At 41.2% G+C, this 72,089-nt stretch overlaps 1 protein-coding gene and 1 pseudogene across 9 annotated transcripts; one reads left to right on the plus strand and one right to left on the minus strand.

Moving 5' to 3' along the window:
- Positions 1–12,957: 12,957 nt before the first annotated feature.
- Positions 12,958–30,149, minus strand: LOC127674554 (leukocyte-associated immunoglobulin-like receptor 1). Of its 9 annotated transcripts, none has more exons than XM_052170300.1 (9): positions 29,976–30,147; positions 28,248–28,283; positions 20,017–20,357; positions 19,896–19,926; positions 14,595–14,702; positions 14,458–14,500; positions 14,333–14,370; positions 14,125–14,164; positions 12,958–13,145 (listed from the first exon to the last, which is right to left on the minus strand). In XM_052170300.1, exons 1-9 carry the CDS (start codon positions 30,007–30,009, stop codon positions 13,115–13,117), a joined length of 702 nt encoding a protein of 233 aa, XP_052026260.1. In that variant the 5' UTR covers positions 30,010–30,147; the 3' UTR covers positions 12,958–13,114. The 9 variants fall into 9 exon arrangements, with proteins under 9 accessions (XP_052026260.1, XP_052026249.1, XP_052026257.1 ...); XM_052170289.1 differs by having other exon boundaries at positions 19,896–19,986; XM_052170297.1 differs by having other exon boundaries at positions 19,896–19,941; positions 20,002–20,357.
- Positions 30,150–33,294: 3,145 nt separating this feature from the next.
- On the plus strand, positions 33,295–34,911 carry LOC127666710 (zinc finger protein with KRAB and SCAN domains 1-like; annotated as a pseudogene).
- Positions 34,912–72,089: the final 37,178 nt, after the last annotated feature.

The raw sequence follows: 72,089 nt of genomic DNA on the forward strand, positions 1-72,089 counted from the left end.
TCCTAGGTTTTCTATCTCCAGAGCTGTTTCCCTTTGTGATTTCTTTATTGTTGCTACATCTTCTTTTAGATCCTGGATGGTATTGTTCAATTCCTTCCCTGTTTGGTTGTACTTTCTTGTAATTCTTTAAGGTCCTTTATCTGTTTACCTGTGTTCTCCTGTGTTTCTTTAAGAGAGTTATTTATGTCCTTCTTGAATCCCTCTATCAGCATCATAAGCTATGATTTTAGATTTACATCTTGCTTTTCTGGTGTGTTGGGGTGTCCAGGCCTTGCTGTTGTGGGAGAATTGTGTTCAGATGGTGCCATGTTGGTAACGTTCCTATGTTTGCCTTTCACCATCTGGTTATCTCTGGTGTTAGTTGGTCCTGCAGTCTCTGGCTGGTGCTTGTCCCTCTTGTAGGACTGCAAGCCTGTCTCAGCACCCCTGTGTGACTGGCTCTCACCTGACACAGAGTGCTGTGGCACTGTTCAGCTCCTGGGTGCAGGTGGAGCTCACACTGACCCTGTCTCAGCTGCTCTGCCACTCCTGTGTTCCCTGCACTCCTGGCTGTACCAGCCTGCTCAGTAGCCAGAGAGAAGATGGCAGCCTCATCTCTAAATCCGGGAGTCAAATCACTCCAAACAGAGCAGTTCTCCCCTGGTAGGATGGCTCAGCATTTTAATTTTTAACATCATTGTGTTTGTGCTGAAAACAAGGGCACTCAAGTGTGTGAAAAGAAACAATGCACACCTCTGCCTGAAATCTTGGATCTGTATTTCACTTCTTAGGCCACAAGTCAGCCTTCCTCCCTGGAAGCGTGCTATCACTTAGGATAAGCAGGTGAAATACCTATACTCTAAGCCCCCAACCCAGCAAGCCTAGTAGCTGGGAGATTGCTATCATTCCCTCTGAGCTCTAACTTCTGATCCACATCTCTGATCCTGCAATCCTGGATCTGTATTCCACTCCCTGGGCTCCAGTTCAGCCTGCTTCATTGGAGGCTAATTGCCATCTAGAAAAACCAGGACATCCAGGTCTGCCTGTTTCCCTGATGGCCTACTGCCACCCAAGGCAACTAGAGTCATGCTGTCAATAGGAACTACCAGCTCCACTAGCAGTCCCAAAGACCTGCTACGTCTAGGGCCTACTACTCTAGCCAACACCAGAGACAAAAATGGCTAAAGGCCAGTGTAAAACAATCACCAAAAGCCAGGGCAATATGGCATCATTGGAGCCCAGTCCTCCTACTACATAAGGCCTAGATATCCTCACACATTGAAAGAGGAAGACAATGCCCTTCAATTTCATAAAGATTTTAGAGGCCTTTAAGGAAGAAACAAATTTCATAAGAAATACAGGAAAATACAATCATACAAAACTGTTCAAGACCTGAAAATGTAAATGGAAGCAACAAAGAAAACAACCAGAGGCAACCCTGGAGATGGAAAACCTAGGAAAGAGAATGGGAACTAGAGACACAAGCATTGCCAACAGAATACAAGAGATAGAAGAGAAAATCTCAGCCATAGAAGAAATTGATTCCCCATAGAACATTCCAAATCTAAAATGTTTCTAACACAAAACATCCAAGAAACTTGGGACATTAAGGAAAGATCAAACCCAAGCATAATAGGAATAGATGAAGAAGAAGATTCACATTTCAAGGCCCAGAAAATACTTTCAACAAAATTAGAGAAGAAATTTTCCCTAACCTAAAGAAAGAGATGCCTATAAATGAACAAGAATCACACAGAACACCAAATAGAGTGGATTAGAAAAGAAAATCCTCCCATTACATAATAATCAAAATGCTAAATATACAGAACAAAGAAAATACTTAAGGCTGCAAGGGAAGAAGGCCAAGTAACATATAAAGGCAGACCTATCAGAATACTACCTGACTTCTCACCAGAGACTCTAAAAGCCAGAAAAGCCTTCACAGACATCTTGCAGACCCCAAGAGACCACAGATGTCAGCACAGATTACTATACTGAGCAAAACTTCCAATCATCATAGATGGAGAAACCAAGATATTCCATGACCAAATAAAATTTAAACAATGTCTTTCCACTAATCCAGCCCTATGGAGGATACTTGAGGGAAAATTCCAACACAAGAAAGGTAACTATACCCAAGAAGACATAAGAAATTAATAATTTCGCATAAAAAAATAAAAACACACACTAACATCACTACCATAAAAGTAATTGTAAAAATCATTGTTCATTATTATCTCTCAGTATCAGTGAATTCAATTCACAATAAAATGATACAGAGTAGCAGGGTGGATGTGTAAGCAGGATCCATCATTCTGCTGTGTACAAGAAACACACCTCAGAAAGAAAGACACACTACCTAAAGTGTAAAGTGCTGGGAGAAGATTTTTTGAAGCAAATGGACCAAGAAACAAGCTGGAGTAGCCATTCTAATATCTAAAAAGTAGACTTTCAACCAAAAGCAATAAAAAGTTCAAAGTTACAAAAAGAAAAATACACTAAGATGATGTCTCAATTCTGAACATCTATTCCCCAAATGCAAGGACACACTCCTTAATAAAAGAAACAAGACTAAAGCTTAAATAACACATCATGTCCCACATGTTATTAATGGGAGATGTCAATATCCCACTCTCACCAATAGACATGCCATCAAAGGGGAAAGTAAGCAGATAAATAATGAAACCAACAGAGGTTATAAATCAAATGAACCTAACAAATATCTACATAATATTTCACCAAAACACAAAAGAATATACTTTCTTCTCAGTACCTCAAAGAACCTTCTATAAAACTGACCATGTACTCTGTCACAAAGCAAGCCTCAACAGATACAAGGTTGAAATAATGTGCAGCATCTTATCAGATAACCATGGGTTAAAACTGGACCTCAACAACAAAAGAACCAACAGCCCACAAATTCATAAAAACTATAAAAATTCTCTACTCTTTGGTCATTGGGACAAAGAAAAAATAAAAATCGAAATCAAAGGTTTCCTGGAATTCAAAGAAAATGAAGGCACAAGATATCAAAACTCATGGGACATATTGAAAACAGTGCCATCCTGACACCTAAACTACATAAATACTTTAAAAAGAAAGAGAATTTCAGACCAATCTCCCTAACATCAGTGATGCAAAAATATGCAACAAAATACTTGAAAACCAAATACAAGAATGATTAAAAGACATTAACCACTATGATCAAGTAGGTTTCATTTCAGGGGTGCAGGGATAGTTCAGTGTTCACAATACATCCATGTAATCCATCATAGAAAAAAAATTTAAACACCCACATGAACAAGTCTTTGACAAAATTTAACACCCCTTCATGTTAAAACTCTGGAGAGATCCTCTGACACAGTGTTCTATACCCAAGGGGCGCGGGGAGGTAGCTAACCACCCAGGAGTGTGGAGAGGCCAGTCAGCACAGGTAGGACCTCCCCTACTGCTCAGAGGAAATAGCTGGAAACCCTGAGGACACACGAGCCTAGGAGCAGCCAGAGTCTTCTGATTTCTGCCCATACCCAGAGCTGATCAGGGACACAGAGCTACATACCCAAATACAACCACAAGAGAGTGGGTCTCACAGAAGAAACTACTTAACTGTGTACACAGAGAGAACGGGTCTCCCAGGAGCACATATACAGAGGCTAGCATGACAGATAAGCCACAGTCAGAGACAGCAACACCAGCTAACACCAGAGATAACCAGATGGCAAAAGGTAAACTCAAGACCATTACCAACAGAAACCAAGGCAACATGGCACCATCTGAGCCAAGTTCTCCCACAACAGCAAGTCCTGGATACCCCAACACACCAGAAAAACAAGATCTGGATTTATAATCACATCTTATGAAGCTGACAGAGGATTTCAAGAAGAACCTAATTAACTACCTTAAAGAAGTATAGGAGAACATGGGTCAACGGGTAGAAGATCTTAAAGAGGAAACCCAAAAATTCCTTAAAGAATTACAGGAAAACACAAACAAGTGAAGGAACTGAGCAAAACCATCCAGGATCTAAAAATGAAAATAGAAACAACAAAGAAATTTCAAAGGGAGACAACTCTGGAGATAGAAAACCTTGGAAAGAAATTAGGAGACTTAGATGCACACATCAGCAACAGAATACAAGAGATAAAAGAAAGAATCTCAGGTGCTGAAGATACCATAGAAAACATTGACTCAGCAGTCAAATAAAATGCAAAATGCAAAAAGCTGTAACCCAAAACATCCAGGAAATCCAGGACACAATGAGAAGACCAAACCTAAGGATTATAGGTATAGAAGAATGTAGTGGCTATTCCTGGTTGTCAACTTGACTATATCTGGAATGAACTATAATCTAGAATTGGAAGGCTCACTTATGATCCTAATCTGGAGGCTCAGAGATATAAGTTTCTGACCTGGATCTTAGCATGGAGATCTTGAAGCATAGTGGCTATGAATTCCAGAAGATTAAGACAAGGAGATCTCCGAGTTCAAGATCATTTGGGATTAAAGGCATGGGTGGCACACACCTTTAATCTGGGCCACACCCTCTGCTGGAGACTTACAGCCTTTAATCTGGGCTACACCCTCTGCTGGAGATCTATATAAGGACATTGGAAGAAGGAAGACTTACTCACTCTTCCTTGCCTGCTTGCCTCGGGGGACTGAGCAACTGCTAGATCCTTGGAGTTCCATCCACAGCTGCTGCTGACCATTGTTGGGGAGTTGGACTATAGACTGTAATCATCGACAAATTCCCTAACGATATAGAGACTGCCCATACATTCTGTGACTCTAGAGAACTCAAACTAATACAGGGGGTGTGTTCTAGCCTGAGCAAGCAGCAGAACTCAGCAGTTTGAGTAATGTAACTCTGACTTTAGAATCAAGAATAGAATGGGTTACTGAGCTGGTTAGCTGGAGCTAAGATATTAGCAGAAGAAGAGACCAGCATCACTGAGATGAAATCTTCTGGGAAGTATTTTTCTGAGAGCACAAAGAAGCTGTGTTCCAGAGATAGATATTGTGCTGACAGTCATACTTAGTATTATGTAAAAATTGCCCAGGTGGTGCTGGTTTTAAAGGCATAGAGGGGTCATAGAGAGCTGCTGAGTCTTGGTACCAGGAGTGGGGTATTCCTGTGACACCCTGACCATGTTTTGGGGAGGACTGTGGAAGGACATTGGAACTTTGAACTAGAAGAGCCATTAGGATGTTAGGAGCTCTGTGGAAAGTTCTGTAGGAGCTTGAAAGATAATGTTAAGAACAGTGCAGAAAATGGAAGTCTGGCTTGTGAAATTTTAGAGGGAAAATTTAAGACTCTTATCAGGGCTGCTGTTGTTTTGATTGTGAAGATTCTGTGGTTTTGGTTAGCTGGGGCTGAAGAATCAGCTGTGATTAACAAGATACCAGAACTACTAAAGCAAAAACCTTTTTCATTACTGGAACTATTGATGCTGGTTATCTGGAGCTAAGAAATTGGCAGTGATTAAGAAGAGACCAGCATCACTGAGGTGAAATCTTCTGGGAAGTGTTTTCTGAGAGCACAGAGGCTGTGTTCCAGAGATAGCCACAGTTGTACTTTGTGCTGTGGCTGGACTTGGTACTGTATAAGTGTCACCCAGATGGTACTGGTTTTGAAGGCATGAAGATGTCATGAAGAGCAGCTGAGGCTCGGCACTGTGAGAGCCCGGGGAAGGCCATTGGTGAAGGTGCAACCTCAGTTGCAATTGATGGCCCAGAATTGAAGGGGTCATGCATAGGAGTTGAGGCTTGGCACCATGAAAAGAGCCTATGATAGGCTATTGGTGAAGCCTAGTTACAGCGGAAGACAGCAGTGTTTTGGAGATGCCAGTGCCATGAGATGACCACCAAGAACAGCAGCAGCAGTGGAGTACAGGCAGCTGGAGCCAAGAAGACAATCTGTGTGCTACAAAGGGCAGAGTGGGAGAAGTGACCCCACCCCTTGGAGGAGCCCAGAAGATCATGAGTTGGATCCCAGACATCAAACCATTGGAGATTGAGTTTTGCTTTTAATTGTGACTGTGCACTGATATTTTTCCCTCTTGAAGGAAGAAAGTATTTGAGTGGAGTCCACAGTTAAGAAACTTTGAATTTTAAAAGATATTGGACCTTTTAAAGGGATTGAACTTTTGATATGTAAAGACTGTGGGACTTTTAAAGTTATTTAGATCTTGGGGATAAATAAGAAAGTAAGGGCTGAGGCTTAATAGTGATGTGTTTTTGTGTCGAGTTGACAAGGGATCAATTGTACTGGTTGGTTTTGTGTGTCAACTTGACACAGGCTGGAGTTATCACAGAGAAAGGAGTTTCAGTTGGGGAAGTGCCTCCATGAGATCAAGCTGTGGGGCCTTTTCTCAATTAGTTATCAAGGGGAGAGGGCTCCTTATGGGTTGTACCATCCCTGGGCTGGTGCTCTCGGGTTCTATAAGAAAGCAGGATGAGCAAGCCAGTAAGAAACATCCCTCATGGCCTCTGCATCAGCTCCTGCTTCCTGACCTGCTTGAGTTCCAGTCCTGACTTCCTTTAGTGATTAACAGCAGCATGAAAGTGTAAGCTCAATAAACCCTTTCCTTCCCAACTTGCTTCTTGGTCATGATGTTTGTGCAGGAATAGAAACCCTGACTAAGATAGAAGAGAGTGAAAATTTACAACGTAAAGGGCCAGTAAATATATTCAACAAAATCATAGAAGAAAACTTCCTTAACCTAAAGAGAGAGATGCCCATGAACATACAAGAAGCCTTCAGAACTCCAAACAGACTGGACCAGAACAGAAAGTCCTCCTGTCAAATAATAATCAAAACACCAAATGCACTAAACAAAGAAAGAATTTTAAAAGCAGTAAAGGAAGAAGGGCAAGTAACATATAAAGGCAGACCTATCAGAATTACACCAGATTTCTCACCAGAAACCATGAAAGCTAGAAGATCCTGGACAGATCTCATACAGACCCTAAGCGAACACAAATGCCAGCCCAGACTACTATACCCAGCAAAACCCTCAATTAGCATAGAGATGGAGAAACAAAAATATTCCATGACAAAACAAAATTTAAACACTATGTTTCCACTAATGTAGCACTACAGAGGATAATAGATGGAAAATGCCAATATAAGAGGGAAACTACATCCTAAAAAAGTAAGATAGTAATCTTCTTTCAGCAAATCCAAAAGAAGATAACTACACAAACATAAAAATAACATAAAAAAACTGGAAGCAGCAATCACTATCCTTATTATCTCTTAACATCAATGGATTCAATCCCCCAATAAAAAAAACATAGACTAACAGAATGGATACTTAAACAGAACCCAGCATTTTGCTGCATACAGGAAATGCACCTCAGTGTCAAAGACACTTAGAGTAAAAGGCTGGAAAATAATTTTCCAAGCAAATGGTTCCTGGAAACAAACTGGAGTAGCCATTCTAAAATCAGATAAAATTGACTTTCAACCAAAAGTCATCAAAAAAGACATGGAAGGACACTTCCTACTCATCAAAGGAAGAATCTACCAAGATGATCTCTCAGTTCTGAACATCTATACTCCAAATGCAAGGACACACATACTCATAAAAGAAACTTTACTAAAGCTCAAAGCACACATTGCACCTCAACTAATAATTGTGGGTGACTTCAACACCCCACTCTCCTCACTGGGCAGATCCAGGAAACACAAACTAAACTGAGACACAGTGTAACTAACAGAAGTTATGGACCAAATGGATTTAACAGATGTCTGTAGAACATTTCATCCTAAATCAAAAGAATATGACTTCTCCTTAACACCTCATGGTATCTTCTCAAATACTGACCATATAATTGGTCACAAAACAGACCTCAACAGATATAAGAAGATTTAAATAATCCCATACCTCCTATCAGATCACTATGGAATAAGGGTAGTCTTCAATAGTAACAAAAAATACAGAAAGCACACATACACATGGAAGCTGAACAATGCTCTATTCAGTTGATACCTTGGTCAAGGAAGAAATAAGGAGAGAAATCAAAGACTTTTTAGAATTTAATGAAAATGAAGGCACAACATACCCAAATTTATGGGACACAAGCTAAGAGGAAAACTCATAACTCTGAGTGCCTCCAAAAAGAAGCTAAAGGGAGCATATACTAGTAGCTTAACAGCACACCTGAAAGCTCTTGAACAGAAACAAGCTTATGTACCCAAGAGGAGTAAAAGGCAGGAAATCATCAAACTCAAGGCTGAAATCAACCAAGTAGAAACAAAAAGAACTATATAAAGAATCAAGAAAACCAGGAGCTGGTTCTTTGAGAAAATTAACAAGATATATAAATCCTTAGACAGACTAAGCAGAGGACACAGAGACAGTGTCCAAATTAACAAAATCAGAAATAAAAAGGGAGATATAACAACAGAAACTGAAGAAATTCAAAATATCAGATCCTACTACAAAAGCCTATACTCAACACAACTGGAAAATCTGGATGAAATGAACAATTTCTTAGACAGATACCAAATACCAAAGTTAAATCAGGATCAGATAGACCATCTAGACTGTCCCGCAAACCTTGAAGAAATAGACACAGTCACTGAAAGTCTCCCAACCAAAAAAAAGCCCAGCACTGTACTGTAGAATTCCATCAGACCTTCAAAGAAGACCTAACACCAATAGTCTTCAAACTATTACACAAAATAGAAACAGAAGGAACACTACCCAGCTTGTTCTATGAAGTCACAATTATGCTGATACCAAAACCACACAAAGATCCAACAAAGAAAGAGAACTTCGGACCAGTTTCCCTTATGAATATTGATGCAAAAATGCTCAATAAAATTCTTGCCAACTGAGTCCAAGAACAAAAATATCATTCACCAAGATCAAGTAGGCTTCATCCCAGGGATGCAGGGATGGTTCATTATACAGAAATCTGTCAATGTAATACACTACAAAAACAAACTCAAAGAAAAAAACCATATGGTCATTTCATTAGATGCTGAAAAAGCATTTGACAAAATTCAGCATCCTTTCATGTTTAAAGTCTTGGAAAGATCACGAATTCAAGGCCCATACCTAAACATAGTAAAAGCAATATACAGCAAACCAGTCCATCAAACTAAATGGAGAGAAACTTGAAGTAATCCTACTAAAATCAAGGACTAGATAAGGCTGCCCTCTCTCTACATATCTTTTCAATATAGTACTTGAAGTTCTAGCTAGAGCAATTAGACAACAAAAGGAGGTCAAAGGGATACAAATTGAAAAGGAAGAAGTCAAATTATCACTATTTGCAGATGATATAATAGTATACTTAAGCGACCCAAAAACTCCACGAGAGAACTCCTACAGCTGATAAACAACTTCAGCAAAGTGGCCAGATATAAAATTAACTCAAACAAATCAGTACCCTTCCTATACTCAAAGGATGAACAGGCTGAGAAAGAAATGAGGGACATGACACCCTTCACAAAAGTCACAAACAGTATAAAGTACCTTAGTGTGACTCTAACCAAACAAGTGAAAGATATGTATGGCAAATTCAAGTCTTTGAAGAAAGAAATCAAAGAAGACCTCAGAAGATGGAAAGATCTCCTATGCTCATGGACTTGCAGGTTAAATATAGTCAAAATTTCCATCTTACCAAAAGTAATTTACAGATTCAGTGCCATCCCCATCAAAATTCCACCTCAATTCTTCATAGACTTAGAAAGAGCAATTCTCAAATCATCTTGAGTAACAAAAAAACCCAGGATAGTGAAAACTATTCTCAACAGTAAAAGAACTTCTGGGGGAGTCAACATCCCAGTACTCAAGCAGTCTACAGAGAAATAGTGTTAAAAACTGCATGGAATTGGTACAGTGACAGGCAGGTAGATCAGTGGAATAGAATTGAAGACCCAGAAATGAACCCAGACACCTATGGTCACTTGATCTTTGACAAAAGAGCTAAAATTATCCAGTGGAAAAAAGATAGCCTTTTCAACAACTTGTGCTGGTTCAACTGGCGATTAGGACTCAGAAGAATGCAAATCTATCCATTCTTATCTCCTTGTACAAACTCAAGTCTAAGTGGATCAAAGACCTCCACATAAAATCAGACACACTGAAAGTAATAAAAAGAAACGGTGAAGAGCCTTGAGCACATGGGTGGGAGGGGAGGATTTCTAGAACAGAACGCCAATAGCTTATGCTCTAAGATCAAGCATTGATAAATGGGACCTCATAAAATTACAAAGTTTCTACAAGGCAAAGGACATTGTCAATAGGACAAAATGGCAACCAACAAATTTGGGAAATATCTTTACCCACCCTATATCCAGCAGAGGGCTAACATACAATATACACAAAGAATTCAAGAAGTTAGACTCCAGAGAACCAAATAACCCTATTAAAAATGGGGTACAGTCCAGGAAACCAAAAAACCCTATTAAAAATGGGGTATAGACCTAAACAAAGAATTTTCACCTGAAGAAACTTGGATGGCCGAGAAGCACCTTAAGAAATGCTCAACATCATTAGCCATTAGGGAAATGCAAGTCAAAACAACTCTGACTGAGATTTCACCTCACACCAGTCAAAATGGCTAAGGTTAAAAACTCAGGAGACAGCAGTTGTTGGCGAGGATGTGGAGAAAGAGGAACACTCCTTCACTGCTGGTGGGATTGTAAGATGGTACAACCACTTTGGAAATCAGTCTGGTGTGTTTTGCCAGCATGTATATCTGTGCGTTGTGCTCATGCTTCAGAAATTAAAAACAAATAAACAAACAAAAACAAAAAACAAAAAAAAAAACCGTGTCATATTCTATTGGTGATGCTTGCATCTGTAGCTCCTGGTTTCTTTCCTAGGTTTTTTTAGCACCAAGGTTGTCTTCATTTGTGATTTAGTTATTGTTCCTATTTCCATATTTTTGTCTTGAACTATCTTGTTCAATTTCTTCACCTGTTTGAGTTTTCCTGTATTTCTTTAAGGGATTTATTTGTTTCCTCTTTAAGGGCTTCTACTTATTTGCCTGTGTTTTCCTGTATTGCTTTAAGTCATGTATATATATATATGTGTGTGTGTATGTATGTATATATACATACATATTTTCCTTCTATCATCTTCATGAGATGGGATTTCATGTCAGAATCTTGCTCTTTGGCTATGCTAGGGTGATACTGTACTTGCTGTGGTAGGAGCAATGGATTCCGATGGTGTCAAATAACATTGGTTTCTGTTGCTTATGTTCTTGTGCTGGGTGAGAAAAGGGGACAAGATCATGTATGGGGGTCAGAAGAGAAGCCAGAGGGCCAGAAGAATGAATGGAAATATGCAGCTACAGGGGGTGGAGTACGGAGGAAACCTCTAGAAAGTCTCAGAGACCTGGGATGACCTTAGCCAAAATGCACAACTGTAGCACAATAGAACCTGAAGAAACCACCTCCAGTAGATATACAGGGCCCCAGTGGAAGGATGGGGCCACCCATCCATCTCAAAATATTTGACCCAGAATTGTTCCTGGCTAAAAGAAATGCAGAGACAAAAATGGAACAGTATCTGAAGGAAAGACCATTCAGTGACCAGTCCTACTTGGGATCCATCCCATGGGCAGGCACCAAACCCTGACACGATTACTGATTTTATGTTGTGCTTGGCAGCAGCCTAGCATGAATTTCCTCTGAGAGGCTCTACCAGCAGCTGACTGAAACATGCAGATACCACTGGACTGAGGACAGGGACTCCTATGGAAGAGTTAGGGGAAGGACTGAAGGAGCTAAAGGGGATGGCAACCCCATAGAAAGGCCAAAAGTATCAACTAACCCAGACCCCTGGGAGCTCCCAGATATGAAACCACCAAGCAAAGAGCATACATGGCAGATCTGTGACCCCTGGCACATAAGTAGCAGAGGACTGCCCTGTCTGGTAACAGTAGGGGAGGGTACACTTAATCCTATAGAGCTTGATGCCTCAGGGAAGAGGGATGCTGGGGGATGAGAGGGGGTGGTGGGTGACTTATGGAGTGGGGGGAGCAACCTCTCAGAGGCAAACAGATGGGGGATGGTGTGAAGAACTCTGGGAAGGGGAACCAGCAAGGGAGGCAACATTTGGAATGTAAATAAATAAAATAATTTAATAAAAGACCCATAAAGCTAGAAGCTATATATATACTCTAAGACCCGAAGCTGGAGAGAGAGGGGGGGAGAGGGAAAGGGAGAGGGAGAGGGAGAGAGGGAGAGAGGGAGAGAGAGAGAGAGAGAGAGAGAGAGAGAGAGAGAGAGAGAGAGAGAGAGAGAGAGAGAGAGAGAGAGAAAGAGAGAGAGAGAGAGGTTTTGACAAAGCATTATGAGACAAAAAAACATCCAGAAACGTAGCCTCCCATTCTGGAAATGGGTTACATCTATTTGGTATATCAGTCAAAAGAGTCCCATAAAAACCCCCAAACAACCAAGTCTATTTCCAAAGCTATGGGTTACTCTCTACAAATTGCCTACAGTGTATTAGTTCAGAACACCACACCTTCAAAATTCATTGAACACGGAAAAGTTGAGCTAGTGGTGACCTATAGCTTCACCCATACTGTTAAATGTTCAAAGTACTATAAATTACAGTGCACACTACAAAAGAAGAAAGGTCACTGAATCTGACCCTTGGTAAGAGGTGTGGAGCATAGATACTGACAAGTGTAATTGCACAGTGATTCAGTGTTCTCCTGCTCAGTGTGCACGAATATACTTGTGTACGCATGTGCTTGTGCATATTTGTATCTGTGAATCTCCCAATGTATCCTTGTGTAGAACACCTCCCTCTACCCACCCTCAGCCTACCTTTCCCTTTCACTGATCCTTTTTCTTCCATTCCTGGTCAACACCTACCATCAAGAAACACTGACCCAAAGTTCAATCACCAGTGAGTATGTTCAGGTCATGGCAGTTGTGTTGAGTGTTTGTGGTGATAGCTATACACACAATGTCACACGGAGTCCTGATAGTTCACACTTGAGTATGCACAGTAATGGTCAATTAAACATGCATTTAATAGAAAATAGACCCTTTTGTAGGCCTCATTTATACACTCATCTCTGAACAGCAAAGAAAACAGAGTTTGAGTCCTTATTGTCTGTATGTCCAAGACCCATATGGGCTGTAGATGCTCCATCTTCAAACGTACCCATGATGCACTCCATAAGACCTGTCACAGGGAAGGGATTCAGCTTTCAGCTGCGTCCATACATCCCAGTCAGAGTCAGCAGGGAGAGCCAAGGAAGCCTTTAGGATTCACTGGGCTCATTGCACAACTAGGGATGTAAAGGCAGCTGGACGATTACAGTGCTGCTCATTAAATAATATGGGATGTGGATGGGTCTGAAGAAACAGATAAAAGAGGTATAACTGTCTCTGGAAACATTCAGGGCAGTGAAACTAGGGCTCTGGAAGTTACTGCAGCATAGTCTTTCCAAGTGCTCACACTACCGAATATACATTTCAACTCCTGGATGGGGAACACGGACCTAGCTTTCCACACCAGGCTGATCCTAAGAGAAGGCCTTAGTGGTTCCTTCAGGCTTTTCCAATAGTGACCCTGTGTGTCTCCACGTGTGCCAGGCTCAGCATCTGGCAATGTCTGCATATGTGATGGACTCAGCTATGATATCTGTGCTCTGCGTGGTCCCAGCTCCAACTGCCCTCTGTGTGAGGGAGTGATGGTCCAGCTGGGCATATGTCACTACCTGAAGGTCTCTTGCAACTAGCATCTGGAAAAGAGGGGCCCAGGCAATTTAGGGTAGCTGAGGAAAAGGGAGGAGCTATAGAGTGAGGTGCTAACCCACTCTATGAGTCACAACAAGATTATGCTCTGGTGTCTCTCCCAGTGGTGTTGGGATTGGATTACATGGGCTGGAGCATTCTGTCCTCTCTTGTTTTGAATGCTCTCTTTGGGAAAGTCAGATGCTATGGCAAGCCCTGCTGCCTGCAGCCATTAGAATGTGCCACTCAGGACAAGGATCCTCTATCCACTAGGCCTGAGGTGATAACACCTCCATTCAACAGTTGTTTTTTAAATTCTTCTGCCCCTAGATTCCTTACCCAAGACACTGAAGACATGTTACTAAGCTCCTAAATTTGGGAACAGCTTTGTTAGTTAGCAGTAGATGCTGAATGCAAATACCTACCCAGGTTTCTGTCTGTCCTCAGGAAGCCTGTTATCTGCAACTATGTTTATAGAAAAGACACAACAGGTTAAATGTTCTTTGGCAGACACTAGAAGACAATTATCACTTTATATCACATCATCACCCTCTAGAATGTTTCTAGATGGTTTTCATCCAAATTGGTTCCCAATATACTTGGTAACTGCTTCATTGCTCTCAGATCCCTTACCTGGAGTCATCTCCAGGCCAGTAGTAGCTAGCTTGAGCCTGAGCAGAAAGAATAGATGATTAGAGACTGGTTGGAGGCAAAGGACTGGGCAGTGCTATGGGAGTCATTCCAGGGATGGGTCTCACCTCTCCTTTGGCCTCTGCTGCTGTCTTTTGTTGTCTGGGAGTCCTGAGAATAGTCAATAGTCCACATTTAGGAGGGATTTCTTGTTCCCAGGATGCCCAACAGCCCCTGAAAGCCAGCTCTCACCACAGATACCTACCCTGCTTTTTTTGACAGTAGCTAAAGAAGCAGAGGGAAAGACAAAGGAGGAACATCACAGAGACCATAGTAAAAAAGTAAATGCTGTACGTCTTCATCCCAGATGTATCTAGGAAAGATGGGAACCAGGTTATCATCAGCAAACATTTGTCAAGTACCTACTGAATAGCACACATATTCTGGGTGGGATTCATGAGCATGTGACTGTGTAAAATTGTATGTGCAGAGTGTAATCAGTAACATGTAATCAGTATCCCCATGCTACCTGTCATATGTGTTGACCTGCTTTGTGTTTGGGGGCCCATGAGCCACTGTCAGGAACCTTTTAAGGACTGAAAAGTCAGATTGCTAATGACATTCATTCGGGGTCCCACAGCTAAGAGCACTAACTTTATGATTGACATCAAGTAGAACAGCGCTGCCCACTACACTCTGTAGGGCTTTGTGGGGACTGACAACCAATAAGAGAAGAAGCAGGACTCCCTCAGCAAAACCACCTTGGGCTTCCTCCCACTGACGTCAACATCTTGTGTGTTCCTCAGGGCAGCCCCTGACAGAAACAAACTCAGTCCCAATGTTGTCCTGTTGCCTGATGCCCTGAAGACAGCATCTAGTGCCCATCTCATCCTCTTCCTTAAATACACCCTTCTGCACTCACTGTTACACTATAGAGGTGACCACACAAGATGGAGTCCACCTGCTCCTTCTTCATGGGTGGTGCCCACTGCCCTCCCTTGTTCTCGAGGCAGAACCTTCAATGTCATTTAATGAAAGTCAGACAATGTCTGTGTGGAGGCTGTTCCCTTGACTCATTACCCATGTCCAACTCAAGAACGTGCATGCTATTCTGTCCTTTCCCCATACCATATCACAACTTAAATTAGACAAGTCATAGGCATGCACATGATATATTTATAATTATACATTATATATGCAAATGGAGTCACCTTTGAAGTGCAATGATATTACAATTAACTGTGGACCTGTGGTAAGATTATAACTGATGTAAAATCTTTTATGCCCTACTGGCATTGTACCTGCCATGGAGTCTTGGTTGCCTGCAGCTTTTGGTGTAACATTTCTGCAGGACTACAGTCTAAAAGTCGCTCTCTCTATATACCATATGCCAGGCGTGCAAGACTGTGCACATAAATTCCTTAAAGAAATACAGGAAAACATAACAATGATGAAAGAATTGAACAAAACTATCCAGGATCTAAAAATGGAAATAGAAATTAAAAAACACAAACAGAGACAACTCTGGAGATGGAAAACCTATGAAAGTGATCAGGAGTCACAGATACAAGCATCACCAAGAGCATACAAGAGGTAGAAGAGAGAATCTCAGTTGTAAAAGATGCTATAAAAAATGAAAAAGCAGTCAAAGAAAATAGAAAGTGCAAAAAGCTCAAAAACCCACAACACCCTATATACACAAAGAAATCAAGAAGTTAGACTCCAGAGAACCAAATAACCCTATTAAAATGGGGAAAAGAGTTAAACAGAGAATTCTCAAGTGTAGAAACTAGAATGGCCAAGAAGCACCTAAAGAAATGTTCACCATCCTTACTCATCAAGGGAATGCAAATATAAACAACCCTGAAATTCCACCTCAGTCCAGTCAGATGGCCAAGATAAAAAATTCAGATGAAAGCAGATGCTGTTTAAGATGTGGACAGAGATGCTGGGATTGCTGGTGGAATTGCAGACTGGTACAAGCACTTTGGAAATCAATCTGTCAGATCCTCAGAAAATTGGAAATAGTTTTATCTGAAGACATAGATATACCACTACTAGGCATATACCCAAAAGATGCTCCAACATATAACAAGAACACATGCTCTACTATGTTAACAACAGCCTTTTTTATAATAGCCAGAAGCTGGAAACAATTCAGATATCCCTCAATGGAAGAATGGATACAGAAAATGTCATATATTTACAGAATGGAGTACTACTTAGCTATTAAAAAACGATGAGTTCATGAATTTTGCAGGCAAATGGATGGAACTATATCATCCTGAGTGAGGTAACCCGGACTTAAAAGGATGCACATGGTGTGTACTCACTGCTAAGTGGATATTATTCCAAAATCTCAGAATACCCACAATACAACTTGTAGGTCATATCAACCCTACAAGAAGGAAGACTAAAGTGTGGATGCTTCAATCCTACTTAGAAGGGGGAACAAAATAATCATGTGAAGTAGAGGGAGGGAGGGGGACCTGAGAGGGAGAGAAGAGGGGGAGGGAAATGGTGGCAGGATCAGGTATAGGAAGAGACAGGAGAGGAGTCCAGAGGGTCAGGGGAATGAAGAGAAATATGCAGCAGTGCAGAGCAGGGAAGCTGGAGGGTGGACCATGAAAAATGCCAGGGGAGCGAAAGGAGCCAACAGGAAGACATTAGCCGAAACACCCAACAGGAAGACATTAGCCGAAACACCCAACAGGAAGACATTAGCCGAAACACCCAACAGTAGGAGATAGCATCTGAAGAGACTACCCCAGTAGATAGGCATAGCCCCCAGGTGAGGAATAGGGCCACCTACCCAGTTCAACATTTTTAACCCAGAATTGTTTCTGTGTAAAGGAAATGCAGAGACAAAGTAAGGAGTAGAGACTGAAGGAAAGGCCATTCAGAGGCTGCTCCACCTTTGAATCCATCCCACCTGCAGACACCAAGCCCAGAAACTACTGCTGATGCCAAGAAGAGCTCCCCAGACAGGAGGCTTACTATGGCTGTCCTCTGAGAGGCTTTGCCAGCAGCTGACTAAGACACATGCAGATACTCAGAGCAATCATCAGACTGAGGCCGGGGAAAACTATGGAAGAGTTAGGAGAAGGAATAAAGGAGATGAAGGGGATTGTAACCCCATAGGAAGAACAACAATATCAACGAATCAGAGACCCAGCGATACCAGGGACTAAACCACCAACCAGAGAGCACACATAGATCGGTCCATGACTCCAGCTACATATGTAGCAGAGGATTGCCTTATCTGGCATCAGTGAGAGGTGGCCCTTAGCCCTGTGGAGGCTTGATGCCCCAGTGTAGGGGAATTATAGAGGGGGGAGGCAAGAGTGTGTGGGTGGGTAGGTGAGCATCCTCTTAGAGGCAAAGGGGAGAGGGAGTGTGATGGCGGTTTGCGGAGGGGAGACTGGGAAGGGGGACAACATTTGAAATGTAAATAAAATAACCAATTAAAAAAGTAAAGTACAACATGTAATTTAAAAAAATACATTATACTGTTACACCAATAATACTACTTATATGCTTATATAATTCATATACATTCATATAATTCAATATAGATTTCATTTTAGATCTGAATTTTTAATGTGTTTCTTTGATTTGCTCAGAAGGGCAGGAGCATTTCTCTTCCCTCTCCAAAAGTTTCTACTTTAACTCACTTTCAGACCAATCCATTTCAAACGAGAGGATATTTATCAATAAATTCAAAGGATGGTGACCCAGGTCTGTTCCGCTGGGAAACACATCATGGCATGTCCCACCACAATGGCACATGATAGGTTCTTTATCTTCCCCCTCTATCTTCCCACACCCTGTGTTTCTGCCCACCATCGACCTGCCTGAGCTAGGAGCTTAGCTTTACACTAACACAGCCTAGAACAGAATGAGCACAGAAGACTCAGGACTACATCTCCTCCTTAGAGGGCTGTGGCCAAAGTGCAGCAGCACCATGGAGTGGTGTAGCCCAACCACCTGAGACAGGAGACATAAGAAAAGCTTGTTCAACATCACACGGCATCCCAGATTGACTGTCAATCACAGGTCACACCCTTCCTGTGACACTTTCCTCTCAGGGACTCTTCCCATTTTGTCTGGTATGGACACTGAGAAAGGTCCATTATTTGTCATAAAGACAGAACTGGCTCAAGTTGGGTCCTAATGATCTTGCTCACACAATGTGTACAGTGAGACACGTACCACAAGGGGGTAGCATAGAGCTGTGCATGTGGTCTGGCTTGTCCCTGTGGAGACTGCTGCTTCTTCCCAGAGTCTTCAGAATTTGGTGTCTTTGACCAAAAGTTAACTTTCTTCATATTTAAAATAGTAGGCGGCTGGAGAGCTGGCTCAGAGGTTGAGAGCACTGATTGCTTTTCCAGAAGCCCTGAGTTCAATTCCCAGCAACCACATGGTGGCTCATAACCATGTATAATTAGATCTGGTGCCCTCTTCTGGCATGCAGGCAGGCATACATGCAGACAGAACAGTATGAACATAATAAATCTTTTTTAAAAAAGGCTCCATGGGCATGGGCATGCTGGCATACTCCTTTAATCCCAGAACTCAGGAGGTATGGGCAGAAGCATCTCTGTGAGGTCAAGGTTAGCCTGGTCTATGTAGTAAGTTACAGGTCAGCCAGGATTACATAGAGAGATCCAGTCTCAAAAACAAAATAACAGAGCACAATAACAACAAAAAATGGTATCATTGACATCCTGATGCCTGGTTCCAAAGCTAAACAAAAGGCTGGTTGTGACATCAACCCAACATATAAGCTCTAATAAAGTACTACACAGGCAATGAGGCAGGTGACGGATTGAGAGCTCATGAGAGCGGTGATGTAGACCTCTTCTCCATCCTAAGAATTGATTCAAAGTGAGTGAATTGCCAGTCACTCAGTCACAGACGATGAGAAGCACCTGGTAGGACAGGGCATGGAAAATAGGAAACCTGACAGAGTTCCTCCTTAATCCCTCCTGCTGGGAGAGTGGGGGTGGGGTGACCCTTTCCTTCTGTTCTTTCCTCATTTGCTCTGCTTGGCCTCATAGAATCAGTACTAAGCAACTCCCGAGAAGACCTGGAAGAACGTGCGAAGTAGACTTTTAAAACTTCTTCCTGGACCTGACTCGAGGACATTCTGGAGCCTGACCACAGAGAAATCATTTCATATGAAAGCACCCCAGAACCATAGTCCAAGTCTGCCCACCAGCCATCTTTGAACCACATCACCTGTCTAGTAAGATGGTAGCTCACTAGAGGAGATTACTTCCTGGAGCCATGACAGGCTCTGACTTGGTAGAAGGACAGGATAATTTACTGTGCCCACTGAAAAGACATAAGTCACCTTGAGAGCGCACTGCCCCCTAACACTGCTGAGGCTCAGTCACTATCCAGTAAGAAGTGACAGCTCTGTGCTCTGCCTCAGGCTGTATCTGTATCCAAGTATCTATGTGATGAGGGGGTTGGGGGAAAGGAGCTTTGGGGTTAAGATAAAACAGGAGATGGAGGCAGGGAGTAACAGCTACGGCTAGAATCCAGGGTTCTAAGAACAAACCTGAGGTCACTGTTGGGCCTGGGGCAGGAACCTGGGTGACAGGAACCTGGGTGACAGGAACCTGGGTGGCAGGAAATTGGGCGACAGGAGCCTGGGTGACAGGAACCTGGGTGGCAGGAACCTGGGTGACAGGAGCCTGGGTGACAGTAAACTGGGTGACAGGAGCCTGGGTGACAGGTTCCTTGATCACCTTCAGCTCCAGCTTCTCACTGCGATTGGACCAGCTGTCCCCCTTTGCATAGATACAGGAATAATGTCCAGTAATGGTTTCATCCACTGGCCCAATGCGGAATCTATCCTCTCTCACATTAGGACTAGTCTTCTTTTTCATAAAGGTGTTGCGGTCCTTCTCCAAGCGGACTCTGTTATAGTCACCAGACTTTGAGCACACAACAGTTACAAAACTCCCTTGGGCAATCACAGGACCTGGCACAGCGTAGATGGTGGGATCAGACCGAGAACCTGGAAAAGAGCAGAGCAGGAGTCTCAGTATACACCATGGGAACAGTGCCAGACAGAAAGCCAATTTAGGGGCACTGCTCCATTTTCTTAGAAAATTTAGAGTTTAGACATGAGCCAACTCCAGCAATGTAACATCTCTACTTTCCGTGTGCATTAATACCCATCACATGGCAATAAGGGCCTTATAGACCACATGTTGGGTCTGGTAAAAGTTGAGCCAAGGCCATCTCAGAACAAGTCTAGACATGTCTGCTGCAAAGCCCACTGCCCCCTGCTTACTCCAGGGACCCCTGAATTCTCTACCTTTATCTCCACCTTCTTTCCACTCTGTTATTGGAGCTTTAAAAGCCTACCTGCTTCAAACTATCTAGATATAGGAGCGACCCCATTAACACATACAGATATATAATTACATCAAGAGACAAAATTATTATCAGAAATGTTTTCAATGTAAATCTTTTTATCACAGATGTTTCTAATTCCACTTCAATTAATTTAGAAAGTTTTTATATCTACCTTTTACATGTAAAATTTTCCATGAAATAGTCAATTTTAATGTTTTCTATATATTTCTTGAATTTTACCAGAAATACCTTCCATGTAAATCTTCAATTCTATCATAAATGTTTCTATTTCATATTTAATTTAGCAATGTTTTACATGTCCACCACTTTACTCTTTAATTTTCCATGAAAATTGTCAATTTTAATGTGTTTTTCTATGTATCTCTTCTATTTTACATGAAATATTTTCCATGTAAACCTTCAATTTTATAAGGTGTTTTTCAACCTTCCAATAAGCCTTCCCCTTTCAATGAAAAGAGACAAATTTAAAGCATATTAATTTACCTTTTTGTGAAGATCGCATGGATCACTGACCACCCCTGCCTTTATCGCTTTCCAAGCTTACAAATGTATAGTTGCTACTTGTAATGCACAACAAGCCTCCCGTCCTTATTTATGAGTAAATGAGATGATCCGCCCTGAGACCAACATTCTCTAGTCTCCTCTTCTCCCTTGAATCATTCTTTTACCATTTTTAACATCTACTAGAGAGTAGTTACGAGCACTGACTGATTTTCCAAAGGTCCTGAGTTCAACTCCCAGCAACCACATGGTGGCTCACAACCATCTGTAATGAGATCTGATGCCCTCTTCTGGGGAGTCTGAAGACAGCTACAGTGTACTTATATATAATAAATAAATCTTTGAAAAAAAGAATATGAAATGTTTAAAAAAAGGGGGGGGGGACACCCTTAAACATAATGAAGGCAATTTGCCACAAGCCTATATACAGCCAACATCAAATTAAGTGGAGAGAAACCCAAAGCAATTTCACTAAAGTCAGAGACAAGACAAGGCTGTCCTCTCCATATCTACACAAAATGGGATGTGAAGCTTTAGCTAGAGCAATAAGACAGCTAAAGGAGATAAAAGGGATAGAACTTTAAAAAAAAAAAAAAGAAGCTAAAGTGTCTCTATTTCCAGATGAAATGATGGTATACATAAGCAATCCCCAAAACTCTACCAGAGAACTCCTACAGCTGATAAACACCTTCAGCAAAGTGGCTAGATACAAGACTCACTCAAAAGAAAAAAAATAGTAACACTTCTATATACGAATAGCAAATGGGCTGAGAAAGAAACCATGGAAACGATAAGTTTCAAAACAGCCACGAATAATATATCTTGCACTATCTCTAGCCAGGCAAGTGGCAGATTTGTATAACAAGAATGTCAAGGCTTTGAAGAAAGAAATTAAAGAAGATATCAGAAGATGGAAAGATCTCCCATGCTCAGGGATCGGTAGGATTAACATAATAAAAATAGCTTTCTTACCAAAAGCATTCTACAAATTAAATCCCATCAAAATTCCAAAACAATTCTTTACAGACTTTAAAAGAACAATACTGAACCCTTTATTGGAGAAAGAAAAAAGCAAAAATAACCAAAGTACTTTTGTGCAAGAAAAAACTTCTAGAGGTATCATTATCTTTGATCTCAAGCTGAACTATAGAGCTGTAGTAATAAAAACTGCACGGTATTGGCATAAAAACAGACATGTTATTTTTATCAGTGGAATCAAATCAAAGAAACAGAAGAAAGTCCATTCACCTATGCACATCTGATTTTTTTTTTTTTATAAAAGAGCCAGAAATATACAATGGGAAAAAAAGAAAGCATCTTTAACAATTGGTGCTGATCTAACTGGATACTGGCATGTAGAAGAAGGCAGATAGATCCAGATCTATCACCCTACACAAAAACAAAGTCCAAATGAATCAAATACCTAAACATAAAACCAGATTCATTAAACCCCATAGAACAGAAAATGGGGAATAGCCTTGAAGGCACTGGCACAGGAAACAAATCCCTGAACAGAACACCAATAGCACGGGCACTGAGACAACAATAAATGGGACCTCAGGAAACTGAAAGCTTCTGTAAGGCCAACGGCACCATCAATGGGACAAAAAGTGCATGGCTCCCTCATTTTAAAAGTAAAACTAAACACTGTTTTTGGACCTTGTAAGTTACTTATTGTTGATAGATACAGCCTGTGTTCAGTGAAATAGTTTTGTGGGTATGGGTTCTATCTTTCCTTGAACAAGGTAGGCAGAGTAAGTTAGTTAATGCCTAATAGTTAAACTTGTATAAAATAAAAGGCTAGCCATTTGGTATTTGTGTATGAAAGTCCCCAAAATCAAAATGTTTATCCATAATCAACAATCTTTATTTGGTGTTATAGAAACGAAAGATAAGTGTGCTGAGATGGAAAATTATCCTATCTTTATTTCAAGTCAAGCTTTAATTTGGAACAGCAACACCATCTATAAAGTTCAAAACAAGTTATCTTGTTTATGAACTTCCTATATGTTATGATATGGTCTTGAGTTGATAGTGTTATATCAGTTTTCATTTCCTCTATTAGAAAATTAGGTAATTGATAGATTCTTTGAACAGAAGCATCACTGCTTATTAAAAAGTTAGATGTACAGAATGATTTAAAAATCCAGATTTTCTAGGGTACTTTTATTTACATTTATTGATTAAATAGGGAAGAAATTTTATTCAAAATTTTAAAGACTAGTCAGTTGTCAGTTTTTTTTAAAACCTCTGTTGTAATTATAAAAATATTGGAGATCTTTTTTGCTAGTTAGATGATTGGTTTCATATACTCATCTAAAAGCTACTATATAGTACATTTATTCAGTGCATTTATTCATCTTGTTGTCAGCAAATCTGAAAGCTTTGGAAACAAGGGGTGTGTGTTTGTTTTTAATAGACTTGAGCTGGTGATGTACGTGTTCTGCACTAGTGCTGCTTGAAGCTTCACATGTTCAGACCCCTGATTTTCAGAGGCAAGGATTAGTCCATGTAGACTTTGGCCCCTTTGAGATGCTGTATATGCCCCCTTCAGTCAGCCTGCTCAAACTTTAAAGTATCTTAATTCTTGTTTTAATAGTAAAATCTTGACAGATTTTCAGCAACATGTTGTAGAAAACACCTGCTCTTAGAAGCACAAGTTTTACTCATTGAGTCACCGTAACCAGACAACACAGCAGCATTTATTTAATGGCAGACTTTCAGAAGAGGCTGAATATGCAGAAGTTGGTTAATTCTGTCAGGTACCTGTGAATTTCCTTTCAGTATCACTTTATGTCAAGAGCTAAACATAAACATTCTGTTTGTTGAAAATAACAATTTATTTTCATGCTCATTTCCTAAAAGATAAAAGCAATCAAGGGGGAACCCCATTATATGTTTTTGGTTTCCCTTTTTCATTATCCTAAGATAATGCCACTGTAAGATTTTTGAATGTTTAGATATCATGTGAGGATTTTATTTGATAAATCTGGTAAGTCCTATATCTGCTAGGGATACCTATCTTAGTGACGAAGCTGGGGAAGTTAGTACAGTGATTTCAAGAGTGGATAGATAATGGCTTGAATGCTATTAAAGGTAAATGGTATCAGTTGAGGTTTTGGGGGACATTTCCAGCTGTATTAAAGGGAGGGTATACTCATTAGTTGAATACTATTTGGAGTTGCTGAGAGATCTCAAATGTAACAGCAAGTTCTAAAGTTCATTTTATTCACTTCAAGATATGTCATTTGCAGAGTTGTCAATGTATTTTGGTTTATTTTGGTATGGGTTTGCAGAGAGATGATCGCACATTCTTTTTATTGTTATTTTTATAATTACTAGAGAGGACTGAAATAGAAAAAAAATGTTATATTGGATTTGCAAGTGAAGTGTAAGTATTTTGTACTGAAATTTAAAAAAAATATCTTAAGAGCATTTGCAGGTGTAAGAATCCAGATATTAAAATTAAAAATGTGAAGCTGCAAAAAAAGTGGATATTGCCCCCCCCAAAAAGTACAGAATACCCAGGGTACAGTCCAAAGAACTCAAAAAAGGTTAACAAGCCATAGAGTCCAAGTGAGGATGCCTTAATCCCACTTGGAGGGAGAAGAAAGCAATCACAGGAGGGAGGGACCTGGGTGGAAAGTGGGCAGGAAGGGGAAGAGGGGAACATGATCAAGCACTGGGTGGGGAGAAGAGGACTGAAGCCCTGAGGGCCAGCAGAAAGAATGGACACAGGCAACCTCAGAAGGTAGGAGGGAGGGGAACCTTCCAGAATGTTCCAGAGACCTGGGAGGTGGGAGAATCTCAGGACTCAAAGAGAGGGACCTTAGGTGAAATGCCCTGCAGTGGGGAGAGGGAACTTTTAGAGCCCACCTCCAGCAGAAAGACGGGGCATCAAGTGAGGGGTGGGGTTCTACCCCACAAACACTCATGAACCCACACACCTTTAGTCACTTGATCTTTGACAAAGTAGCCAAAACCATGCAGTGGAAAAAAGACAGCATTTTCAACAAATGATGCTGGTTCAACTGGAGGTCAGCATGTAGAAGAATGCAAATTGACCCATTCTTATCTCCTTGTGCAAAGCTCAAGTCCAAGTGGATCAAGGATCTCCACATAAAAACAGATACGATGACTCTAAAAAAAGAAAAAGAAGAAAAGAGAAAGTGGGGAAGAATCTCAAACATATTGGCAAAGGAGCAAATTTCCTGAACAGAACACCAATGGCTTATGCTCTAAGATCAACAATTGACAAATAAAAATGCAAAGTTTTTGTAAGGCAAAGGATACTGTCAACAGGACCAAATGGCAACCTACAGATTGGAAAAAGATCTTTACCAACTCTACATCCAATAGAGGGCTAATATTCAATATGTACAAAGAACCCAAGAAGTTAGACTCTAGAGAACCAAATAATCCAATTTAAAATGGGCTACAGAGCAAAACAGAAAATTCTCAACTAAGGAATCTCAAATGGCTAAGAAGCACTTAAAGAAATGTTTAACATCCTTAGTCATCAGGAAAAATGTAAATCAAAACGACCCTGAGATTCCACTTTACATCAGTCAGAATGGCTAAGATCAAAAGCTTGGTGACAACAGATGGAGGTAAGGATGTGGGAGAAGGAATAATCCTCCATGGCTGGTGGCATTGCAAACTGGTACAACCACTCTGAAAATCAGTGTGGTGGTTCATCAGAAAATTAGAAATAGTTCTATCTGAGGACTCAGCTATATCACTCCTGAATGTATACCCAAAGAATACTCCAACATAAAATAAAGACACAAGCTCTGCTATGTTTAAAGCAGGCTTAGTTATAATAGCCAGAAGCTGGAAACAACCCAGATTCCCTCAACAGAGGAAAGGATACAGAAAATGTGGTACATTTACACAATGGAGTACTACTCAGCTGTTAAAAACAATGACTTCATGAAATTTGCAGGCAAATGGATGGAACTTGAAAATATCATCCTGAGTGAAGTAACCTAGTCACAAAAGAACATACATGATATATATTCACTGATAACTGGATATTAGCCAAAAAAAGCTCAAAATACCCATGATACAACTCACAGATCATATGAAACCCATAAGAAAGAAGACCACACCAAAGTGTGGAGTCCTACTCAGAAGGGGGAAGAAAATAATCTCAGGAGGTAGAGGGAGAGAGGGATCTGGGAGAGAGACAGGAAGGGGAGGGGATGGGGTCCAATTCAGATACAGAAGGGGATGGGGGAGAAGTACAAATGGTCAGGAATGTGAAAGGAGGTGTGTAGCAGTGGGGGGGGAACTGGGGTAGCCCCTGGAAAGTCCCAGATTCCAGGGACCCAAGAGGTTCCCAGGACTCAACAGGGAGGACATTAGCCAAAATGTCCAACAAAGGGGAGATAGAACCTGTAGAGACCATATCCAGTGTATAGGCATGGCCCCCAGTTGAGGGATGGGGTCACCCACCCACCTCAAAAATATTAATCCCGAATTCTTTCTATCAAAAAGAAATGCAAGGACAAAATATGGAGCAGAGACTGAAGGAAAGGCCATCCAGACACGGCCCCACCTAGAGAACCATCCCAATCTGCAGTCACCAAACCCAGACACTATTACTGATGCCAAAAAGCATTTGCTGACAGCAACCTGGTAAAGCTGTCCCCTGAGAGGCTCTGCCAGAGCCTGACCAAAACAGATGCGGATACATGCAGCTAGTCATCAGACTGAGGATAGGGATCCCAATGGAGAGGTTAGGGGAAGGACTGAAGGAGCTGAAGGAGTTTTCAACCCCATAGGATGAACAACAATATGAAACAACCAGACCCCCCAAAGCTCACAGGGACTAAACCACCAACCAGAGTACACATAGGGGACACATGGCTCCATCTGGATATGTAGCAGAGGACTGCCTTGTTGGGCATCACTAGGAGGGGAGTCCTTTGGTCCTGGAGAAGCTCCCATCACAGGGGAATGCTGGGGCACTGAGGCAGGAGTGGATGGATTGGTAAGGGAGCACCCTCATAGAGGCAGGGGAAGGGGATGGGGGTTTGTGAAGAGGAAACTCAGACGGAGGATCACATTTGAAGTGTAAATAAATAAAATAACCAATGAAAGAATTAAATTAAATTAAAAAAACATCTATCCCATAATTGTTCCTGTCTGAATGAACTGCAAGGACAAAATTAGAAAGGAGGTCCAGCGACAGGCCCAATTTGGGATTCAACTCAAGGGGAGGCTCCAAGGCCTGACACTGTTACTGAGGCTATGGTGTGCTCATAAAAAGGGACCTTTCCTGACTGCCCTCCAAAAGACCCAACAAGCAGCTGAAAGAGTCAGATGCAGATATTTGCTCCCAACCAATGGACAGAAGCTGCTGACCCCTGTGGTTGAATTAGGGAAAAGATGGAAGAAGCTGAGGAGGAGGGCAACCCTGTAGGATGCCTAGCACTCTCAACCGACCTGGACCCCCAAGATCTCTCAGACACTGGGCCACCAACCAGGTAGCATACACCTGCTGATATGAGACCCCCAACACATATACAGCAGAAGACTGCTGGGTCTGGATTCAGTCAGAGAAGATAAGAAAAGTCAGAAAGATAAGTTAAGAGATTGGAGGCCCCAGGGAGTGGGGAGGTCTAGGGGTGGGATGGGGTATGGAGGCCTCCTTGTGGAGACCGAGGCAGGAGGAGGAGCTATGGGATGTGGAACAGGCAGAGGGTGGACCGGGAGGGGGATAAAATCTGGACCATAAAAAAGATTAAATAAAAATTTTAAAATAATCATAGCATGGTCTAAAATACACATCAAAACATCATGCTCAATTCCATAAGTATATATCATTGTTATTTGTCAGTTAAAGCATTATAAACAAGAAAACAAAGGAAGACAGGTAGAAACAAGGAAAATAGATGAATAGTTGGGAATATTTATGATTACAGGGAATATTCAAGGGTCTCCCTGAAGACATCCCAGGTGCACATGACTCCCTCCAAAACTTCCAAGGGGTACAGAAGCAGACAAAGGCATAACTCACCCTCCTGTGTGTTAATTTTCAATCCCAGGAACAGCACTGAAAGAAAAATTCCAATGAGCAATGCATTCCCCACAGTTTGCTTAGAGGTGAGAATCTAGGGAGGACGAATGTAGGTAGGACATCCAGCCTCCCATGAAGACACAGTCATTCCTCCTCCAGCCTCCACAGCAGTGTCAGAGTCTAATCCTCTGTCCTGTTTTGTAAGAACTGTAAATTGTCCCCAAGGGCACAGGTAGAGACATTCAAGTATTATTTGGGGCTACAACATGAGTTCAAAGTCAGTCTTAGTGTATTATTGCGACTATGTCTCAAAACCAAAAGTAAAATGGGGGCTGGGTTTGGGGGGATAGAGGTTCACAAGCCCCCACCCCTAGCTGAGGAGCTATTGATAGTTGATAGCTTCTGGGAAGGGAGGGTCAGTTTTCTCAGAGGATTATGGTCCCTGCTAGTTTGACCATACTCCAGCAGAGGGCCCCACACCCTTGTGTAGATGGACAGCACAAATTATATTCATTGGATAATTTTTAAAAAGATGACAAAATATTGAGATTGGGAGGGAGTGGGTGTGGAGTTACAGGCAAGAATGGAGGAGAATGTAATCAAAAGACACCCATTAAATTCTCAAGGAATGTATGTTAAGTATATCTAATAACAATTTATATCTCGCCAGGCCCATAGATTAATGCATCCCAACCATCATCTTAGCAGCTTCTATGGAGATTAACACACAGACCCACAACTGGCCAAGGTGTAGATAAAAAGAGACTGCAGAATGTTCAGCCTTAAAGGGAACATACAAACTATATATGTCTTCCTCACAAGACTCCAGAATCATTTAGGAAGAGTGGATGGAAAGAAGACTAGAGCCAGACTCAGTAGATGACTTCCGGGAATGCAGTGTATTCTGAAGACTGACCAAATACCAGAACTGGAAGGGAAGTTAGGCACTCGCTCCCTGCCTTAGCCTTAGAGCTGTTGGAAGTTGCTGACTGCTGAGAGAGGGAGAGTCACATCTTAATGGCTCACAACGCCAATCCCAGCACTTAGGAGACAGAGGCAGGTGGACCTATGTGTCTGAGGCCAGCCTGGTCTATATAATGAGTTCCAGGACAACCGCAGCTACATAGTTAGACTAGGCCTCAAAAATAAAAAAATAATAATAAAAATAAAATAAAATAAAAGTGTAGTCCCTGGTAAGTCAACCGTGCTCCAGTACTAGACCATGTACTTATGAGTATTTGGGCAGCACAACTTGGTCTTACAGTGCTGACAAAAATGGAACAAAGTTAAGAGGGTAGGGAGGAGCAGTAAGTCTAAGGAGAGTTGAGGGTGAGCAGTGTAAGAAACTCTCAAAGAACTATCAAAAGATTTTTTTTAATTCCAAGCAAAATAATCAATACCACATAACATTTGTGATTGTAAAAAAAATAAAGAGGGTTGGGATGCAGGAGATACAACTAGGTAGAGTGCTTGCCTAGTATGCACGAGGCCTTGAGCTCAACCTCCAACACCAGGAAAAATAAATGTCCCCAAGTCATCTTCCCTTCCTAAGTCTTTTTGAAGGTGAGCTTGGCCTCAGGCCCTATCAGTGCTCCTAACAGTAAGTCTGCAAGTAGGAAATGAGGGGAAAAAACTCTCCTCCCAGGGCTCCAGAATCTCCTTGTCTGGTCTCAAGCCTGAGAGAGGAATAGACTCGTTCCCCCAACCCTCAATTTTCCCAGGACTCACCAAGCATCAGCAGGATGACAGGATGGCGTGACATGATTCAGACTCCAGCAGCCTTACCAGGTCTGACTGGAGCAGAAGCCCCACAGCAGGCACAAGAGGCAGGATGTGTGCACTGGAGCTTGTCACGAGGTTTCTGTATGAGGTCACTCACACGAAGAGGAAGAGGTTTCTCTTCTGGACTCTTCACCCTTCCTCCTAGCCATTGGCCTCACAAGATGGTGTCAGATTCTAAAAAATGTTTCCGGCCCCTAAGTTAGATGCAGCTGAGCTCGTTCCTCAACTTGTTTGCCTCTCTGTAAATATGCAAGAGTAAGATTGTCCATAGCGTCCCCATTGCGGAAAGTAAAAGCCACCAACTTACGCAAAACATTTCAACTTCAACACATTTCCTTGTGTCTATAATAAGAAATATTTGATGTTAAGACTTTTGTAAAAAATCTCAACCAGATATTTCACATATTAGATGTGTCCTGTCATAATGTTTTTACTATTAAATATTAGTGTGTGTGTGTGTGTGTGTGTGTGTGTGTGTGTGTATGTGTGAGAGAGAGAGGGGGGGAGGGAGGGAGAGAGAGAGAAAGAGAGAGATTGAGAGAGATATTATGTAGCAGTCAGAGAACAACCCGCCAAAGTGATTTGTGATTTCTCTCTCCTCCTACAATTTAGGTCCTGGAATCAACTTCATGACGTCAGACTCAGAAGCAAGCATCTTTACCCAATGAGCCATCTCACTGACAGAGATAATATTTTTTAAAACTAATAAGTATTTTCAGAAGTGTGTCGTGACCCCCCTCTTGACCAGCAAGAGATAACGTGACACCAGAGAGTTTTCTTCCCCAAGCAGTTTTATTCGGGAACCTTGAACAAAGCTTCTTCTTCTTCTTCCTCTGAGGAGTGCCCACCAACCCTTTTTATGCTGTCCCAAGATCAAATCAGGTTAAGCCCCGTTAAGACCTGCTGGTAGGCTGTCTCTATGCAGAAGGGGCAAGAAGCAGCAGGCTTTCTAAATAATGTGTTGTTAATCTCAGGGGCCTTCTGCCAGTGAGGGGACAGAAGGCAGAAACTTTAAGGTGCAGCACTTAGCAGCTTCCTACAGTTCCTTCTTCAAAACCAGTACCATCTGGGTGACTCTTACACAGTACCAAGTCCAGCCACAGCACAAAATACAACTGTGGCTATCTCTGGAACACACTCTCTGTGCTCTCAGAAAACACTTCCAAGAAGATTTCATCTCAGTGATGCTGGTCTCTTCTTAATCACCGCTAATTTCTTAGCTCCAGCTAACCAGCATCAATAGTCCCAGTAATACAAAGGTTTGCTTTAGCGGCTCTGGTATCTTGCTACTCGCAGCTGATTCTTCAGCCCCAGCTAACCAAAACCACAAAATCTTCACAATCAAAACATGGCCACTGCAAGAGTCTTTAATCTTCCCTCTGAAATCTCACAAGCCAGGCCTCCATCTTCTGCACTGTTCTCAACATTGTCCTCCAAGCTCCCACAGAACTTTCCACCAAGCTCTTAATATTCTAATGGCTTTTCTAGCTCAAAGTTCCAAAGTCCTGCCACAGTCCTCCCCAAAACATGGTCAGGTTGTCACAGGAATACCCCACTAAGCTGGTACCAATTTGTCTTAGTCAGGGTTTCTATTCCTGCACAAACATCATGACCAAGAAGCAAGTTGGGGAGGAAAGGGTTTATTGAGCTTACACTTCCACTTTGCAGTTCATCACTAAAGGAAGTCAGGACTGGAACTCAAGTAGGTCAGGAAGCAGGAGCTGATGCAGAGACCATGGAGGGATGTTTCTTACTGGCTTGCTTCCCCTGGCTTGCTCAGCCTGCTCTCTTATAGAACCCAGGAATACAGCCCAGAGGCGGTACCACCCACAAGGGGCCCTCCCACCTTGATCACTAATTGAGAAAATGCCCCACAGCTGGATCTCATGGAGGCACTTCCCCAACTGAAGCTCCTTTCTCTGTGATAACTCCAATCTGTGTCAAGTTGACACACAAAACCAGCCAGTACACCCTCTTATATACAAATGGTAAGCAGGCTGAAAAGGAATTCTGAGGAACAACAACCTCCACAGTAGCCACAATAATATGGAGTGTACTGGTGTAACTCTAACCAAACAAGTGAAAAACCTGTATGACAAGAACTTCAGGTCTCTAAAGAAAAAAAACCTGAAGAAGATATCATATGGTAGAAATATCTCCAATGCTCATGAACTGGTAAGATTAACATAGTACAAATGACCATCTTACCAAATCTACAGATTCAATGCAATTCCCATCAAAATTCCAATGCAATTTTTTGTGGTCATTGAAAAAGCAGTTCTCAGCTTTGTGTGGAAAAACAAAAAAGCTAAGATAGCTAAAAGCTTCTGTACAATAACAGACTTCTTATTACCATCCCTGATTTCAAGCTGTATTACAAAGGAATAGTAGTTAAGATTGTATGGTATTTGTCTAAGTCGGGGATTATATTCCTGAACAAAACATCATGACCAAGAAGTAAGTTGGGGAGGAAAGAGTTTCTTCAGCTTACACTTCCAAATTGCTGTTCATCACCAAAGGAAGTCAGGACATAAACTCACACAGGGCAGGAACCTGGAGGCAGAAGCTGATGCAGAGGTCATTGAGGGGTGCCACTTACTGTATTGCTTACCCTGGTTTGCTCAGGTTGTTTTCTCACAGAACCCAAGTCTACCAGCCCAGGGATGGCATCACCCACAATGGATTGGGTCCTCCCCCCCTTGATCTAGTGATTGAAAAAATGCCTTAAGCTGGATTTCATGGAGACATTTCCTTAACAGAGGAGACTCCTTTGTGATAACTTCAGCTTGTGACAAGTTGACACACAAAACCAGCTAGTACAGTATTGGTATATAGGTTGATCAATGGAATCAAATAGAAGACCTAGAATTAAACCCATACATCTATGGACACTTGATTCTTGACAAAGAAGCAAAAAACATATAGTGGAAGGAAAAAAAGAATCTTCATCAAATGGTGCTGGTCTAACTGGCTGTGTGTAGAAAATGCAAATAGATTCAGATTTATCACCCTGCACAAAACTCAAGTCTAAATGGATCAAAGACCGGATATTGTGTGTGTGGCGAGGTGCTGGGAGAGCCTAGGTCAGTGTGCAGTGCCCTTTGACTGGGTTGAACCAGGGAGATAGCCATGCTTGTCCGCCCAGAGTCCTGAACCACTCCAGAGACTCATGGAACTGTGCAGGAACCAATAGAAGACAGTTTCTAGGACAGAAACTGCAGCCTGACCCTGTTGGATCCCACCAGTTCCTGAATGATGAGCCTGAATGATGACTGATGAGTTAAGGGAAGACACAGGTCTGTCCCCACAGGCTGCACAGGAGAAAGATGGTATAGTCGTTGTGAAGGTGGAAGACCACATGTGGGACCAGGACTTTAGCTTTCAGGAAACTCCATCACCCAAACCAGAGGTGTTCCTTCAACAGTTCAGGCACTTCTGTTACCAGAACACTTTGGGGCCTCGAGAAGCTCTGAATCGACTAAACAAACTTTGTCATCAATGGCTTTGACCAGAAGTCAACACCAAGGAACAGATCTTAGAGCTATTGGTACTGGAGCAGTTCCTGTTCATCCGTCCCAAAGAGCTGCAAGTCTGGCTGCAGGAGTAACACCAGGACAGTGGAGAAGAGACCATGACTCTTCTGGAAGACTCAGAACTTGATCTGTTGGGACAGCAGGTCCCAGGCCAAGTTCATGGGCCTGAGACACTTGCCAGGGATGTGGTGCCTCTGGATCCAGTTCAGGAGCCCTCAAGCTTCGACCATAAAAAGCTGCCCAGTCTCGTTTCAAGCATGAATCTAGGAAGCCTAGTCTCTTATCATCCAGAAGCTCTGAGAACAGGAATGAGAATGAGTCAACCTCAAAGACTGAAGTCAAATAAGATTCCACCTCACATAGGGAGATAGCAGGAAGATTCCAGAAGGAATTTGGAGAGAAATGGGAACAGAAGGGCAGAGTAGTCGAAAGGCAACAGAAAAACCCTGAAGAGAAAACTGGCAAAGAGAAGAAAGTGCCTGGGCCACCTACAGCCAAGGGGGAAAATCCCACCGCAGGAGAGAAGGTTGCAAGGGAGAAGGGTAAAGGTTTCAGAAGAAGCTTTAGCCTGAGTGCAAACTTAAATAATACCTCAGAGAAGGTTCCATCAGGAGCAAAGACTCATAGATGTGATGAGTGTGGGAAATATTTCACAAGAAGTTTAAGCCTTATCCACCATAAATCATCTACCCTGGAGAGAAACCCTACGAATGTAATGAGTGTGGGAAAGTCTTCAGTCTCAATGCAGATCTTGTCCTTCATCAGCGAATCCACACAGGAGGGAAACCTCACAAATGTAATGAGTGTGGCAAAACCTTCAGTCATAGCTTGAGTCTCATCCTGCACCAGCGCATCCACTCTGAAGAGAAGTTCTACAAATCTATCAAATATGGCAAAGTCTTAAGCCAGAGCTCAGACCTCAAGAAGCACCAGAGAATCCGTATAGGGGAGAAGCCCTATGAATGTATCAAATATGGAAAAGCTTTCAACTGAAGCTCATACCTTATTTTGCATCTGAGAACTTACACTCAAGAAAAGCACTACAAGCACACTAAGTGTGGCAAGGCCTTTGCCCAGAGCTATACCCTTACACTGCACCAAGAATCTATGCTAGAGAGAGAACATAAGAATACAGCTCAGCCTCTCTGGATGCCTTTGGAAGGGCATTTCCTGAAAAGTTGTGTGTAAAGCAGGTGTGTGCCATCAAGCCTTTTCCCCCTTTTGTTTCTGGAATTATGTCAGACCTATGTGCCCATCCAGGGAAAAGTAATGGCGCCATCAAATTGTTTGAGAAGTCACACTTCAGGATCCTTAAGAGTTACATCAACAGGTGGTCTGTAGGCGTGTAATTCTTAAAGTCCTTGCAAGGGAAACCTGGTCATGTGGATATTCTTCCACTCAAGTTAAAAGCACACACAGCAAAAAGTCAGGCTTTCTAGTGATGGCTATACCTTTAAGGTTGGCTTCCCAGCAACCACACCATGTAGCTGATGAGTGAAGAATAGGTCTGTGAATATCATACTGAAGTAAAGAAGCCACTTGCTGCAAACAAACCCTACTTAGACAACCTGTATCTCTCAATGAAGAGAGATAGTTAATACAAAAACTACATTGGGACATGCTGCTCGAGCAAGTTATATGTGCAGAAGGTTGTGTATCTGATCACTGGTAGCCTGCCAAAGCTATAGAAATCTACAATTGTGCTGGTCAGAATCAAACCAAAGATTTCTATATCTTTCTGAAAGAGGTCATATGCACCAGTTTGTAGTTCCAAGGACAGTAACAAATATCAATGGCCCTGCCCTCCTCAGTGAGATCAGACCTCCTGAAATAGCAACAATTCAAGATGCTTTTCTTCCTCTTCAACATCCCTAAAGCACTCTAGCACTCCTAAATGGACTCTCCACAAGTTAGCACTTGATTGTACACCATCTTTTAATCCTTCACCGTTCAGTGTTAGAAGCTTTTATCAATTACCACCCCTGAAAGATGCTTCAGTTGTCAAGCACAGCACTGGATTTAGTACTAAGCACACAGAAGGCACTCCTTATGATGGACTTCTAACGGGGCTATCATATTTGTGGTAGAGTCTGTGAATCATGTGAGTACCTGAACTATGGTACCTTCAGATCTATAGGCCATGCTATAACATTCTAGGGTCAATGTTATTTTTATCCTTAATGTAATCAAAAGCTTGGTTAGCTACCTGCAGAGACACTGCAAATATTCATCACTAAGTAAATACCGCAGAATGTCAGAAATGATTCTTGTCATCCACTTACAGAAGAAAACTATGAACACTATAAAACTTTTGTTTCTGTGACATCATTCCACGGCAAAGCTCTTGTTCTTAGCCAGAGTTCTTTTCAGTCAACTGCTGAAGTGATGTTTGGAGCACTTGGTTTTGCTGTTGTTCTTTTATTAGATTGGGGGGGGGTGCTTAATTTGTTTTGTTTTGTTTGTTTCTTAGAGAGGGAGAAAGTTAAAGAGAGCATCCCACACACACACACATTTAACCAGAAACTTGTAGAAACACCTGTTGTTACTAGCCGGCAATAACTGAAGATGTCCTGTTGCTCTGATAAGTTCACCACCACACTGGTGTGGTTGGTTGTGTCATTGTATTTAATAGCACACAGTGTCTTTTCTATTTCTCATGAAAGACTGGAGCGAGGGAGTGAAATTAGGGGACTTTAGCCTTTCCTGTTATCTCTGCAGTGGCTTCCCAGAAACTTTTGGTAGAGACATAATACATACAGGAGACCCCAAGTATCAAATTATGCAGGTATTAGGGGCTTGAACAGACAGCTTTATTCAAGAAAGCACTGAGAGAGTGTGGACAGCCCTACAGAACCCTAGAAACACACGCTAAGACAAACTTGAAGCTGTTGACATGGACACCCCACGTATGGTTTGAAATTCCCTCTCAAGAAACAGCTAAAATCGACTTGCACCAGTTGTTTGTTGATCAGAAGCAAAAGTCAGTGAGGCACAATAGCAGCATCAGGTTGGCACCTGTGGCCTCTGCCCCAGGTCAGTTCTACAAGCAATCACTGGTCCCTGTTTGACTTTATTTTTTAGACCAATCACATCTCTGGCAGCATCTGAGCTGATTGCTCCAGGAGCCCATCCAGACACTGGCTTTGATCCCAAGAAAGGGCTCTTGTCATTTCCCTGTTGGCTGCTTATACACAGACAATTAACCACATGCTGACAACATTCAGCCATTACTTTCTTTTTTAAGATTTATTTATTTATTTATTTATTTATTTATTATATGTAAGTACACTGTAGCTGTCTTCAGACACTCCAGAAGAGGGCATCAGATCTCATTACAGATGGTTGTGAGCCACCATGTGGTTGCTGGGATTTGAACTCAGGACCTTCAGAAGAGTAGTCAGTGCTCTTAGCTGTTGAGCCATCTCTCCAGACCGCCCCCCCCCTTACTTTGCTCTTAAATGAAATGAAGACAGACCTATGCTCCCATCACTCATTTGATTCCCATTTTATTGGAACATCTTACTATGAGATAGTCACTCGGATGGCTTCATATCTTCCATGGAGGCAGTCTTGGAGGCAGTGATACATTTTACTTAGAAAGCAAATGGTAGGTGGTTATCCACACTTCTCAGATGGTCAGCAGTGTCACTGCATCATGGTCAAATATGGTGACATCTGTTGTCAGTGTTTAGGCTCGTTAGCAGCCTAAGCGCTTACTGGTTAAGTCAGCATGCCAGGTGACAAGATGGAACTTTAAGTCGTTTTAAATGGACTTTGTGACAAAACTCAGATTCTTCAAATTGTGAACTTTCTACTTCAGCCTGGAAGGCAAGGCTGAGCATAGACGTGTGAGACTTTGTATGTAAAGCACTTGATATTAAAGGCATAAACATGAGACTGTAAATGTGTGTAGAGAGACTGAACAGGTGGGGCAGTTTGTCCCTTTCATACATCAGAGAATTGATTGCAGAATGGGACCTAGTCTGGGTGTGACTCCTGGCAAAGGTTACACTGTAAATAAACTCTTTATGCCAGGCCGACTTCATAGTACTCATTGCTTTGGACAGGAAATTCCCTTGGTCTGTCTCAGTCATGCAGTAAGTTCCAGATATTGCCAGGAGAGCTCAGCCTTAACTCCAGAGGATCCACAGGAGAACCCAAGTGTGAGAAACACTAAAGTAAAAAGTTATAACTTCTCACAAACTGTAAACAAACAAACAAACAGATACACTAAATCTAATATAGTAGAGAAAGTGAGAAATACCCTTTAACTCATTGGTACAGGAGACATCTTTCTGAACAGAACACCAAAGCTCAGGTGGTAAGATCAACAATTACTAAGTGGAACCTGATGAAACTGAGAAGGCGCTTCTGGCTTCTATTTGCTAACCCTGTGCCACAGCTCTCCATACCCAAACCCTGATACATTCTATGAAGCCAAAATTATCCTTACATCTAAGCCACACAAAGACTCAACAAAGAAAGAGAATTTCAGACCAATTTCCCTTATGAATATCGAGGCAAAAATACTAAATTAACTTCTTGCAACTTAATCCAAGAACATAGTAAAGCCATCATCCAGCATGATCAAGTAGGCTTTATCCCAGGGATGCAGGGATGGTTCAATATAAGGAAATCTATCAATGTAATCCACTGCATAAACAAACTCAAAGAAAAAAACCATATGATCATCTCATTAGATGCTGAGAAAGCACTTGGTAAAATTCAACACCCCTTCATGGTAAAAGTCTTGGAAAGACCAGGAATTCAAGGCCCAGACCTAAACACAGTAAAAGCAATGTACAGCAAACCAGTAGCCAACGTCTAGCTAAATGGAGAGCACATATGTGCTCCTCTTGCACAGGATGGTAGACTTTTTCCTCAGCACCTATATCAAACTTCTTACAACTATCTCTAACTTCTACTCCAGAGAATATGACACCTCTGACCTTATCAGGTATCTATACTAAAGTGCAGATTATCCTACACAGAAACACACTCATATAACTTAATTTTTCTGTAAGAAAAATATCAAAGAATTGGGGAGTCTGTCCTATCTATTAGTCTGAGTGTTGAATATAAAGCAGTAGTACTATAAGAATTCTTATATAGATACACTAGAAATTCCTGTAAGAATGTTCATAACAGGAGGATTTCTGAGTTTGAGGCCAGCCTGGTCTACAGAGTGAGTTCCAGGACAGCCAGGGCTACACAGAGAAACCCTGCCTCGGAAAAAAAAAAAAAAGAATGTTCATAACTTAAAGAAATGTCCAATATCATTAGTCATCAGGGAAATGCAAATCAAGATGACCTTACACCAATCAGAATGGCTAAGATCAAAATTCAAGTGACCACACATGCTGGAGAGGATGTGGAGAAACAGGAAGAGTCCACCATTGTTGGTGGGATTGCAAACTGATACATCCACTTAGGAAATCAATCTGTGATTCCTCATTAAAGTGGAAATAGTTCTATGTAAAGACCCAGCTATATCACTCCCAGGCATATGCCCAAAAGAAGTGGAAACAACACAGATGTCCCTCGACCAAAAAATTGATACATAAAATGTGGTTCATTTACACAATGGAATACTTTTCAGCTATTAAAAACAATGACGTAACGAATTTTACAGGCAAATGGATGGAACTAGATGGATGGAAGTGATTATTAGCCAAAAAGCACAGAATATCCATGATGCAGCCTGTAGACCTTATGAAGTTTATGAAGAAGGAAGGTCCAAGTGAGAATGCCTCAGTTCCACATAGAAGGGTGAATAAAATAATCATGGCAGGAAGATGGAGGGAGGGACCCGAGAAAGAGAAGAAGAGGAAGGGAAAAGGGGAACAGAATCAGGTATGGGGTGGGGAACAGGAGAGAAGCCCAGAGGGCTAGGTGAATGATGGAAATATGCAGCTTTAGGGGGTGGTAAGGGGGGCATCTTAAAAGTCCCAGAGACATGAGATGTGAGAGACTCTCAGGACTCAGTGGGGGTAACCTTAGTTAAAATGCCCAACGATGGAAGAGGGAACTCAGAGTCAACCTCCACTAGATAGACAGGGTCCTAAGTGGCGGGATAGGGACTGTGGGGTTACCAACCCACAGTCACAATTTCTGACCCAGAATTGTTCCTGTCTAAAAGCACTGCAGGGACAAAAAATGGAGAAGTGACTGGTACAACTTGAAGTCCATCTCATGGGGGTGGGGCATGAAGTCCAGATACTATTGCTGATGCTCTGCTGTGCTTACAGACGGCAGCATGGCTGTCCTCTAAGAGGCCCTACCAACAGCTGACTAAGACGATACAGATATTTACAGTCAACCATTGGGCTGAAGTTGGAGACCCCTATGGAGGAATTAGGGGAAAGATTGAAGGAGTTGAAAGGGAAGGTGATCCCATAGCAAGGCCAGCAATCTCAACTAACCTGGAATCTTTGGATCTCCCAGAGACTGAGCCACTAACCAGGCAGTGTACAAGGGCTGGGTCAAAGCCTCTGACACATATACAGCAGAGGAATGCCTGGATAACCTCAGTGGGAGAAGAGAGGGGAGCATCGTCTCAGAGGCACGGGGGAGAGAGAATGGGATGAGAAACTGTGGGAGGGGGGCAACAGATGGAATGTAAATAAATGAAATAATTTAAAAAGAATGTTCATAACAGCATTCTAATTTCAGAAAGAAAAAAGAAGACCGAATATATGCATGAAAAATCACTGAAAGCGGATGTCCTAGTCGGTGTTCTATTGTGGTAAAGTGACGTCATGTGTACTGCAACATTCCACTGGGGCTTGATTTCATTTCAGAGGTTTAGTCTATTGTCATGGTGAGGATCAATATGGCATGCAGGCAAACGTGCTGTTAGAGAAGTTGTCAAGAGGTCTACATCTAGATTGGCAGGCATCAGGAGTAGAAACACTGGGCCTGGCTTGGGCCCTTGAAATCTAAAAGCCTACCCTAAGAGACACAACTACTCCAATAAGGCCACATCTCCTATTTCCTGTTGAGTAGCACCACTCAATAATGACAAGGCATTTATATCTATGAGGCCGTGGGAGCCATATTATTCAAAACACCAAAGTGGGTACATGTTTTACCTTCAACGAAGATAGATATGAGAAATAACATTATTAATATTTGTCTACAATTGGCCATTTCATGGTGTATGAGCATCAGTTATATATGTGTTTGTGTTTGTGTGTGTGTGTGTGTGTGTGTGGTGAGTGAGTGTAATTTTCATGTATCAGCTTATTGAACTAAAACATTTTCAAGTTCAAGTCACTCAAATATTTCAATATGGTTAGGAGAGGGGCTCCTTAATGCCTGCTCCTAGCTGAGGAGCTATTGGCCATTGATAGCTTATGGGTGTGGGCTAGTGAGGTCTTTTGTTTTATTTTGTTTTTGTTTGATTTTTTTTGCAGGAATATGACTCTTGGTGCCCACACTTCAGTGAACAGGATCCCACCCATGTGTGTACTGGAAGCAATATCTGTACTCAGAAGTGGAAGACGGAAGAAAAGACATGTGTTGCAGAGGGGATAGAGGAGGAATTTTAAGGAGAGAAAAATTGTACACATGTACAAAATTTCCAAAGCACAAGTAAAAATACATTTTGATTTTATTTTTAGTTATATTTGTCAGATAAATGGTAGTGTGTGCTTCTGTGTGTCTGTGTGTACGCAGTTGTCCAAAGTATTCAGAAGTCATCAGAGCTTCTGGAATTGGAGTCATAAGTTGTGAGCCATCATTAGGGAACTGGGAACTGACACCAGGTCCTTTTTAAGAGCAAAAGGTGCCATCTCCCCAGCCTCCCAGAACTCCTCCAACATGAGAATTTAAAAGGAAAAAAAGGAAAAACTGATGATAAAACTTTGTTGATCTGAATTCTTGGATATTGACACGTCCTTTGGGGGGGGGAGTGTTTTTCTTTAAGTATTCTGGCATTTTTCCCCCTGAGCTGTTCAAAATTGATTACTTGCAATTTTATGTGGCAGAATTGTGCTAATGGGTAGTGGGAAAGTATGTAACATAAAGTGATATACAGAGAGAAATGAGAAGGTACAGACAGAAAGAAGAGAGAAAGAAAAAAGAATAAGGAGTAGATCCTTGGGTGGTAAAAGAAATTTCAGATGCTGCTGTAATGCCTGCATACATGCTTTTAACTTAAGAAGTGGGATTTTATGATTTTATCACTGAAAGTAACTACAGAATAATTTTAGTTGGAAATGGAATTATAACATTAACCACTCTAGAAATATCAGCATAAATCTGATGTTGATGTACTTGCTTTGATTACTCATTTGATGTACTCATTTCATGTGCATATACTACATAGGAAGAAGATTTCAATCTTCTATAAAAACACCTATAGACACTGCTTTGATATAACTACATTTCATTGTTCTGGATAAGAAGAATTGGAGTTAAGTTATATTCCAGTCCAGCAATGGTAAAAATATGCAAAGCAAGAACCGGAGTCTTGTGAATTTTCTGAAAGCCATCATGATTTATGAGCCACACATGATATTTAAGGAGGGCACAGACTTAAGGAGGGCTTTGTCATTAGCTGTGGTCAACTGGCAAAACAGATAAGTTGGGCTCCTCAGGAAATCATGTACAGTTGCGATGCTGCCTCCTGTCAATAGAAGTAACACAAGGTTGACTGTGCTTCTTAGCCTGGTGTGTTTTGGTGAATTCTTCTGGGAATGAAGAGTAGAATACCATGGTGGGAGTAGCAGCCCGAGAGGTTGTATCTTTCCACAGCATTGAGTATGGCTTCCATACAGTGGTGGATATTGGGGCATGAGTATCTTCACTGATACTGTCCCAGAGAACCCCAGAGATTCCCTTCTTGGTTGACTCAATCAATACCCGGGTCTGTCAGAGACTATAAGAGTCCTGAGCATTGAGGAAAAGTGATGTCATCTATATAATGGGTGAAGGACACTCAACTTGGAACAGTAGTACGTTTCAATACCAGATGTGAATGCAAGCTCCCGAAAACATCCATGATGTTGGAGAATATGAAACTCAGCTATTATTGTATTAGAAGATGTGGAGGAACTTTGTCCTATGTCCTGGTGCCTCCAGATTTTTCCAATGTAGATTCAACTGCTTAATGCTTTTATTTTGAGGCAATATGATGCCATCTCATTCTTTGTTAATGGCTACATTTCTATATTTAACTTATTTTCATATTGCAGTAGATCTCTTATTCTCAAAAGTTTCAGTAGGTATGGTGTCATCAGGTATTCTGGGTAATTGGCTTGGAAGGAACTTTAGAAAATGTGTGTGTGTGTGTGTGTGTGTGTGTGTGTGTGTGTGTGTGTGTGGAGAGAGAGAGAGAGAGAGAGAGAGAGAGAGAGAGAGAGAGAGAGAGAGAGAGAGAAAGAGAGAGAGAGAGAGACTGAGCACAAAGAGGAGGTACTGCTGCCTCCTTATTTCTAAAACCAGGCCTTCCTCTCTTCACAGAGATTTCTTGGTTTTTGTTTTGTTTGTTTTGGATTTGGTTTTTTTCGAGACAGGGTTTCTCTGTATAGCCTTGGCTATCCTGGAGCTCACTCTGTACACCAGGTTGTCCTCGAACTCAGAAATCTGCCTGCCTCTGCCTCCCAGAGTGCTGGGATTACAGGCGTGTGCCACCACTGCCTGGCCTTCACAGAGGTTTCTAACAAGCCCATCCTGTGTGCCTGGCTAAGTTCCCTGGTTTCCATCAGAGAGCATGGGACTCTGCAGTGTCAATCTTAGCTTGGGTTTGAAATGTTCCATTTGATCAAGGAAAATGCAGTCCACATTCAGGAGTTCCAAGACCATCACATTTCAACACAGCTTTGATATGTACCCTGTGACCATGGCACATATGGGGACTTAAAGATGTCAGGGCTCTCATTCTAACCACCTGAACATGCTGTCAGAAGTCAGTGACTCCATGTTGGTCATGGTTACAGGTGAGAAAGTTTTCCAGTCAGATATGTTCTTCAGTACCCTGGCATTTCAATTGAGATCTTGAGTTTGATTATTAGATAGGAGTCCCCAAGAATAGTAGGAATGATTTAAAGTGTCTCCGGCTTCAGAGAAATCAGAACAGAGTAGATGTTGATGCAGTCGGGACAGTGTTCCCCTAATGAAATTCATAGTCTCATCCCTAGATCCTATGAATATTTTCCATGTAGTTTGATGGTTTGGTTGTTTAACCTTTACCTAAAGTTCATGTGCAACAATCTTGATTCCAAGGATGGATGCCTTTGTGATGGAGAAATCTGTAAGAAATAGGGCTTGAAATGAGATGGGTAGGTTATAAGGGATACTGCACTCAGAAGATACTAATGTTCTCCTGAGATTATGGTGAGTTTTTACCAGAGTTTGTACAAAAACAACTCCCACATGGAAGAGGGAAAGAGGTCAAAGATGCAATTCGTGTTTTTATCAGTTGAGTTTAAGATGAAGGGGAGTGTCCAGGATGCTCCACATGGGCCAGAGTAGCTACAGCATCTCATAAAGGAGGAGGAGGAGAATGCTGAAGGTCAGAGCAAGGCAGCATGACACATACTCCATTTTTCTAGTTCTGAAAATAAAGTGTCCACAAGCCACAGAGTGCTGAAGGTTTCTCCAATCTGGAAAAGAAAAAGAAATATAGTCTCCTCCTGGCCCTATAAAAGAAATGCAGATCTTAAACGGTGAGACTCATACCAGTGGTCTCATTTCAGACTTCTCACCTCAAGAACTGTGAGATATTCTTTTCCTGTGCCATGTGTGTGGTCATTTCTAACATCATCAATTAGCATCTAAAAATATACCTAACTCAAAGACAAACAGGAAGAGAATTGATGCTAAAAGACCAGCATGGGTCAGGGTACTGATGGTGTCATTAGGTTGAGAGGCGGTGATGGTTCATGGATCTAGGATCATGGCTGCCCTGTTTGAGCTGGGATCTCAGACAAGCTCCAGACAGACCATTTGAAAAAGACCAGGATCATGAAGGAGACATAGGAACGCTTCTGTCAGCTGCCTTAATTCAAAGACATAGCCTGCTGGGGATTCTACTTTTTTCCAAAGGAACATGAAATGGATCTAAGGGGCAGCCTGAAGCCCAGCATTTCATATTTTCTACCCTCATCCATCATGGAAAATGGAAGACTGTGGTAAATGAATACTACAGGCACTTGTGTGGGACAACGCCAGTGGAGTGGAGTCTGAAAGTTTTAGAGAATTGAGTAAAAACCAGACAGAAATGGACAGGTGTGTGGATGTGGGGGCAAAGCTACAGGAAAGAGCATGGAATGATGAGTTGGGGGAAAACATAAGGTAGGGGAACCTCTGTTTTTCCAATTTCCCTGAGGTGGCTTGAGGAAGGGTGACTCCTAAACTCACAATCTCTTTGTTTTTAGGAGTCTACAGAAAGCCCGCCCTATTGTTCCTACCACTTTTTCCCATAAAATCAGGAGAGATGGTGATGTTGCGATGCTGTTGAGGAGCAATGTTTGAAACCATCATTATGGTTGTCTATAGAGAAAGGGTAGAAGCAGTCTTTATGTATCGTGTTGGAGACACATATGCTGGTGGCTCCCAGGCCAACATCTCCATAGCTCCCATGACGGCTGCACATGCTGGGACCTACAGATGTTACAGTTCTCCCAGTCGATATGCCCATGTTTTGTCAGAGTCAAGTGACCCCTGGACATGATAGGCACAGGTGAGTGTCTCCGGATATATTCTTTAAATGACTTTATGTATGTATTGGATATTCTAAAATTGGGAAGTCTCAAGAGGTGGGGAGGATAGTGAGTGTTGGGCACTTATGAAGTATAGATTTGAGAGTCTTAATGAGAAAAACTATAATAAAAGAAACTCAAGTTCATACGATTATGTAAAAAAGGTAAGAGGGCTTAGAGGGATAGAAAGTAAAGGGGGAGTAATAGAGTATATTGTAATCTTGAAAGTAAATGAAATACTTTAAAAACATAGGGGAATCAGAGGAGTTATAAACAAAGACTAAAAGCCTAGAAACCAGGGTGATGCAGCACATGAGTCAGAATAAGAATTTGTCCATTCTTACCTTTTCAAGTGACCTGGGCAGTTCAAGAAATTGACTTTTCACTTTATCACATTTCCCTTCTCAACTAGAAAAGGCAGATATGTCCTGTATCTAACATGTGTCTGACCTGCTGCTTCACCATGGTTCCTCACAATGCCTTCAGTTTGACACTCCCTCTTCCCTGCTGAGTCACAATGTCCTTATGTTTAGTCCTGGGTAAAGGGGCTGAACACCTGTATCACTGTGAGTGTCTTTCTTTCCTATATCTCCTAACAGGCTATTCAAGACCATATACTAAAATAAACATTGTTGTTATAAGATGTCTTAGGAAGGCGGCGGCGGCGGCGGCGGCAGCAGCAGCGGCAGCAGTGGCTGCTCCAGCTGAAGGGCCATCAGCAGTGGAACCAAGGCGTCACAGGGACCAGTTAGGCCCTGCGCCCACGACCACTGACCTTCGCTGACCAGCCGGGCAGCAAGCAGCTGCAGTTGTGCGGTGCCTTTCCTGCACGGAGGCCACTTCAGAACTCGGCCTCCCACCAGTCAGGAGAGGAGCATCCATCTTGGTTCCGTACTCCACGGATCGGACTGAGGTACACAAACATAATCCGAGGCCAACACCGCGGTGGTCTGAGCCCGACGGGCGTTGGCCTGCACCCAGGCCCTGGGCGGGTCGGGGGGCCATCGGGGTGCCAACCCAGGCAGGAGGTTTTTTTTGCACAGGCCTGCGAGCGCGCCGCCGCCATTTTGCCTGCAGGACGACAGAGAGCTCAGGCGGGCAGACCTGTAACAGGCATAGCCTAAGGCTAACAAAGCGGGGGTCCAGGCCCCAAAAGGCACAGGACTGACCCCAAGAACTGGGCGGCTTGGTGGGCCATCTGTGAGTCAACCCGCCCAGGTGATTGTTAGCAGAGCAGACTCTCCCGGCGCTTTCAGGGAGCGCGGGCGCAAACGCCCGCCATCCTAGTCACCTGGCAGACCCAATTAACAGTCATAGCCATAGGGGAACTTTGCTCGGACCTTGGCCTCCCAGGCTTTTGCCTGGACTCAGGGACTGGGCGGCCAGGCTAACCTTGTGTGCGACAGCCCGGTTGGCGGATCGGCTGCCCAGCGGAGTGAGCGGAACACAGGGGAGGTCACAGTAGCATACACCGTCTGCACTCCCTGGGAGTGCACACGGGCTCCATCTGCTCCACAGACACAATCTGGGGCAAGGCCTCAGGCAGAAGCCCTTAGCTCTACTCTCTCCGCTTCCGGATCCAGATCAGTCTGGGTGGCAGCATTACATCTCCAAGTCCTGCAAGTGGCTAGCTGGGCTTCCGGGCGGCCAGCTGGGAGAAGTCAGTGTGCTCCAGTGAATCCAGCGGGCCCCAGCGGGAGCCTTCGGGTGCCTGCTGTGGGATCGGAACAGCCTGGGCAGCAGCACACTGTCTACAAGCAGTGCAGGAGGTAAGCTGTGCACCAGAGGCCAACTGGGAAGGGGCAGCTTGCACTGGTGAGTCCAGCACTGAGAAGATAAACTAACACCAGTGAGAACTAGATGGCAAAAGGCAAACGCAGGAACGTCACTAACAGAAATCAAGGCAATATGGCAACATCTGAACCCAATTCTCCTCTACCAACATGCCCTGGATACCCCAGCACACCAGTAAAACAAGATTTGGATTTAAAATCACTGGTCATGATGCTGGTACAGGAACACATGAAGGTCATACATAAAGAAATTCAGGAGAAAATGGATCAAAAGTTAGAAGCCCTTGCAAGGGAAACACAAAAATCATTGAAAGAAATCCAGGAGAATACAAAAGCCAACAAGGAGGAAATGCAAAAAACACTTAAAGAAATACAGGAGAACTTTGCTCAACAGGCTGAGGTCATGAAAGACGAAATACAAAAATCTCTTAAAGAAATACAGGAGAACTTTGGTCAACAGGCTGAGGTCATGAAAGACGAAACACAAAAATCTCTTAAAGAATTACAGGAAAACACAAACATGCAAGTGAAGGAGCTAAGCAAAACCATCCAGGATCTAAAATCAGAAGTAGAAACAACTAAGAAAACTCAAAGGGAGACAACTTTGGAGATAGAAAGCCTCGGGAAGAAATCAGGGGACAGAGATGCAAATATCAACAACAGAATACAAGAGATAGAAGAAAGAATCTCAGATGCTGAAGATTCCATAGAAACCATGGACTCAACAGTTAAAGAAAATGCAAAATGCAAAAAGCTTGTAACCCAAAATATCCAGGAAATCCAGGACACAATGAGAAGACCAAACCTAAGGATTATAGGCATAGATGAGAGTGAAGATTTACAACTTAAAGGGCCAGCAAACATCTTCAATAAAATTATGGAAGAAAACTTCCCTAACCTAAAGAGAGAGATGCCCATGTATATACAAGAAGCCTACAGAACTCCAAACAGACTGGACCAGAGCAGAAATACTTCCCGTCACATAATAATCAAAACACCAAATGTTCTAAACAAAGAAAGAATACTAAAGGCAGTAAGAGAAAAAGGCCAAGTAACATATAAAGGAAGACCTATCAGAATCACAGCAGACTTTTCACCAGAGACTATGAAGGCTAGAAGGTCCTGGGCAGATCTCATGCAGACTCTAAGAGAACACAAATGCCAACCAAAACTACTATATCCAGCAAAACTCTCAATCACCATAGATGGAGAAACTAAGATATTTCATGACAAAACCAAGTTTACCCAATATCTATCCACAAACCCGGCCCTAAAAAGGATAATAGGAGGACAACACCAATACAAGGAGGGAAACTTCACCCTGGAAAAAGCAAGATAGTAACCTTTCATCAAACCCAAAAGAAGTTAAGCATTCAAATTTAAAAAATAACGTCAAAAATGATAGGAAGTAACAATCACTATTCCTTAATATCTCTTAACATCAATGGACTTAATGCCCCAATAAAAAGACACAGACTAACTGAATGGATACGTAAACAGGACCCTACATTTTGCTGCTTACAGGAAACACACCTCAGGGTCAAAGACAAACACTACCTTAGAGTAAAAGGCTGGAAGACAATTTTACAAGCAAATGGTCTCAGGAAACAAGCTGGAGTAGCCATTTTAATATCAGATAAAATTGACTTTCAACCCAAAGTCATCAAAAGAGACCCTGAGGGACACTTCTTGCTGGTCAAAGGAAAAATACAAAAAGAAGAACTGTCAATCCTGAACATCTATGCACCAAATGCAAGGGCACCCTCTTTCGTAAAAGAAACTTTATTAAAACTAAAAGCACACATTGCACCTAACACAATAATTGTGGGTGACTTCAACACTGCACTTTCCTCAATGGACCGATCAGGAAAACAGAAACTAAACAGGGACACAATGAAACTAATTGAAGCTTTGGACCAATTAGATTTAACAGATATATATAGAACATTCTATCCTAAAACAAAAGAATATACCTTTTTCTCAGCACCTCATGGTACCTTCTCCAAAATCGACCATATAATTGGTCACAAGACAGACCTCAACAAATATAAGAAGATCGAACTAATCCCATGCCTCCTATCTGATCACTATGGAGTAAAAGTGGTCTTCAATAGCAACAGAAACAACAGAAAGCCCACATACACGTGGAAACTGAACAATACTCTACTCAATGATACCTTGGTCAAGGAAGAAATAAAGAAAGAAATTAAAGACTTTTTAGAACACAATGAAAATGAAAACACAACATACCCAAACCTATGGGACACAATGAAAGCAGTGCTAAGAGGAAAACTCATAGCCCTGAGTGCCTCCAAAAAGAAAATGGAGAGAGCATACATTACCAGCTTAATGACACACCTGAAAGCCTTAGAACAAAAAGAAGCTATTTCGCCCAGGAGGAGTAGAAGGCAGGAAATCATCAAACTCAGGGCCGAAATCAATCAAGTAGAAACAAAGAGAACCATACAAAAAATCAACAATACCAGGAGCTGGTTCTTTGAGAAAATCAACAAGATAGATAAACCCTTAGCCAGAATGACCAAAGGGCACAGAGAAAGTATCCAAATTAACAAACTTAGAAATGAAAAGGGAGATATAACAACGGAAACTGAGGAAATCCAAAAAATCATCAGATCCTACTACAAGAGCCTATACTCAACACAACTGGAGAATCTGGAGGAAATGGACAATTTCCTTGACAGATACCAAATACCAAAATTAAATCAGGACCAACTAGACCATCTAAACAGTCCCATAATGCCTAAAGAAATAGAAGGAGTCATAGAAAGTCTTCCAACCAAAAAAAGCACAGGACCAGATGGCTTCAGTGCAGAATTCTACCAGACCTTCAAAGAAGAGTTAACACCAATACTCTTCAAACTATTCCACAAAATAGAAACAGAAGGAACACTACCCAATTCCTTCTACGAAGCCACAATTACGCTGATACCAAAGCCACACAAAGATCCAACAAAGAAAGAGAACTTCAGACCAATTTCCCTTATGAACATCGATGCAAAAATACTCAATAAAATTCTTGCCAACCGAATCCAAGAACACATCAAAACGATCATCCACCATGATCAAGTAGGCTTTATCCCGGGAATGCAGGGTTGGTTCAATATACGGAAATCCATCAATACAATCCACTACATAAACAAACTCAAAGAACAAAACCACATGGTCATTTCATTCGATGCTGAAAAAGCATTTGACAAAATTCAGCATCCCTTCATGCTTAAAGTCTTGGAGAGAACAGGAATTCAAGGCCCATACCTAAACATAGTAAAAGCAATATACAGCAAACCGGTAGCCAGCATCAAACTAAATGGAGAGAAACTTGAAGCAATCCCACTGAAATCAGGGACCAGACAAGGCTGCCCCCTTTCTCCTTATCTTTTCAATATTGTACTTGAGGTACTAGCTCGGGCAATTCGACAACATAAGGAGATCAAAGGGATACAAATTGGAAAGGAAGAAGTCAAACTATCATTATTTGCAGACGACATGATCGTCTACCTAAGTGACCCAAAGAACTCCACTAGAGAGCTCCTACAGCTGATAAACAACTTCAGCAAAGTGGCAGGTTATAAAATCAACTCAAGCAAATCAGTGGCCTTCCTATACTCAAAGGATAAGCAGGCTGAGAAAGAAATTAGGGAAATGACCCCCTTCACAATAGCCACAAACAGTATAAAGTATCTTGGGGTGACTCTTACCAAACATGTGAAAGATCTGTATGACAAGAACTTCAAGACTCTGAAGAAGGAAATGGAAGAAGACCTCAAAAAATGGGAAAACCTCCCATGCTCATGGATCGGTAGAATCAATATAGTTAAAATGGCCATTTTGCCTAAAGCACTATACAGATTCAATGCAATACCCATCAAAATCCCAACTCAATTCTTCACAGAGTTAGAAAGAGCAATTATCAAATTCATCTGGAACAACAAAAAACCCAGGATAGCTAAAACTATTCTCAGCAACAAAAGAAAATCTGGGGGAATCAGTATCCCTGACCTCAAGCAATACTACAGAGCAATAGTGTTAAAAACTGCATGGTATTGGTACAGTGACAGGCAGGAGGATCAATGGAACAGGATTGAAGATCCAGAAATGAACCCACACACCTATGGCCACTTGATCCTCGACAAAGAGGCTGAAAACATCCAATGGAAAAAAGATAGCCTTTTCAACAAATGGTGCTGGTTCAACTGGAGGTCAGCATGCAGAAGAATGCGAATTGATCCATCCTTGTCTCCTTGTACTAAGCTCAAATCCAAATGGATCAAGGACCTCCACATAAAGCCAGACACTCTGAAGCTAATAGAGAAGAAATTGGGGAAGACCCTTGAGGACATCGGTACAGGGAGAAAGTTTCTGAACAGAACACCAATAGCATATGCTCTAAGAGCAAGAATTGACAAATGGGACCTCATAAAATTACAAAGCTTCTGTAAGGCAAAGGACACCATCAAGAGGACAAATCGGCAACCAACAAATTGGGAAAAGATCTTCACCAATCCTACATCAGATAGAGGGCTAATATCCAATATATATAAAGAACTCAAGAAGTTAGACTCCAGAAAACCAAACAACCCTATTAAAAAATGGGGTACAGAGTTAAACAAAGAATTCTCACCTGAAGAACTTCGGATGGCGGAGAAACATCTTAAAAAATGCTCAACTTCATTAGTCATTAGGGAAATGCAAATCAAAACAACCCTAAGATTTCATCTTACACCAGTCAGAATGGCTAAGATTAAAAATTCAGGAGACAGCAGGTGTTGGAGAGGGTGTGGAGAAAGAGGAACACTCCTCCACTGCTGGTGGGGTTGCAAATTGGTACAACCACTCTGGAAATCAGTCTGGCGGTTCCTCCGAAAACTGGGTACCTTACTTCCAGAAGATCCTGCTATACCACTCCTGGGCATATACCCAGAAGACTCCCCACCATGTAATAAGGATACATGTTCTACTATGTTCATAGCAGCCCTATTTGTAATTGCCAGATGCTGGAAAGAACCCAGGTATCCCTCAACAGAAGAGTGGATGCAAAAAATGTGGTATATCTACACAATGGAGTACTATTCAGCCATTAGAAACAATGAATTTATGAAATTCTTAGGCAAATGGATGGAGCTAGAGAATATCATACTAAGTGAGATAACCCAGACTCAAAAGGTGAATCATGGTATGCACTCACTAATAAGTGGATATTAACCTAGAAAACTGGAATACCCAAAACATAATCCACACATCAAATGAGGTACAAGTAGAAAGGAGGAGTGGCCCCTGGTTCTGGAAAGACTCAGTGAAACAGTATTCAGCAAAACCAGAATGGGGAAGTGGGAAGGGGTGGGTGGGAGGACAGGGGAAGAGAAGGGGGTTTGCGGGACTTTCGGGGAGTGGGGGGGCTAGAAAAGGGGAAATCATTTGAAATGTAAATAAATTATATCGAATAAAAAAAAAAGAAAAAAAAAACTCAAAAAAAAAAAAAAAAGATGTCTTAGGAAAAGGTGGCAATTTGAGTTCAAAAGAGGTGAGTACAGTCAGGTTATGAGCATTTGATTCTCTTACAGAGTTTCAGGACTCAATTCCCAGCACTGGCAGAGACTCACAACCACCTCCAGTCCCAGAGAATCTGACGCCCTCGTCTGACATCAGTGGGCACTGCACATATTGTTACCACACACACACACACACACACACACACACACACACATACATACATACAAAACATTCAAATACAAATATAATAAAATTAAAAAATTAAAATGCAGCAGAGGTAGCTAAATGTTTAAGAACACTTGTTACTCTCCCAGAGGAAGCAAGTTCAATTCCCACCTATAATTCCATTAATCTACACACAAGAAAATTGTAGAATAGTTTTTTAAAAAAACAGCATGCTTGATTTAAAGGGAGTCCCTCCTTTAGAGGTGAGGCTTCCATCTTTGCTTCTGTGACTGAGCAGATGGGTGGAGCCAGGAATGCAGGAATACCTGAGTGTAAGACATGGGACCCAATTCACCAGCACCCCACCTACACCCAGGAGCTGGGCAGCGCCACAGCACTCTGTGCCAGGAGAGAGCCAGGCACCCAGAGGTACTGAGACAGGCTTGCAGGCAAACAGGAGGGGCAAGCACCAGCCAGAGACAGCAGGACCAACTAACACGAGAGATAACTAGATGGCAAAAGGCAAACCTAGGAACATTACTAACAGAAATAAAGGCAAGATGGCACCATCCAAACCCAATTCACCCACAATAACTAGTCCTGGATACCCCAACACACCAGAAAAGCAAGATTTGGATTTAAAATCACAGCTCATGATGCTGAGAAAGGGCTTCAAGAAGGATATAAATAACTCCCTTAAAGAAATACAGGAGAACACAAGTAAACAGGGAGAAGCCCTTAAAAAACTACAGGAAAATACAACAAAAAAAGGTGAAAGCATTGAACAAAACCATCCAGGATCAGAAAATGGAAGTAGAAACAATAAAGAAATCACAAAGGGAAACAACTCTGCACATAGAAAACTTAGGAAAGAAGTCAGGAGTCATGGATGCAAGCATCAACAACAGAATACAAAAGATAGCAGAGAGAATCTCAGATGCAGAAGATACCATAGAAAGCATTGACACAACAGTCAAAGAAAATGCAAAATGCAAAAAGCTCCTGACCTAAAACATCCAGGAAATCCAGGACAAAATGAGAAGACCAAACCTAAGGATTATAGGTATAGAAGAGAGTGAAGATTTCCAACTTAAAAGGCCAGTAAATGTCTTCAACAAAATTATAAAAGAAAACCTCCCTAACCTAAAGAAAGAGATGCCCATGAATATACAAGAAGCCTATAGAATTCCAAATAGACTTGACCAAAAAAGAAATTCCTCACGTCACATAATTAAAATGCCAAATGCACTAAACAAAGAAAGAATATTAAAAGCAGAAAGCTAAAAAGGTCAAGTAACATATAAAGGCAGACCTATCAGAATTACACCAGACTTCTCACCAGAAGATCCTGGGCAGATGTCATACAGACCTTAAGAGAACACAAATGCCAACCCAGACTGCTATACCTAACAAAACTCTCAATTACCATAGATGGAGAAACCAAGGTATTCCAGGACAAAAACAAATGTACACAATATCTTTCTACAAATCCAGCCCTTCAAAGGAAAATAGATGGAAAACACCAACAAAAGGAGGGAAACTACACACTACCAAAAGCAAAAAAAAAAAAATTGATCTTCTTTCAACAACCCAAAAGAAGATAAACACATAAAAATTACATCAAAAATAACAGGAAGCAATAATTACTATTCCTTAATATCTCTTAACATCAATGGACTCAATTCCCCAGTGAAAAGACATAGACTAACAGACTAGATACTTAAACAGAACCCAACATTTTGCTGCATACAGGAAACACATCTCAGTGTCAAAGACAAACACTACCTCTGAGTAAATGGCTGGAAAACAATTTTTAAGGGAATGGTCCCAAGAAACAAGATGGAGTAGCCATCTAATTTCCAATAAAATAGGCTTTCAATGAAAAATCATCAAAAAAGACACAGAAGGACACATTATACTCATCAAAGGAAAAATCTACCAAGAAAAACTCAATTCTGAAAACTGATGCTCCAAATGCAATGGCATCTTCATCTGGAAAAGAAAGTTTACTAAAGCTTAAAGCACACATTGCACCTCACACGATAATTGTGGGTGACTTCAACACCCCACTCTCCTCAATGGACAGATCAGGGAAACACAAACTAAACAGAGACACAGTGAAACTAACAAGTTTTAGGCCAAAGGGATTTAATAGATATCTAGAGAACATTTCATTCTAAATCAAAAGAACATACCTTCTTCTCAGCACCTCATGGTATCTTCTCCAAAATTGACCACATTGTTCACAAAACAGACCTCAACAGATATAAGAGGATCGAAATAATTCCATGCCTCCTATCAGATCACTATGGACTAAGGGTGGTCTTCAATAACAGCAAAAACAACAGAAAGCTCACATACACATGGAAGCTGAACAGTGCTCTACTCAATGATACCTTGGTCAAGAAAGAAATAAGGAAATAAATCAAAACCTTTTTAGAATTTAATGAAAATGAAGGCACAACATACCCAAATTTATAGGACACAATGAAAGCAGTGCTAAGAGGAAAACTCATAGCTCTGAGTGCCTCCAAAATGAAGCTGGAGAGAGCATACACTAACAGCTTAGCAGCACACTTGAAAACTCTTGAACAGAAACAAGCTAATACACCCAAGAGGAGTAGAAGGCAGGAAATCATCAAACTCAGGGCACAAATCAACCAAGTTGAAACAAAAAGAACTATACAAAGAATCAACCAAACCAGAAGCTGGTTCTTTGAGAAAATCATCAAGATAGATAAACCCTTAGCCAGACTAACAAGAGGGCACAGAGACAGTATCCAAATTAACAAAAGCAGAAATGAAAAGGTAGAAATAACAACAGAAACTGAGGAAATTCAAAAAAATCATCAGATCCTACTACAAAAGCCTATACTCAACACAACTGGAAAATCCTGATGAAATGAACAATTTCTTAGACAGATACCAAATACCAAAGTTAAATCAGGATCAGATAGACCATCTAAATGGTCCCATAACTCCTAAAGAAGTAGACGTGGTCATTGAAAATCTCCCAACCAAAAAAGCACAGGACCAGATGGCTTTAGTGCAGAGTTCTATCAGACCTTCAAAGAAGACCTAACACCAATACTCTTCAAACTATTCCACAAAATAGAAACAGAAGGAACACTACCAAAGTTGTTCTATGAAGCCACAATTTCACTGATATCAAAACCACACAAAGATCCAACAAATAGAGCCTCAGAACAAATTTCTTTATGAATTATAATGCAAAAATACCTAATAAAATTCATGCCAACTGAATCCAAGAACACATCAAACCGATCATTCACCACGATCAAGTCAGCTTCATCCCAGGGATTCAGGGATAGTTCAATATACAGAAATCTATCAATGTAATCCACTATATAAACAAACTCAAAGAAAAAAACCACATGGTAATTTCATTAGATGCTGAAAAAGCATTTGACAAAATTAAAAGTCTTGGAAGGATCGGGAATCCAAGGACCATACCTAAATATAATAAAAGCAATATATAGCAAACCAGTAGCCAATATCAAACTAAATGGAGAGAAACTTAAAGCAATCCCACTAAAATCAGGGACTAGACAAGGCTGCCCTCTTTCTACATATTTATTCAAAATAGTATATAATGTTCTATCTTGAGCAATTAGACAACAATAGGAGGTCAAAGGGATACAAATTGGAAAGGAAGAAGTCAAATTATCACTATTTGCAGATGATATGATCATATACTTAGGCGACCCAAAAAACTCCACCTGAGAACTCCTACAGCTGAAAAACAACTTCAACAAAGTAGCCGGAAATAAAATTAACTCAAACAAATCAGTAGCTTTCCTATACTCAAAAGATAAACAGGCTGAGAAAGAAATTAGGAAAAGGACTCCCTTCACAATAGTCACAAACAATACAAAGTATCTTGATGCGACTCTAACCAAACAAGTGAAAGATCTGTATGACAAGAACTTCAAGTCTCTGAAGAAAGAAATTGAAGAAGACCTCAGAAGATGGAAAGATCTCCCATGCTCATGGATTGGCAGGATTAACATAGTAAAAATGGCCATCCTGCCAAAAGCAATCTAGAGATTCAATGCAATCCCCATCAAAATTCCACCTCAAATCTTCATAGAGTTAGAAAGAGCAATTCTCAAATTCATCTGGAATAACAAGAAACCGAGGATAGCTAAAACTATTCTCAACAGTAAAAGAACTTCTGGGAGTGCCGGGTGGTGGTGGCGCACGCCTGTAATCCCAGCACTCTGGGAAGCAGAGGCAGGTGGATTTCTGAGTTCGAGGCCAGCCTGGACTACAGAGTGAGTTCCAGGACAACCAGGGCTATACAGAGAAACCCTGTCTTGAGAAAAAAGAAAGAAAAAAAGAACTTCTGGGAGAATCAATATCCTGTACCTTAAGCAGTACTATAGAGCAGTAGCGTTAAAAACTGCATATTGGTACAGTGACAGACAGGTAGATCAATGGAATAGAACTGAAGACCCAGAAATGAACCCACAAACCTATGGTAACTTGATCTTTGACAAATGTGCTAAAACCATCCAGTGGAAAAAAGTCTTTTCAACAAATGGTGCTGGATCAACTGGAGGTCAGCATGCAGAAGAATGCAAATCAATCCATTCTTGTCTCCTTGTACTAAGTTCAAGTCCAAGTGGATCAAGGACCTCCACATAAAACCAGACACACTGCAACTAATAGAAAAGAAACTGGGGAAGAGCCTTGAGCACATGGGCACAGGGGAAACTGTCCTGAACAGAACACCAATAGCTTATGCTCTAAGATCAAGAATGGGACCAGTAAGGTAGGTCCACATTTAAAGGCACTTGCCACCAGGACTGATATCCTAAGTTCAATCAGCAGGAACAGTGTAAGGAGAAAACCGACTCTAACGTATTGTTCTCTGACCTTCCCCTAAGTCCTGGGTATCCTTCCCACACCAATAAGTAAATAAAATGATTAAAAATAAGCAAAAAAAAGATCAAAAATGAAAGCTTGGTCAGGTTGCACTATTCTATAATCAAAACAGGGCTAGACTCAAACATGCTGTACTTCAGCCTAAGCTCCTGGCATGTACAAAACTATATTCACTTTATATCATTATTTTTACTAATTTTGTGGTTTTACACTCCAGTACTTGCTGCAGTCCTTGTCTTCCATCCCATTCCTCCTTCCCCTGTCTCCAAGCATATGTCCCCCTAAACCCCCCCGCCAGGTCTCCACACTCCCTGTGACCTCAAGTTTCTCTGGGGTTTGGTGCTTTTTCTTCCACTGAGGCCAGACGAGGCAGTCCTCTGCTGTATATGTGTTCGAGGCCTCAGACCATCTCAGGTATGCTGCCTGGTTGGTGGCTCAGTGTCTAAGAGATCTCAAGGGTCCAGGTTGGTGGAGACTGCTGGTCTTCCTATAGGGCCAGCCTCCTCCTCAACTTCTTCCAACCTTTCCCTAATTCAACTAAGGGGTCCCCGTCTTCAGTGCAATGATTGAGTTTATGAATCTGCTTCTGTCTCAGTCAGCTGCTTGTTGGACCTCTCTGAGGACAGCCATGCTAGGCTCTGTAAGAACACCAAAGAATCAGTAAGAGTGTCAGGCCCTGGAGCCTCCCCTTGAGATGAATCTCAAGTGTAGCCAATCGATGGGTCACGGTTTCTTCAGTCTCTTCTCCATTTTTATCCCTGCAGTTCTTGTAGACAGAAGCAATTCTGGGTCAGAGTTTTTGACTGTGGAATGGCAACCTTATTCCTCCACTTGATGCCCCCCCTCCTCTTTCTACTGGAGGTGGACTCTATAAGGACCTTCTCCCCGCCGGGCAGTGGTGGCACACGCCTTTAATACCAGAACTTGGGAGGCAGAGGCAGGTGGATTTCTGAGTTTGAGGCCAGTCTGGTCTACAGAGTGAGTTCCAGGACAGCCAGGGCTACACAGAGAAACCCTGTCTCGGAAAAAAAAAAAAAAGAGAGAACAACAAGGACCTTCTCCCCACTGTTGGGCATTTCATCAAGTCCCTCACTTTGAGACCTGAGTCTTTCACCTCCAGGTCTCTGTTAATTTCCAGAGGGTCCCCCCAAATCCCACTCCCTGTGGTTACATATTGTTAACATCAATTCTGCTGGCTGTGAGGGATTCTCTCCTGACTCCCACAACTATACCTCATCATGTTCCCATTTTCCCCTCCCTCTTCCCTTTCCAACCCAAGTCCCTCCATCCCTCTGCTTCTTGTAGTGTTTTCTTCTCTCTCCCAAGTGGAATTGAAATATCCCTGCTTGGGTCCTTCTGCTTGCTAACTTTTTTGAGTTCTGTGGATTGTATCCTAGGCATTCTGTACTTTTTAGGCTAATATCCACTTATTAGCAAGTAAATACCATGCATGTCCTTTTGGGTCTGCGTTACCTCACTCAGGATCATATTTTCTAGTTCTATCCATTTGCCTGTAAAACTCAGGATGTCCTCATTCTTAATAGCTGAATAGTATTTGATTATGTAAATAAGTCCCGTTTTCTGTATCCGTTCATCTGTTGTGGGACATCTGGATTGTTTCTACCTTCTGAATATCACAGATAAAGCCACTATGAAGATAGTGGAGCATATGCCCCTTGTGGTATGGTAGGGCATCCTTTGGGTATTTGCTCAAAAGTGGTATAGCTGGGTCTTCAGGTAGATCTATTTCCAATTTTCTGAGGAAACCCCAGAATGATTTCTAAAATGGTTACACCAGTTTGTAACCCCACCAGCAATGGAGGAGTTTTCCTTTTTCTCCACATCCTTACCAACATGTGTTGTCACCTGAGTTTTTAATCTTAGACATTCTGATTTGGTGTAAGGTGGAATCTCAGAGCCTTTTTTTCATTTGCATTTTCCTGATGACTAAGGACTTTGAACATTTCATTAAGTGCTTCTGGGCCATTTGTGATTACTGTGTTGTGAATTCTCAGTTTATACTCCATTTTTTTATTGGTTTGTTTGGATTTTTAGAGGTTAGTTTCTTCTGTTCTTTGTATATTTTGGATATTAGCCCTCTATCAAACGTGGGGTTAATGAAGAATTTTTCCCAGTCTATAGGTTTCCAATTTGGCCTATTGACAGTTTCCTTTACCTTACAGAAGCTTTTCAGTTTCAAGGGGTCCCATTTATCAATTCTTGATCTTAGACCCGAGACATTGGAATTCTGTTTAGGAAATTGCACCCCTTACACTGTAACAATGAGTTCGAGGCTCTTTCCCACTTTCTTTCTCATTAGATTCAGTGTATCTGGTTTTATGTTGAGGTCCTTGAACCACTTGGACTTGAGCTTTCTTCGAGGTTGCAAATATGAACGTGTTTTCATTTTTCTATATACCAACTGCCAGTTAAAGCAGCACCATTTATTGAAGAAGCTTTCTGTTTTCCATTGTTTATTACTGGCTTCTTTGTCAAAGATGAACTGTCCATAAGTATGTAGGTTTATTTCTGGGTCTTCATTCTATTCAATTGATCAACCTGTCTGTCTTTATGCCAGTACTATTCAGTTTTTATCACTATTGTTCTGTAGTGTAGGTCAAGAATGGTAATTCCTCTAGAAGTTCATTTATTCTTAAAAATTGTTTTTACTATCCTGGGGTTTTTGTTTTTCCAGATGAATTTGAGAACTCTTCTTTTGTCTGTGAAAAATTGTGTTGAATTTTGATAGGGATTGCATTGGATGTATACATTGCTTTTGGTAGGATGGCCATTTTTACTATATTAATCCTATCAATCCATGCACATGGGAGATCACTCCATTTTCAGGGGTCTTTGATTTCTTTCTTGAGAACTTGAAGTTCTTCTTGTCTACAGATCTTTCACTTCTTTGATTAGAGTTACCCCACTAAATTTTATATTATTTGTGAACATTGTTCAGAGTGTTGTTTCCCTAATTTCTTTCTTACCCATTTATCATTTGTATAAAGGATAGTACTGATTTGTTTGAGTTAATTTTAATTCTGGCCACTTAGCTGAAGTTATCAACAGAAGGCATTCTCTGGTAGAATTTTTGGGGTCGCTTATATGTACTATCATATTATCTTCAAAGAGTGATACCTTGACTTCTTCTTTGCCAGTTTGTATCCCCTTGATCTCCTTTTGTGGTCTTATTGCTCTAGCTTGAACATTGAGTGTGATATTGAATAGGTAAGGGGAGAGCGGCAGCCTTGTCTTATCCTTGATTTTAGTGGGATTGCTTCAGGTATCTCTCCATCTAATTCGATATCAGCTGTTGGTTTGCTGTATATTATTTTCATAATGTTTAGGAATTAGTTTTTAATTCCTGATCTCTCCAATACTTTTAACATGAAGGGTGTTGTACTTTGTCAAAAGCTTCTTCAACATCTAATGGGGTGATCATGTAATTTTTTTCTTTGAGTTATAGTGGATTACGTTGATGGATTTCCATACATTAAACCATCCCCGAATCCCTGGGTTGACGCCTACATGATCTTGGTGAATGATGGTTTGGTGTGTTCTTGGGTCCAGTTTGAGAGAATTTTACTGAGTATTTGTGCATAGATATGCTTAAGTGAAACTGATCTGAAGTTCTCTTTCTTTGTCGAGTCTATGTGTGGTTTAGGTGTGTGTGGTTAGTAATGGTGGCATCATAGAGTGAATTAGGTAGTTCCTTCCTATTTCTGTGTTACTTTAAAGACTGTTGCTATCAGCTTTTCGTCTTTGGGGGTTTGGAAGAATTCTCTACCAAAGCCATTTGTCCCTGGCATTTTTGGTTGGGAGGGTTTTTTATTATTACTAAATATATTCTTCATTTACATTTCAAATGTTATATTTTTTTCTGGTTTTCCCCCCTCCCAGAAAACCCACAACCCATCCTCCTTTCCCCTGCCTCCTAGAAGATGCCCCTCTGCCCAAACCACTCCCACCTACCCGCCCTTGATTTTCCCACACTGGGGCATCTATTGAGCCTTCATAGGACCAAGGACATCTCCTCCCACTAGTACCCGACAAGACATTCCTCCACCACAATTGCGTCGTGAACCATGTGTATCCCTTGGTTGATGGCTTAGTCCCTGGGAGCCCTGGGGTATCGGGCTGGCCGACATCATCGTTCTTCCCATGAGGCTGCAAGCCCCTTCAGCTCCTTTAGTCCTCACTCCATCTCCTCCATTGGGGACCCCGGACTTAGTCCAATGGTTGGCTGCTAGCATCTGCCTCTGTATCTGTAGGGTTCTGGCAGGGCCCCTCAGGAGACAGCCATAACAGGCTGCTTTTGGCAAGCACTTCTTGGTATCCACCGATAGTGTCTGGTGTGGTGACTGTTTATAGGATGAATCACCAGGTAGAACAGTTTCTGGATGGCCTTTCCTTCAGTCTCTGGCCCACACTTTATCTCCATAATTACTCCTGTATTTTGTTCCCTTTCTCAGAAAGACGAAATTACCCACACTTTGGTCTTCTTGAACTTCCTGTGGTCTGTGAATTGAATCTTGTTTATTCTGAGCTGTTAGGCTAATATCCACTTTTCAGTGAGTGCATACCATGTGTGTTCTTTTGTGATTGTTTTACCTCACTCAGGATGACACTTTCTAGTTCCATTCATTTGCCTAAGAATTTCATGAATTCATTATTTTTAATAACTGAGTAGTACTCCATTGTGTAAATATACCACATTTTCTGTATCCATTCCACTGTTGAAGGACATCTGGATTCTTTCCAGCTTTTGGCTATCATAAATAAGGCTGCTATGAATGTAATGGAACACGTGTCCTTATTACATGTTGGAGCATCTTCTGGGTATATGCCCAGGAGTGGTATAGCTGGATCCTCAGGTAGTACTATGTCTAATTTTCTAAGGAATTGCCAAACTGATTTCCAGAGTGGGTTAACCAGCTTGCAATCCCACCAGCACTGATGGAATGTTCCTCTTTCCCCACATCCTCTCCAGCATCTGCTGTCCTCTGAGTTTTTCATCTTAGCCATTCTGACTGGTGTGAAGTGGAATCTCAGGGTTGTTTTGATTTGCATTTCCCTGATGATTAAGGATGTTGAATATTTCTTTAGGTGCTTCACAGCCATTCAAGTTTCCTCAGCTGATAATTCTCTGTTTAGCTCTCTACCCCATTTTTAATAGGGTTATTTGACTCTCTGGAGACTAACTTCTTGAGTTCTTTGTATACATTGGATAGTAACCCTCTATAAAATGTAGGATTGGTAAAGATCTTTTCCCACTGTTTAGCTCTGTTCTTTGACTTACAGAAGCTTTGCAGTTTTATGAGGTCCCATTTGTCATTTCTTGATCTTAGAGCATAAGCCATTGGTGTTCTTTTAAGGAAACTTTCCCCTGTAACCATGTGTTCAAGGCTCTTCCACACTTTCTCCTCTATAAGCTTCAGTGTGTCTGGTTTTATGTGTAAGTCCTTGATCCACTTGAACTTGAGCTTTGTACAAGGAGATAAGAATGGGTCAATTTGCATTTTTCTGCATGCTGACCTTCAGTTGATCCAGCGCTATGTGTTAAAAATGCTGTCTCTTTTCCACTAGATGTTTTTAGCACCTTTATCAAATATCAAGTGACCATAGGTGTGTGGGTTTTTTTCTGGGTCTTGAATTCTATTCCATTGGTCTTCCTGCCTGTCTCCGTACCAATACCAAACAAGTTTTTTATCACTATTGCTCTGTAGTAGAGCTTGAGGTCAGGGATGGTGATTCCCCCAGAAGTTCTTTTGTTGTGTTTTCACTATCCTAGGATTTTTGTTATTCCAAATGAATTTGCAGATATCCCTTTCTAGCTCTATGAAGAATTGATTTGGAATTTTGATGGGAATTGCATTGAATCTGTAGATTGTTTTTGCCAAGATGGCCATTTTTACTATAGTAAACCTGCCAATCCATGGGCATGGGACATCTTTTCATCTTCTGAGGTCTTCTAAGATTTCTTTCTTCAGAGGTTTGACGTTCTTGTCATACAGATCTTTCACTTGCTTGGCTGCAATCACACCAAGGTATGTAATAACATTTGTGACTATTGTGAAAGGCATCTTTTTCCTGATTTCTTTCTTGGCTTGTTGATCCTTTGAGTAGAGGAAGGCTACTGATTAGTTTGAGTTAATCTCAACATCCAGCTACTTTGCTGAAGCTATTTAGCAGCTTTAGAAGTTTTCTGGTGCAATTTTTGGGGTCACGTAAGTATACAATCATATCATCTGCAAATAGAGATATTTTGACTTCTTCCTTTCCAATTTGTATACCTTTGACCACCATTTGTTGTCTAATAGTTCTAGCTAGAACTTCAAGTATTGTATTGAATAGATAAAGAGAAAGTGGACAGCCTTGTCTGATCTCCAATTTTAGTGGAACTGTGTCAAGTTTTTCTCCATTTAGTTTGATGTTGGCTACTGCTTTGCTGTATATTGCTTTTACTATGTTTAAGTATGGGCCTTGAATTCCTGATCTTTCCAAGACTTTTAACATGAAGGGATGCTGAATTGTCAAATGCTTTTTCAGCATCTAATAAAATGATCATGTTTTTTTTTCCTTTGAGTTTGTTTATATAGTGGATTACATTGATGAACCATTGAACCATCCCTGCATCCCTGGGATGAAGCTTACTTGATGGTAACGAATTATCATTTTGATGCATTCTTGAATTCAGCTGCACAGAATTTTGTTGAGTATTTTTGTATCAATGTTCATAAGGGAAATTGGTCTGAGTTCTCTTTCCTTGTTTGGTCTTTGTCTGGTTTAGGTATAAGCATTATTATGGCTTCATAGAATGAATTGGGTAGTGTTTCTTCTGTTTCTATTTTGTGGAATATTTTGAAGAGTAGATGTATTAGGTCTTCTTTGAAGATCTGATAGAATTCCCCCACTAAAAACATCTGGTCCTGTGCTTTTTTTCCTATATTCTTTGTTTACATTCCAAATGATTTTTCCTTTCCCAGCTTCCCCCTCCCCATAAGGTCCATAAGCCCTCTTCCCTCCGCCCATTCTCCAATCAACCCCCCTCCCACTCCTCTGTCCTGGCAATCCCTTACAACGCTACATCAAGCCTTTCCAGGACCAGGGCCCTCTCCTTCCTTCTTCTTGGGAATGATTTGATATGTGAATTGTGTCTTGGGTATTCAGAGCTTCTGGGCTAATATCCACTTATCAGTGACTGCATTTCATGTATGTTCTTTTGTGATTGGGTTACCTCACTTAGGATGATATTTTCCAGATCCAACCATTTGCCTAAGAATTTCATGAATTCATTGCTTTTAACTGCTGAGTAGTATTCCATTGTGTAAATATACCACATTTTCTGTATCCATTCCTCCATTGAGGGACATCTGGGTTCTTTCCAGATTCTGGCTATTATAAATAAGGTTGCTATGAACACAGTGGAGCATGTGTCCTTATTGCATGCCGGGGAATCCTCTGGGTATATGCCCAGGAGTGGTATATCAGGGTCCTCCGGAAGTCTCATGCCCAGTTTTCTGAGGAACCGCCAGACTGATTTCCAGAGTGGTTGTACCAACTTGTATTTCCACCAGCAGTGGAGGAGTGTTCCTCTTTTGGTTGGGAGACTTTCAATGACTGCTTCTATTTTTTAGGGGTTATGGAACTGTTTAGATTGTCTATCTGATCCTGAATTATCTTTGGTATTTAGTTTCTGTCTAGAAAATTGTTCATTTCATCCAGATTTCCCCGTTGTGTTGAGTATAGGATTTTGTAATAGGATGTGGTGTTTTTTTTAATTTCCTCAGTCTCTGTTGTTATATATCCCTGTTCATTTCTAATTTTATTAATTTGGAAACTGTCTCTGTGCCCTCTGGTTAGTCTGGAAATATTATCTATTTGCTGATTTTCTGAAAGAACCAGCTCCTGGTTTTGTTGATTCTTTGTATAGTTCTGTTTGTTTCTACTTGGTTGATTTCAGCCCCGAGTTTGATGATTCCCTGTCTATTCCCCTTAGGTCTATTATTCTTTCTGTTCTAGAGCTTTCAGGTATACCGTTAAGCTGCTAGTGTAAGCTCTCTCCAGTTTCTTTTTGGAGGCACTCAGAAGTACAAGTTTTCCACTTAGCACTGCTTTCAATGTGTCCCATAAGTTTGGGTATGTTATGCCTTCATTTTCATTAAATTCAAAAAAGTCTTTGATTTCTTTCCTGATTTCTTCCTCAATCAAGGTATTATTGAGTAGAGCATTGTTCAGTTTCCATGTGCATGTGTGTTTTCCATTCTTTTTGTTGGAATTTAAGACCAGCCTTAGAACATGGTGGTCCTATTGGGTGCATAGAATTATTTCAACATTCCTTTATCTGTTGAGGTCTGTTTTGTGACCAATTTATATGGTCAGTTTTGGAAAAGGTACCATGGGGTGCTAAGAAGAAGGTATATTCCTTTACTTTAGGATGAAATATTCTATAAATATCTGTTAGATCCATTTAGTTCATAACTTCTGTTAGTTTCACTGTGTCTCTATTTAGTTTCTGTTTACATGATTTGTCCATTGCTGAGAGTGGGATGTTGAAGTCTCCCACTATTATTGTATGGGGTGCAATGTGTGTTTTGAGCTTTAGAAAGGTTTCATTTATGAATTTAGGTGCCCTTGCATTTGGAGCATAGATGTTCAGAATTGAGAGTTCATCTTCATAGATTTTTCCTTTGACCAGCATGAAGTGCCCTTCCTTATCTTTTTTGACAACTTTTGGTTGAAAGTCAACTTTATCCGATATAAGAATGGCCACTCCAGCTTGTTTCTTGGGACCATTTGCTTGGAAAATTATTTTCCAACGTTTGACGCTGAGGTACTGACTGTATTTGTCATTGAGGTGGGTTTCTTGTATGCAGCAAAATATAGGGTCCTGTTTATGTATCCAGTCTGTTAGTCTATATCTTTTTATTGGGTAATTGAGTCCATTGATGTTAAGAGTTATTAAGGAAATGTGATTGTTACTTCCTGTTATTTTTGTTGTTAAAGGTGGAATCATGTTTGTGTGGCTATCCTCTTTTGGGGTTGTTAAAAGAAGATTATTGTTTTTTCTAGGATATAGTTTCCATCCTTGTGTTGCTATTTTCCACCCATTATCCTTTTTAGAGCTGGGTTTTTAGAAAGGCACTGTGCAAATTTGGCTTTGTCATAGAATATCTTGTTTTCTCTGTCTATGGTAATTGAGAGTTTTGCTGGGTATAGTAGCCTGGGCTGACATTTATGTTCTATAAGGGTCTGTATGACACATCCCCAGGATCTTCTAGCTTTCATAGTTTCTGGTGAGAAGTCTTGTGTAATTCTGATAGATCTGACTTTATATGTTACTTGACATTTTTCCCTTCCTGCTTTTAATATTCTTTCTTTGTTTAGTGCATTCGGTGTTTTGATTATTATGTGACAGGAGGAATTTCTGTTCTGGTTCAGTCTGTTTGGAGTTCTGTAGGCTTATTGTATATTTATAGGAATCTCTTTCTTTAGGTTAGGGAAGTTTTCATCTATAATTTTGCTGAGGATATTTATTTGCTGAGGAAATTTGCTGAGGATATTACAACTTTAAGTTGTAAATCTTTGCTGTCTTCTATACCTAAAATCCTTAGGTTTGGTCTTTTCATTGTGCCCTGGATTTCCTAGATGTTTTGGGTTACAAGATTTTTGCATTCTGCATTTTCTTTGACTGTTGAGTCAATGTTTTCTATGGTATCTCCAGCACCTGAAATTCTTTCTTCTATCTCTTGTATTCTTTTGTTGATACTTGCATCTATGACTCCTAATTTCTTTCCAAGGTTTTCTATCTCCAGAGTTGTCTCCCTTTGTGATTTCTTTATTGTTTCTACTTCCATTTTTACATCCTGGATGGTTTTGATCAGTTCCTTCACTTGTTTGTTTGTGTTTTCAGGGATTTTTGTGTTTCCTCTTTAAGGGCTTCAACCTTTTGATCCATATTCTCTTGTATTTCTTTAAGGGATTTTTGTGCTTCTACCTGTTGACCAATGTTCTCCTGTATTTCTTTAAGGGAGTTATTTATGTCCTTCTTGAAGTCCTCTATCAGCCGGGTGGTAGTGGTGCACGCCTGTAATCCCAGCACTCTGGGAGGCAGAGGCAGGTGAATTTCTGAGTTCAAGGCCAGCCTGGACTACAAAGTGAGTTCCAGGACAGCCAGGGCTATATAGAGAAACCCTGACTCAAAAAAAAAATACAAAAAAGAAAAAGAAGAAGTTCTCTATCAGCATCATGAGATGTGATTTTAAATCCAGATCTTGCTTTTCTGGTGTTTTGGGGTATCCAGAACTTACTGTTATGGGAGAACTTGGTTCAGATGGTGCCATGTTGCCTTGGTTTCTGTTGGCTATGTTCTTGTGTTTGCCTTTTGACAACTGGTTAGCTCTGGTGTTAGCTGGTCCTGCTGTCTCCAACTGTGGCTTATCTGTCCTGCAAGTCTGTGTATCTGTACTCCTGAAATTCCCATTCTTTCTATGCACACAGGTATGTAGGCACTCTTGGGAGACCAGCTCTCTTGTAGTGGTATTTGAGTATGTAGCTCTGTGGGTCAGGATCTGCTATGCACTCTCAGGTCTTTCCACAGTCCTGGGAGGTTAGCTATCTCTCTGGGCCACGTGGATGTGGCGCACTGTGGGATAGGATGGTGCCTAGCCAGAGACAGAAACCAGAAGACTCCTGACTGAGGGTTCTGGACTGGTTTCTCTGAGCAGCAGGGGTGGTCCTGTATCTCAGGCCTCTCTGCACTCCTGTGGAGGGACCCGCAGTGGAAGGAATGGAAGGGACAAAGGAACGAATGGGGAGTGGTATTCAGCAGGGTCGGGGGGTTTGGTGGCTGATGGGTATTGAGGCTCCCCAGCAGCAGCTCTGGGACTCCAAATGTGGGAAGGGGTTCTACCAACTGCTCTGAGTGCAGGGATGAATCAGGAAATGGTGTCTTCACTGGGGTAGAGCAGCCAAGGGTCTCAGTTGGGAGGTTTTTTAATGACTTCTTCTATTTCCTTAGGTGATATGGGACTGTTTAGATAGTTTAACTGCTCTTGATTTATACACTTTGGCATATGGTATCTTTCTAGAAAATCATCCATTTCATCTAGATTTTCCAGTTTTATTGAATATGTTTTTGTAGTAAGATCTGATGATTTTTTAAATTTCCCCAGTTTCTGTTGTTATGTCTCCAATTTCATTTCTAATTTTGTCGATTTGTATATTGTCTCTGGGCCCTTTAGATATTTTGGCTAGGGATTTATCTATCATTTTTATTTTCTCTAAGCACAAGCTTTTGGTTTTGTTGATTCTTTGTATCATTCTCTTTGTTTCTAATTGGTTGATTTCAGCCCTGAGTTTGACTATTTCTGGCCATCTACTCCTCATGCCTGTGTTTGCTTCTTTTTGTTCTAGGGCTTTCAGATGTGCTGTTAAGTTGCTAGTGTAGGATCTCTCCAAGTTCTTTGAGAAAACACTTAGTACTTTCTCTCTTAGCACTGCTTACATTGTGTCTCATAAGTTTGGGTATGCTGTGTCTTCATTTTCATTGAATTCCTGAAAGCCTTTAATTTCTTTCTTTATTTCCTCCCTGGCCAAGTTATCTTTGAGTAGAGAGTTGTTCAGTTTCCATGGGTATGTGGGTTTTCTCTTGTTTATGTTATTATTGAAGGTTAACCTTATCCTGTGGTAATCTGATAGGATGCATGGGATTATTTCAATCTTCTTGTATCTGTTGATGCTTGTTTTGTGACCGATTATATGGTTAAATTTGGAGAAGGTATCATAAGTTACTGAGAATAAGTTATATTGGTTTTTTGGGGTAAAATGTTTTGTATGTGTGTGTTAAATTGGTTATGGATTTGGTTCATAACTTCTATTAGTTTCACTGTTTCTGTGTTTAGTTTCCGTTTCAGTGTCCTATCTATTGGTGAAAGTGGGGTTTTGAGATCTCCAAGTATTATTGTGTGGGGTTCAGTGTGTGTTTTGATCTTTAGTAATGTTTCTCTTAGAAATGTGGTTGCCCTTGCATTTGGGTCATATATATTCATAATTGAGACTTTCTCTTGGTGGATTTTTCATTTGATAAATATGAGGTGTCCTTTCCCTTCTTGCTTGACAACTTTTTGTTGAAAGTGAATTTTATTGTATATTAGATTTTATTTTATTTTATTTTATTGGATATTGGCAAGTCCTGCTTCTTTCTTAGGACCAATGACTTGGAGGACTTTCTTCCAGCCTTTAACTCTGAGGTAGTGTCTGTGTTTGTCACTGAGGTGTGTTTCTTGTGTGCAGCAAAATGCATATCCATTCTGTTTTCTTATGTCTTTTTATTGAGGAATTGAGTCCTTTTGATATAGGGAGATATTAAAGACAGTTGATTGTTTGTACGTGTCATGTTTGTTGTTACATGTGTTTGTGATTATCTCCTTGAAAAGGAAATAGGGACAGATTCATAAGGTAGATTGGGAGAAGTGGGTGCTGTGATAGTGATGTAAAGTAAATAAAAATAATTTCAAAAAATGGGAGATGTTATACCTCACTCACCAATAGACTGGTTATCCAAACAGAAACTACACAGAGAAATAATGGGAACTGCAAAGAAGAGCTAATGCTAGCACTCTCTAAAGTTATTCCACAGATAGAAACATAAGGAACATTGCCAAATTCATTTTATGGGGCTGCAGTCACACTGATACCTAAACCAAAGAAAAACCCATCAAAAAATACAATTTCAGATACTTTCACTGATGAATATTGATGCAAAAATATTCAATAAAATACTCACAAACTGAATCCAAGAACACATTAAAAAATATTATCTACCATGATCAAGTAGGGTTCATTACAGAGATACAAGGAATGCTCAATATATGAAAATCTAACAATGTTTCCTCCATATAAACAAAGTGAAAGAAAAAACACACTACCATCTTATTAGCTATAGGGAAAGCCTTTGACACCATAAAAATGCTCATTGATGTTATTAAGTTGTGGAGAGATCAGGGATACAAGGCACATACTTAAACACAAGAAAGGCACCATACAGCAAGCTGATAGCCAGCATCAAATTAAATGTAGAGAAACTTAAAGAAAGTCTACTAAAATCAGAGACAAGAAAAAGCTGTCCACTCCATAGCTATTCAATATAATAGTTGAAGTTATAGCTAGAGCAATAAGACAACTAAATATAATACAAAAGATACAAATTAAAATGAAAAAAAGTCAAAGTGTCACTATTCACAGATGACATTATAGTATACATAAGTAACCCCAAAAGTTCTACCAGGGAACTCCTACAGCTGAAGAACAACTTCAGTAATGTGGTTGGTTATAAAATTAACTCAGAAAAAAAATCAAACGCCATCCTATATACAAATTATAAATAAGCTAAAAAATTATGGAACAACACCCTTCATAATAGCTACAAATTATATAAGATTTCTGGGTGTAACTCTAACTAAGCAAGTGAAAGATCCATATGATAAGAACTTCAGAGGGAAGATGATCTGTGTGAGATCCAGGTTAGACCGATCTACATAACTAAGTCCAGGAATACCAAGAGACATAGACAGTGCTTGTCTAAATACAACAACAAAAATAATAAAACATACAAGCATCAGAAAAAAGATAACAGAGGAAAAATTAAAAGATCAGATGTTGAAACTCACAGAGAGTAAAACTGGGGTGTGGCTCAGCAGTAGGTAAAGTATCTACTTAGAGGAAGGGAGCCTGTCTCATCCATCTCTAAGACCCAATATAAGGGAAATAAAATAATTCACCAAATTCTCTTTCTCTTAAACTATGCTGCCACCGTGAAGACACCAACATGTGCATCTTAGGCAAGGTGCTGAAGGGCAAGTCCATCATTCCTGACGTTGAATTCCATGACACCCCTGAGAAAGGCAAGGCTGAGAACCAGAACCAAGAACGGAGGCCATCAGAACCCTAGCAGCTGCTAGTATTTGCGCAAGCAGTTGCAGGGAGACCAAACCTTGGCTCATTAGACCTCCAGAAAGAGTCCACCGTGAGCCTGTGTGGTGACATCATTCAGCCATCCCAGCTAGCTTCTCCAAGTTTACAACTTCAACAGGATGACACAGGGGTGCCCATGAATACTGCCCATAACTGTTTTGAGCTGGGTGGTGGTGGCACATGCCTGTAATCCTAGCACTCTGGGAGACAGAGGCAGGTGGATTTCTAAGTTCGAGGCCAGCCTGGTCTACAGAGTGAGTTCCAGGACAGCCAGGGCTACACAGAGAAACCCTGTCTCAGAAAAAAAAAGTCCAAAAAATAATAAAACAAAAAAACAAAACACACACACACACACACAGAGAGAGAGAGAGAGAGAGAGAGAGAGAGAGGGAGGGAGAGAGAGAGAGAGACTGTTTTGAGAACAATTCGAACAACTTGAACCTTGTGAGAGAAATGTTGGGAATTTGAATC

Source organism: Apodemus sylvaticus, chromosome 1, assembly GCF_947179515.1.
Source record: "Apodemus sylvaticus chromosome 1, mApoSyl1.1, whole genome shotgun sequence".
In the NCBI taxonomy this organism is placed as follows: Eukaryota; Metazoa; Chordata; class Mammalia; order Rodentia; family Muridae; genus Apodemus; species Apodemus sylvaticus.

Excerpts from the sequence above, each read along its gene's own strand:
- LOC127674554 (XM_052170281.1), bottom strand. The coding sequence starts at position 30,009 with ATGTCACGCCATCCTGTCATCCTGCTGATGCTTG. Across the intron at positions 20,358-28,247 it reads GAAAATTAACACACAGGAGG|GTTCTCGGTCTGATCCCACC; the intron begins GTGAGTTATGCC and ends GCTCTTTTCCAG. Across the intron at positions 14,703-19,895 it reads AGGCCCAACAGTGACCTCAG|ATACATCTGGGATGAAGACG; the intron begins GTTTGTTCTTAG and ends CATCTTTCCTAG.